We start from the raw sequence: 65,817 nt of genomic DNA on the forward strand, positions 1-65,817 counted from the left end.
TGAAGTCAGTACAGACAAAGGGCGCATTTAGTTAAATGCAAACATGCGAGAGATTTCATTATTCTTGTTAGAAATCTTTAGATTGTAACTAATTAATTTGGATTGCTTTGAATGTTTTGTAGATTCAAAGATGGACTTTCAACACTGAATGTTCTACACGCGTTGGAGCAGCATGCAACTGTTTTTCAACATTTCCTACTTTATATAAATGTGTCATTGACTTAACTCAAATGTTTTTCTTGTGTGTGTTTTTTTTTCTTCCAGACAATCAAACAGGACTCTCACTCCAAGATATCCTGATGTTTGCCACAGGACTAAAGCTGCTGCCTCCCTCTGGTATTCAGCCAAAGCCCAAACTGATGTTTCAGTGGACGTCTCGTTCCCCAGTCAGTCGAACCTGTGCCAATACAATCGAAATACCAATGTCCAAAACATATGATCAGTTTCAAAAAGACATGTGTTTTGGAATACAAAATTCCCCTGGTTTTGGACTCTACTCATTTTTAATGTATGGGGTTTTCCATGCTAAGGTGTTAAATACGTTTAAGAAAGTTCTATAAAACTCACACTTCATGTAAAATCGGCCATATTCTTTAACACAATATAGTTGTTCACACAAGACTCCCATGTCAATGGCTGTGTCAGACCACTCTGTCTCTGAAGGTCCTCAAAGTGTGTCTGCAGATGGTCATCTCCACACAGACTGTGTGATGGTGAAGTCATGAACTGGCCCAGTTCCTCCTGTGTGACTGGGAACCCATAGTCGGTCCCACCAAACCTGGGAGTAAAAATAGGTTAATCAGTTCAAATGTAAATGGTCTCTCAGAGACTACTTCATTAGGTACTTATGTGCAATATTTATATCAATCTGTCACATATTTCCTTTAGATAAGACAGTGTTAAGTGTTTATTAATATCAGAGAGGCGTTCATTAAAGTTTCTATTTGATTACAATCGCACAAATATTGTTTTGTGTCTTATTCCAAAAAAGATGAATAGAGTAAATGCCAACATGACAATGACCTTTGCAGGATTTTTTTAAAACGTTGATTGAAAGCTACATAACAAACAATAATTTATTGCATTTCAAGATAATGATCATTAATTGTTAAATGTAAACATGTATTTTATTGTTTAAAAACAAACCTGTGAGGCAGGTTGTACATAACATCAGGTTTACCAGCTGGATAACCAGAGTGTTTAACAGGTCGGATGGTATATGGGTGTTCCATTTTTCGCGGTATTCATCAAGGTCCTTCTGAGATGTTTCTCCCTCAGGTCACTAATCAGGTCGATCCAGAATTGAGACCTGAAAAGAGACATATTAAGGTGGCTGTGATTATTTTGGTGTAATTGATTAAAACATTTTAAATCAAATGAATATCATTAAACAGTGAAGAGTAAATCACTTAGTAATACTTGAGCTGAATGTTAAGTTCTTTAATGTAACGTATGTTACCTATTCTAAGCATTGATGTGGCAGCATCAGGTCTAAAAGGAGGTCAAGTCCTAACTGTAGTTAGCCTTCTAATTATTATTATTGCTGCCATTAAGTGGATTTGGGCTTTGACATATACAGTGTTCACTAATAATAATGTAAAAATATAAGTATGAGTTAAAAGCCCACCTCTGTTTTCGGAAGTATGACCACCAGCTTTCAATGCGCTGGTTTGCCATAGAGGAGCCATACATGTGACTGGCAGCCCCAGAGAATCTGTCAGTGTGTGATGATCTTAAAGAACACTGAATTGCTGCCATTGTACCATTTTCAGTGCCACAGTCTGTGCGAAGGCACATTGGTATGACTCCATATTCGGACACACAGTGCAGAGAGTTTTGAGCAATGACTCCAGGATCATTGTTACTTGCTCCACACACTAACCACAGCACTTTGCGGGAGTAGCCATCTACACAGCCTCTAATGGTCAAGCCATATGGTTTTAACTTATCATATCCATCAACATGCCAGACATGATTTGGTCCACTGGAGTAAACCCTCCTTGAAAATTTTCGTTTTGCACGAAGTTGAACTCCTGAGGGATCAAGTTCTCTCATCAATGTCATTACATCATCCCTTCTAACTATTAGAGAGTACTTCTGGTATAAGGTTTGCCACATTAACCACAATGCTGGCCTGGTCCCTTCAGCTCTTCTTGTATGGTTGCTCGTACTGTTGCAAGAGGGGTGTAGTTTTTATTCCTGGACAAGGAAAGCTTTTTCAGTGTATTCTTCAAAGATCGAAGACTAATTTTAATATTATGGTTTGTTTCCAGGTAATCCAAAATCTCATAGCTGTAGCCATCAGAGAAGTATTCTGTAGATGATCCCTATTGATTTTGAGCTGTCTACCATTATTATTAATTAGTTAATTAATTAATTAATGATAAACCATATTTTCGCCTGTATCTTCCAAAGTATTGCAGGTAATGGCTTCAAATTTTGCATGGGCATCACATACCACCTGAGAATTATCCCTATCTTTGTAGCTTTATTATTAATTAGCAAATTAATTAATTTATTATGCTAAAACACATTTTGGGCTTTATCTTCCAGACTGATGGAGATATTGCCTTAAAATGTTGTACAATGATTCATGTAACAACTATCTACAAGTACAATCATTATTACTTTGGCTATGATTGGTAATAGTTACATAATAAGTTAACCGGTTAACTTATTAGTGAACACAGAAAAAATAGTTAAGGCATTTTTTCTTTATTATTGAGCTCATTTGGACACATTGAGGATATCATGGGTTTATTTAGCAATTATTCATAATATTTATTACATTATAATATAAATGTATTAATTATCATATAAAAAATAGTTAAGCCTCCATTTCTTTATTAAGGCATTGAATGGAAAGTTTGAACATATTGTAGCTTTTTCATGAAATTTAATAAACATAGTGTATGCTTTTTCATGACATTTGGACATTTTGAAGATATGGCAGCTGTGGTTATCATTTTAATAATCATAATATTTAACAAGGTATAATAGGTTAACTAGTTTTATTTAAAACTAGAGAGAAATGTATGAGTTCAGGTATTCTGTGTTCAATATGGAGTTTATATGGATACTTTGAACATGTATAAAGTGTAGTCAGCATTATATCATAATATTTAACAGTTATTTTGTTGAATTTATTAATAATTAATTAAAACAGTTAGTGGCAGGTGCGAGTGCGTATACTTTGGGTATATTGGAAAGTTGAGGATTGGACAAGTTGGCGGATATACCCCTTGCTGTCGGCCCCACGACAGCGTAGGCTAGTTACATTTCTTTTTTAGCAATAACAGGATGCATCACATTATTCAGTCAAAAGAGATTACCTACAGCAGCAATCTAATATTTCTTTATACAATATAATAACTGTATTGCTATTAGTATCCCAGTTATTTTGACATGTTTAACTCTCACACATACAACAGGGCTACTTACTGTTCCCTTCAGCTTCTGCTAAAAACTGTACATTGTTGCCGCATGAGCCACAGAAGACTTGAACAGTTACCAGGTGTTGACCACAGAAAGGACAGTACATAGTTGCCTGTAAACGATAAAAAAATGATGGAATAAGGTCAAATACATTGTTCTAACATTTGGTTTTAATTAAATCTTTGTAATGTTTTGTTTACTCCTACACAACAACTTTCACTTGAAGTTTAATAGTAGCCTACATAATATTATTGGACCAGAAGGATTTGCACTATACAAGTGCCATCACACGTTAAAAGAAAAACTACTTTAAAAAAGTGACGTGAGAAAGGGAAACATTAGACTGTGAAAAGTGTGAGTATCGTAATTAAACTGGTGCTTGTCTCATATGATTCAACAGTTTCTTTGTCAGGATGGGCAACTGAATCTAATGTAGTACACAGTGAGGCGCCTTCAGATCTACTGACATATGGCACGAGTTAAATAGAGGTTGCACTGTCTCTTTGAATATATCAATATTATTATCAGACAGGCACCGGCTGTAGTGGTATTTATTCTTTATGTTATTGTAATTCATTATTTCAATATCAATAACATGTTAAAACAAGATCGAGGCTGTGACTATGGCAATGAGTTGGTTGATTCACAAGTTGAATAAAACCAATTGATTCTAATAGTGAATAAATGCACAGCTGAGACTATCACAGTCAACATCTACATTTATGCTTTTATCTGTCTTTAGTACTAATTCAGAGAACTCTTGACAGGAACTCTGAATAAGGTGCAGGTGGACGGTAAACTGTGACTATTGTTTTTGTCTTTTCCAACTAGGATAACATAAACTAAGAATAAGGCTTTCAAAAGATAAATAACCTATCTTGGGCTTGGGGTTGATTAATAATCTAGTATTAAAAATGGCTGCTAATCCTCCCACCCTGCTAACCCTAACCCAGCCTGAGCTTCTAGGAATATGGGTGTTAGTATGAGTGGGTGGAGTACACAACATACCCTCTCTGGAAGTATGCGTTATCTCGCAAAGATTGCGTTATCTCGCAAAGTGTTGCAAGATCTGTGGAATCTCGCGGCGATATTTGACAAGATCTCGCGAGTTGGCGGTCTGATTTTAGCAACTATTAGGTTTAGCTGCTCAATGATCCCCGGACCGTCCGAAGTGAAATGCAAGAGCCATGGAGGAGGACTTGGAAAAGTTTCTTCAATCGAGAGAGGTCCCACAAGAGGACATCAGGAAAATTCAAAGAGATAAGGCGAGTTGAAAATTCAGTCAATATCGCCGTAAGTAAAGCCGGGGAAAGTGGCTTCATGGAGAATTGAGCTAGGGTATTACTCCATCTACTGGCAAAAGGGAGCAACAACTCTTGTTTTCATATTATGCCTGAGTGCTGGAAACAGGAACCCAATGACTATTTGTAAACATAAAACAGCACATATTTAATACACTGGACAGACACTGTGACGAAATGACGTAGGTGGCTTCTTTTATCGATCTTCTATTATCTTGTATAGAAAAATGAAAATAACATGATCATCAACTCAGCTCGTTTCCGTCTCCAGATTATTTTTACTGCAGGATAAATGTGCTGTCACTTGCAGAGCTAGTCATAGAAATGGATATAGTGGACTTTTGTGTTAAGCAAGCCAGACGTCTTTTACAGTCACGCCATTAGCTGAGTTATCAAGGCTTCCCCAGGGGATGGCTACCACTTAAACACAAGTTGGATTTGTGTACGTTTTATTCATGTTAAAAATAAGCAATGCAGCTTGAAGTAATTATTTTTGATATTTTATGTTTGCAGGTTGAAAAGGCAGTGCTATCCATCATGACTGATGAACAAATGGCAAAATACATCACTCCATACGGCGACCGAGTAGCTGTCCTCTCCTTTTGTCAAACCACAAAATGCAGCATGGATAAAGAGACTGGTATACAGAGATTAAGAAGAAAAAAAATAGGATCACAGAAAATGAAATCAAAGACAAAAGGACAGCTGTATGGTGCCTTAGGTGTGTTCCAAAGACATGGTGAAGGGATGGCCAGACATGGTAATAGTGGAGCCAAAAAGACTTCCCCGAAGATTGAAATTGGATGGCTCCATTTTGGAGCGGAGAAATACCAACAAGTAAGGACCGGAAATGGTGGAGGAACAAGACACTTGGCAGTGGACAAAACAACAACTGTTGCTCAGATTTTGGAAATGGGGAAGGGACTATTTTTCCCAGATGGACACTCAACAAAGGGGAGGGTTGAGGAATTTACCTTCAGTGTGTGTGATTTTCAAAGAAAGCAAATTCCACTAGATTACTCTGTAGGTGGCCTTTATGAGCAAACTAAACTGAAGATCCTACGATTTTACATTTGCACGGAAGAACAAGAACAGGTACCTTCAATAAATCAACCCTCACCTGTGGAAGAATGCACTGAAGACTCCTTCGTTTCATCTGACAGTGACATTAGTGAACAAGTTTGTGACATTAGCATATTTATTTGTTGTTGTTATTCAGCTTCCTCAGCTATTAAATGTGGAACATGTATTTATCCCTGCCTTTAATTTGTATTAACTGCTGACAATGTTTAAAATATGTATTTTATTTGTTGCAGAATCTGCAGATGTCAACAACATTTAAAAAACAAAGAGTAACATCTGAGATCATGACTGCAGAAGGACCAGGACAATCACGTCATTTGCATTCAACCCCAACAGTAGTATCGACTCATACTAAATACTTTTTTCATCTTTCAGAATATCGAGCTGCATGAAGCACCTGTGCAGGATTTACACCTCCCATCGTCTTCACCTGATGACCTGCCTTCAATTCATGTACCGTCAATTGAAGCATGCGTGCAAACTGCAGTGGTAAGATGCGTCACTGCAAAAAATTTCAATTCAAATCTTTTAAAGCACTGTATAATTTTACATAACTGCGGCCTGTAAAAGGCATTTTTAAATTCATTGGTCAGCTCTTAAAAAATAGCTGCTGTCACACAGAAAAGAAATCCTGTTAGAAAGTAGAAGTATGGAGACATGATTTTTGAGTTGCATTATGTAAAACGTGGGATCCAATATTATTTGGACCTTGATTTATTCTAAACAACATCATAATAATAAGTGTCATTTGTCTTTTGTTCTTCTAGCAACCACAAGATTTGCCTTTAAACTCAACCAGCCAACTTTTCCTGTCAGCCTCGGCTGCCAGTTCTGCAAATCTAGAGAGCATACGACATGCATCAATTCACAGGATAAAGATTGTTAAAGATCTTTTGGCTGTATTTATGGACAGTAGCGTAGGTCATTCGACTCTTTAGATGGACTTTGTAAATGAAAAAGCTATAGATGATGCTGGAGTGTGTCAAGGGAGGTTTACACTGCATTCTGGGAGCAATTTCTTGAACATTGTGAAGGGGAAACCGAGTGAGTACCAAGACTGAGGCCAGATTTTGGCCAGGCTGAATGGCAAGCAGTTGGATGGATTTGGGTGAAGGCATTACTAGATCATGGTGTCATTCCAGTGAGGCTTTCAAAGGCATTCATTTTAGCTTGCATCTATGGGACTGACTCGGTTGAGGGAGACATCCTTTTGACGTCATTTCTCAACTTCCTTGCTCCTGTTGAGAGATCAGTTGTGGAGAGAGCTCTCCAGTGCACAATGGAGGAAGGTGATGAAGAGGAACTGCTTGACCTGTTTACAAGTATGGGTTCGCATTCCCTACCTACAAAGGAAAACATGGAGACTGCCGTAGAAACAATGGCTCATAAAGCCATTATCCAAGAGCCAAAGTACATAATCGATTGTTTCTCTACATCCATGGCCCTTGTACAACGAAATCTGCCAGACAGACAAAATGTGTTGTCTCTGTACGAGTCAAAGAGGGCCACTGGGAAAAGAGTGTCACAGCTGTTGGAAACAACAAAGTTGGTACCGTCTCAGAGAGAACAGACAACCTTTAAGCATCTCCAACGCTTTGTGGAAAATGCTGATCAAACTATAGCTGAAAAGATCCTGCGCTTCTGCACAGGTTCTTCTGTGATATGCGTTGAAAAAATATTGGTATCCTTTAATGCTGAAATTGGACTTTACAGAAGGCCTGTTGCTCATACTTGTGAGGCTACCCTTGAAGTGTCGTGTACTTACAGCTCTTATCCTGAATTCCGCCCTGAATTTGATAACATCTTATCCAGCAGCTACTTCGAAATGTACATCCTTTGAATCATGAACTTTGAGCAGTACTTGCCAGGCATGATTGTGACCAGTGTAAATTTAAAGGAATATTATATTTAATTTCATATTTTGATTTGGCTGTTTTTGTTAGTTTTATTTATTTCTTATGTTTATTTATTATGTTATGTCATGGCACAGAGCCATCTGCAAGACGTCTGCAATTCTAGTTTTGGTTAGTGCAATACTTTCACTATACAGTAGTTTTGCAAAGAAATGTTAGCTTTGAAATATCCTTGACTGCAGCTTTCACTTCTGTCAGTTTGACCCCAGACCAGTTTCGAGGCAAAAGTTAAAATTGTTGCAAACAGAGTTGTCCATCACTGGTAGAATTGTTGATGTTATGGTTTTAGGCATACCTTTATTCAGGAAAATACATTGTTTGAATGTTAATGTTGAAAACACCTATATGTAATGCTGTTAACAAAAAACAAATGCATGTTGTATGTTATATGTTATATGTTATATGTTATATGTTATATGCCCTGAAAAGACCTGCCTCCAACTATAGGCTATAATGTGCTCTATTGGCCTTGAGAATGTGTTAATAATATTTCCAATATTTCACATAGATTTTGTATTGACTTAACAATGCACCAAATTGACATTTCACATACATCCTTGCAAATTTCACTTTTTTATATGTCATGTAAGTTCATAACTTACATGACATATCTTAATGAGATTGGTTCCTACAGAAGGGAGTGGGAACTGCATTGCAGTATATTGTAGTATTGTTCTAAAGAAAACTTTCAAATGAGAAATGACAATGAAGGACAAATGAGGAAAATATTTGTGGAACCAGCTGCTGTCACTGAACACAACTAAACACAGTGCTTACTGGACACTGTACACCTAATTTACAGAGACACACTGATGGCCTCCCTTAGGTGGATGTACAAGTTCACAGCCTGATAAGGATCTGTTGGTGGAGTCAGATGGGACTCAGCCATAAAGATATTGCATACTTCATAAACATCTTTATCGCATGGTATAGTCAGCCGAAAGACACACTCATGTTTGCACAGTTGAACATGTTCATCTTCAACAGGTGAAAGGAAGTCTCTTGTCTGGTACAGTTCAGGCAATGCATACATCACATTGGGCCGACCACTGGGGACATTCACGTTTCTTGATGGCCTGATTGTGTGTGCATCCCAAACCTGTGCAGTGTCATCCAATTCATCCTGTGAAAAATATAAATATATACATTTAGGATGAAATACATATATACATATCAGGGCATGCCAAAATATAATTAATGAACTCACCTGGATGAGTCCCATGCAGCAAAACTGAAGGATGTTTTTGTCCAGAAATCCACAAAGAGTCTGTTGTCTCTGAGGTCTGCAAACAGGCATATCGTCGCAGAGTCGCAGAAGATCCTATCCCAGCTGCTGTCCGTCTCCATCTATTCTTGTCATTCTCACGTTAACACTTTTTGTTCTTTCTCACCCTAGTTTGTGTCTTTCCTTCCTTTCCCCTGTCTGTCCTCATCTTGCAGGTTGCAGGATCCAGATACAGTTTCGAGGCTATTATTATTATTATTATCATAAACATCATCACCATTATTATGCTAGAATTAAAACTCGACATCAGTATAATTTGTATCAACAATTTCTGCTGCTACTTAAAATATATAAATGACATTGTAGTTCTACAAACATGTCATCACTGACTCTAAGTGTACTGTATACATTTAGAACTTGATACAATTGTTTTATATACAGTTTTGCTCATAAGTTTACATACTCTGGCAGAATGTATGATTTCTTAACCATTTTTCAGAGAACATGAATGATAAACACTTTTCTTTCACTCTTGATAAGTAGTTGGCTGAAGCCATTTATTGTCAAACAATGGTGTTGGTCTCTTTTTTTTAAATTGTAATGACAACAGAATCTACCCAAATGACCCTGATCAAAAGTTTACACACCCCAGTTCTTAATACTGTGTATTGACTCGTTCCTGTAAATTCTTGGGCTGTCCTGCATGAAGTGCACTTGCCATCAGTTCTGACCAAAGTTCCTGTGCCTTTGTAGCTCACACATCCCCAAAAACATCAGTGATCCACCTCTGTGTTTCACAGTAGGAATGATGTACCTTTCAACATAGGCCTTGTTGACTCCTCTTCAGATGTAGTGTTTATGGTTGTGGTCATCACTCCAAATGACTTTGTGCCAGAAGGTTTGAGGCTTGTCTTTGTGCTGTTTGGCGTAATGTAAGCGGAATACTTCGTGGCATTTGCGTATTAATGGCTTTCTTCTGGCAACTCGACCATGCAGCCCTCTCTGTGCAAGTGCCTCCTTATTGTGCATCTTGAAACAGCCACACCACATTTTTTTCCAGAGTCCTTTTATTTCACCTCAAGTTATTTGTTGGTTTTTCTTTGCATCCCGAACAATTTTCCTGACAGTTGTGGCTGAAATGTTAGTTTTTTTTTCAACAGAACCCCTCATTTTCCACTTCTTAATTAGAGTTTGAACACTGATGATTGGCATACTCAATTCTTTTGATATTTTAGTATATCCCTTTCCTGAAGGTGTGGTTACCTTTAATAGCCATTCAATCCTGTTTGTGTCAAGTTGTGTGCATGTTATCAGGCCAAATCACCAGGGTATGTAATCTTTTGATCAGGGTCATTAGGGTAGTTTCTGTTATCATTGGGATTTAAAAAGAGTTTGTCAAACAGTTGTTTGACAATAAATGGCATTCAGCCAATCCCTAAGTGAAATAAAGGTTTTTCTGTTTTCATTCATATTTTCTGACAAATGGCCAAGAAATCATACATTTTGTCAGGGTATGTAAACTTATGAGCACAACTGTATGCTCCTGGTCTCTTTCTTCTGTCTCTACCTCATCTCTCTCCCCCCTATATGTCCCCCATTTTTCTTTTCACCCAGGTCAACAGGTCAAAGCAGATGTCTGCACATATTTGAGTCTGGTTCTGTCAGAGATTTCTTCCTGTTAAAAGGATGCCTAGTGCTTGCTCATTGTGTGAATTGTTGGGTTTCTCTGCTCTCCATGATGTTGTCTATGTATAGAGATAATGCATGTTATGATTTGGCGCTATACAAATAAAATGTAATTAAATTCAATAGTGGACACAAACAAACCGGGCTTAGGAGCAGCGGCCAGCATTAAAAAATTAATCAAACAAAAAAGTCATAATGTGATGCACAAGCCCATTTAAACAAACTCGAAAGATATTTATACATTTTTCAAAGTCATATTTATCGTTTACATGTAAAGCACTTATGAGTAGATATGAACATGAGACCAAACACTGTTAGGCCATTGTCATGGAATATCATGGATAATGGAATTACTGTTACTGTATATTTGCTAATGTTGAATACAAAAGGGAAAAAGGGGGAATCGTCCAAGCACCTGTACATGTCATCTTTAAGAAGAAAGCACAGCAGGGGTCAGGAGAGTCCAGTCAGCCCGATCCATATCCAAAGTAAAAGACGCAAAAAAATAAAGATAATAACAGACCACCAGATGCCCCAAAACCAGAATTTACCACTCAAATAATACCCAAGAAACAAAAAAAGAACAAGTATAAGCATCCAGAGGGTACAGAAGGGCTACATATTAGTCCATATGGACTTTTGTCTGCAGATATGTAGAAGTTTACAGTGCCACTTATTAAGACCCACCTGTACGTCATTAAGTGAGAGTGAACATTTGGGTGTTGTGTGATGTGTGCTGAACCCAAGTATTCAAACTCTTCAACTCTCTCTTTTTGTTTTGCCCAGTTTTGCCCAGTCATGGTATAATGTTCAGGAATGTGTCACTAGTCAATGACTAAACTTTTTTTTTTTTTTTTTTTTAAATCAGTCTGAGTAAAAATATGTAAACTTGCAGCTAGAAATATGCTGACAGAAAAAGAAACAACAGCATTCTTATACATTAATAAGTATTGCAGATTTGGAAAGTAACAAGTTGTCATCAGTAACACAAGATCCATCCGTCTTTAGAAAGATTTAGTAATTTGGACTCAAATTCTTCTGTAATAAAAGAGGCAGGGATAAATACAATTGTATGATTCCGACTGCTGGATTTGTTTGGAAAAAAAACCCCAAAAAACAAAGCACATCAAATTCATTCAACTTCATTCCTTCAGTAGGTGGAGTTCTTTTAAAACTCAAATGGCTTGTGGGTACAGGTTTAGAAAGTGTCACAATCCCAGTCAGTCTCTTAGACTCGATTCATCCCCCGACCCATCAAACAGGCAAACACCGTCATCACCATTTTCGGTTTGACCTCCACAAGGTCTTCTGGGAGAGCGTAAACGCGGGCGCCGATCTTCCTCGCCATAGAGATGGCATATCTAGGAGGGGGAGGGAGAGGTTGTCAGGTACAGCAAAATGGTTAAAATCAAAATAATGTCTGTTTTTAGCCACAGAGTATCATACTTGGCATTTTCCAGCTTGTCCTCTTCAGAGAGGCTGCCAGTTTTTATCAGGTCATAGTTGATACTTGAAGGCTGGATGGCATCTATCAGCTCCAATACTGCCAAGCTGCTGCTGATCGCCTTGTCCTGATGATGATGATGCAACACACACAAACAATTATTTTAAATATTTGTTGGCTCTAGGACACGACAAAAATCATGGACTATGCCTTTAATATCAGGTAGTGTGGCTGTGTGTGGTACTAACACGTAGTCAACATTGACTTAACTCCTGCAGCAGAAAAGGCTATCTTCATAAAATGTATACCTTCTTAAGTCGACAATGTATATTTTGATTACCTCTGTATGTATTGCCATAAGACAGCCTTCTCAAACTAGAAAGTAAAGATTATTAAACACTCACACTCCAACACCAAAGTCAAAAGAGAAAATCTGTATTTTTAGCTCACATCTCTCACACCCTCTAAGAGTGCTGTATCAGCAGTTTACACATGAATAACTGCACCTCCTTTTACACTACTGCCCTTGCTTTGCTAGCTCACTGAGATGGCTTTGTCTTGAAAATGTCTTTTCTCGATGCAAAAACTTTATTTCAAATGATGAAATTAAGTAGAGAAGAACAGAAAGAAGCACTTCATCAAACCCTCCTGCTGTGAGGGTTAGATGAACAGGAAGTTTGATACGGAGTGTTTGTGTTAATATTCTGTACGAACAACGACATTCGCAAACATTTGTCCTCATTTAAGCAAGTAGACCAGAATGTGTGTCCCAGTCAGAGGCGGACAGAGTACACAGCTTCATTACTTGAGTAAAAGTACAGATACCCCTTGCTAAATTTTACTCAAGTACAAGTAAAAGTACTACAGTCAGATGTACAGAGTACATTTTCTAAATATTGCATACATGTAAAAACATCCTATGAAAAATGTAAAAGGAGTTAAAAGTAAAATCAAGTCATTTTCCTCTTTTTACCATGTTGCTTTATTTAACATTTCTCACTTGCCCACAAGGCAACAGCACAATGGCAACGCTCTGAGAAACCTCTGCTAGAACTTTAATGGATTGTTTGCATCCACATTTGAATCCGACTGTGTTAAACACACAGCATACTCAATAACATAAAAACAAAGCTCAGCTTACATAAATGAGTAATGTCACTGGCAGTGATGAAGGTTTGTTTTGGTAAACACAGCAAACACTTGAAGCGAACACTATCATTAACTTGTTCAGAAAATTGAAATAGTCTGGCGAGGTGAGGCCACGTGTTGGCACATTCCCGGGATGGACCTGCTGCATCTTCATCCATTGTTCGTTCATAGTTTCGTTTCTCAACTAAATCTGACCATGGAGTTGAATTTTTTAGAAGAAGAAGAAGTAACGGGTATTCACAGTTAGGAATATAAATGTATTGGAGTAAAGAGTACAATATTTGCCTCTCAAATGTACTTGAGTAAAGTCATGAGTACTCCCCAAAAATGATACTTGAGTTAAGTACAGATCCCTCAAAATTGTACTCAAGTACTGTACTCAAGTAAATGTACTCCGTTACTGTGCGGCTCTGCTCTCAGTCAATTAGGAAGAACTACTCCGGCAGACCTAAGCTGTTTACATGTGGAAATTTTCTTCATTCCGATTGTAGTGTCAAAAATTACTATTTTGACATGCACAGTAGTCCAATTCTCTAGGAGCAAAAGCAGAAGATTCACTTCTGTTTCCATAAATGCTGCATGTCTGCTCACCCCCCAGCTCATTTTCCTCCTCTTCCGTGTCTGTGAATTTCGTGTCTTTTTATTATTCTTTTTTTCGATTTAATTTTTATCCTTTTTCAGCATTAACAAAACGGAAAGAATCAGACACATGATAGCATGAAACCAGTAAGTCATGATTGGACCGATTATTCAGATGAAGTATATTTGTTTCCGAATAGACTGCATCAGATCAGAGTTTTCAGAGTGCCACGTTTAAATGACATATCTTTATTCTGATTGGGCTTTTATTCAGCTTACCAGTGTCTATGTAAACTTAGCAAGTGATACACATACAGGATTTCGGTGTGACCAGACCAGGTGAATGGTGATTTTCTACATGTTAAACAGGAACTTTAATAAAAGATTAAAAAAACGTTTTTAATTCTGTACAAAAACTGATCATGTTTGACTTGACGCGAATAGACCAGAATATGTAACTGCGAGTTAGGCTCCTCCAGTGGACACACCCGACCGCCTCAGAGCAGACAAGTTGCTGATTTTACATGATTTTAAACCTAATTTTAAAACCCTTTAATACTACATTTAAATGTAGGTGGTTCAAGGTGGTTAGTGACACATTTTTTCTATAGGGGAGACAAAATCCAAGTTGGACTTCAACTTCAAAGGACTTATTTTGATATAACTCACACATAACAAAAAACAACAACTTTACCTTAAAGCTTGAAATCTTGGTTGATTTTCCAGCATTGGACAATTTTCCATTCACCCACTTTACAATGATGTCATCATTCACTTTCTGCCCATCTCCCAGATCCTCCAATACATTCAACGTATATCTGCAAGATCGTAGAGATTGTTTTTTTCAGCACATGATGGAAACACTCAATGTAACTTTTGTCTAAATAAATGATGTGGGAATATGAGGCAAAGACTAAACAACAAAACTCAAAACCACACTGTTGTCTTTCCTGAGCAGTCGTGTCACAGTCTGTTGTGATTTTGTTCATCTCTCAGTCAGAAAAGTTGACACAAAGAAAGCAACGAAACAGAGAAAAACGAAATATGGCAATATACGTCCTTCATGACATGAGTGAGTTCATGGAAATGTGGTCTCATCTGGAGGAACACACTCATGCTACAGTGGGGCAAATAAGTATTCGGTCAGCCACCAAATGTGCAAGTTCTCCCACTTAAAATGATGACAGAGGTCTGTAATTTTCATCATAGGTACACTTCAACTGTGAGAGACAGAATGTGGAAAAAAAATCCTGGATATCACATTGTAGGATTTTTTAAGAATTTATGTGTAAATTATGGTGGAAAATAAGTATTTGGTCAATAACAAAAGTTCAACTCAATGCTTTGTAATATAACCTTTGTTGGCAATGACAGAGGTCAAACGTTTGATGTAGGTCTTCACCAGGTTTGCACTCACTGTAACTGCTATTTTGGCCCATTCCTCCACGCAGATCTTCTCTAGAGCAGTGATGTTTTTGGGCTGTCGCCGGGCAACACAGACTTTAAACTCCCTCCACAGATTTTCTGTGGGGTTGAGGTCTGGAGACTTGGTAGGCCACTCCAGGACTTCAACATGCTTCTTACGGAGCCACTCCTTCATTGCCCGGGCGGTGTGTTTGGGATCATTGTCATGCTGGAAGACCCATCCATGTTTCATCTTCAATGCTCTCACTGATGGAAAGAGGTTTTGGCTCAAAATCTCACGATTCATGGCCCCATTCATTCTTTCCTTAACACGGATCAGTCGTCCTGTCCCCTTTGCAGAAAAACCGCCCCAAAGCATGATGTTTCCACCCCCATGCTTCACAGTAGGTATGGTGTTCTTGGGATGCAACTCCGCATTCGTCTTCCTCCAAACACAACGAGTTGAGTTTGTACCAAAAAGTTGTATTTTGGTTTCATCTGACCACATGACATTCTCCCAGTCCTCTTGTGGATCATCCATATGCTCTCTGGCAAACTTCAGACGGGCCTGGACATGTACTGGCTTAAGCAGGAGGACACGTCTGGCACTATAGGATTTGATTCCCTGTCGGCGTAGTGTGTTACTGATGGTAACCTTTGTTACTTTGGTCCCAGCTCTCTACAGGTCATTAAACAGGTCCCGTGTAGTTTCGGGATTTTTGCTCACCATTCTCATGATAATTTTGACCCCACAGGATGAGATCTTGCGTGATATTGAGTTGAACTTTTGTTATTGACCAAATACTTATTTTCCACCATAATTTACAAATAAATTATTTAAAAATCCTACAATGTGATTTCCAGGATTTTTTTTCCACATTCTGTCTCTCACAGTTGAAGTGTACCTATGATGAACATTTCAGACCTCTGTCATCATTTTTAGTGGGAGACCTTGCACAATCGGTGGCTGACCAAATACTTTTTTGCCCCACTGTATGCACCACTGGCATGAAAGAGAGGTTTATAACCACCAACCTCCTAGAATTCGTTTACAGTAAATAGACAATTGCAGTCACAATGAATCTGACGATGAAGATTGATTGTAATTGTAGTGTTTCAAAATACCACACAGACATAATGACTGAATAACATTTGGAAATAACCCTGTGCATCCGTATATATAAATATATGAGAGCAGTCATTTAAATCCTCAACATACTTTGGTATATAAAAATATTCTTCAGGTAGTTTGTTTTCAGAGGGCATTACCGATCATTAATCCTATTATCTTATAAATCAAATGATTTGATGAAGAACACACACAGACCAGGCCCAGGAACAGTGAGCAGCACTTATCTGCACCCAGGGAGCAATAGGGGCCTTGGTGCCTCCAACTGCATCAACATCATGGCTATGTGTGCTCATCTGATGAGAGGAGCTTAGAACAGAGAGCTGTGATCCCAGAAGACATTATTTCATAGCATCTGTATCACCTCCTAAGGTTGGGCAATATGGCTTATCAAAAATATCTCAATATTTGAGGCTTTTTCCCGATATACGAGATGTATGTGGATATAAATCTGCACACAGGTTGTTTCTCTGGACTCTGGATGTTTGTGCTTCTCCAAGAAGAGTGACAATACACTGTAAATAAATAATAAATAAATACACGCTAAAATAAAATCTGACGAAACACAGTTCTTGTGATGTTTCACCTTCTCATCAACTGCCACACCAGTGCCAGAGTTAGGGTGGGGTTGCCATCATTCAGGTCCTGCCCGCCGATGCCAACCAGAGAGAACTTGGCTGATTTGCCCAGGTCTACTGCATAGTTGCAATTTTCCAACTAGTTGGCACAAAATATAAGCGTTGTTAAAGGACAACCAAGAACGAAGGTTCTTGTCTTGGAATGATTGAGAGGAATGTCACTTACCTTTTTCATATTGGTTCCCAGTTTGGGGTAAGGCGGTTGGTTGACTCTACATTTCCAGTCAACAGGCACTTTAATCCTCTCATAGAGCTGAAAGATGACAATGGCATCCTGTAGGTCTCTATACAACAGAAATGTGTTAAGATATTAGTTACATCAGATATTTAGTGAATATATATTTATAAGTAAATTCAGAGATTTTGTTCTAAATACATTAGAATTTTTGATGAGAAAGTGTGTTTTGTAAAAAAGAAAATAAAAAAACTCTATCCACACAAGGTCCTTTTTAAAAATATATCCATCTGCCCAATCAGGTATGGAAACCCTGTCAAGTGAGCCAAACAGCAACAGAAGAGATGAAGGTGTTTTAGGTGGAACAATTGTATGCGTGTGTGGAGGAAGTTGAAGTTGGAGTTTGTTGGAGTGAATTTTTCACTTGTTCTCCTCCTGTAGGCAAATAGTGTGTGGATGAAAGTCTACAGAAAGGCTACTAACTTTGTGGCATTCATTCTACGTATAAACACAAGTCACACACAGTGTAAGACGGTGCCTTTGTGGTTGCACTGTCCACACATAAATGGTGAACTCTTGAGTTTTTAAAAATCTCCACTTCTGCCAGTTTTTAAAAGTCTTTTTTTTTTCAATAACAATAAAATCTGTTTACATGTGGATGGAAGAACAAAACAGATAAAAAAAATAAAAAAAAGTTCAGCAAGTAACACAATGTAGGACTTGCTCTTGTGTTCCCCTTACAGTTGGTTAACACTTTGGTTTGTTACTACTGTCGTGAAATATGTCACAATAATTAATTAATTAATTAATTAATTAATTAATTAATTAAAAAAAATAAAATAAATTAAACTAACCAATGAAAAAAAAGATCAATAGAACTTTGCGAAGCTTGTGTTTTCAACCGGGCTTATATAAACTATTGTTCATTGTAGACACACTGTTTGCACACACAATTCTATGATGTATACCATGGAGTAGAATATTGTAGTTCTTTTTGTGGCACAGACCCAAATCCAGAAGTTGTGCAAAGCTGATTGGTCAATGTATGTGGGATTTAAAGGGCACTTCCTGTTTCGGACAATCTACTTCCCGTGTGAAGGTCATAGCAGACGTGTTCAGGATGGGCCCTTGGTCTCACATTTTTTTTCACAACATTTCTGATGGCTGTCGCCACGCCCTTTTGAATATGCGAAAGTTTAGAATAACGTTTTATCTTGGATGGGTCTAGTACAATTTGACACATCTTTCGCATTGCTATGATAAACGCCCTCAGGCAAGTACGTTCAGTTATGAAACTTGCAAAACGCCAAGATGGGCATCAAATCCAAGATGGCCGACCTCCTGTTGCGTCGAGGTCATGGTCCCAAGAGGATTTTTTTGATCGACATGGGCCGACCAATGTTCCCTCCAAATTTTGTGAAATTTGGCGCAATTTAATTTCGGCCTCTGCACAGGCTTTGAACTGAGGGGGCGCTAGAGCCATTTTGCATTGGTTTTTAGCAATTCCATTATTTTATAACATTTTTCGCCAGTTCTAAATTGCGTGCCAATTTTTGTCCGTTTTCTGTACCTAATAAAAAATGGCAAGTAAAAAATAGTCAGTATGCTAATTTGCTCTTCACTTCAATTTAGATTTGTGAAATGGGTTGTCATCTTTACAAAGTGAGTCCTGATACAAATACTTTGGGAAACACCGCTATATGCACTTGTACTGTTAACATGAAGCTAAAGTGATCTTTGTTTCTTGTACAATTTGCAGGTGTTTTTACAATCTTCTGATGAAGTTCCTTGGTGTTGGAGCTGTGTTGTTGAAGAGGCTTTCTGGGTGTTAGGTGGAGCTTCTCCACTTGCTATTTAAGTATAGCTTCTCTGTTGTGATAAAACTGGATGTGCTGGACATGTGGTTCTGATCTGTCAAAAGAGTCACAACCTGTGACCTGTCAACTCCCAGCATTTCAATTTTTCATCTTTTACACTTGACATTTTTTTGTAATCACTGAAATGTGGCTGAATGAATAACATAGTTTAAGATCGTTTTCACAGTTTTAAAGGGACTTTAAAAATCCATCAGGTGTGGAAATTATCCAGTTAAGTGACAGTTGTGTAAGTGGTACATACCCATACAGATGATTGACATTTGGGTTCACTCCCAGAGAGTTCATCCAGTTCCGGAATGTTCTCTCCTCTCTCGTTTCACCTAGTTAACACAGGATCATGTATTTAGGGGACTTCCATGTGATACAGCCGCAGCTCAGTTGGTGTGGTTTTGAATATGGTTTTACATTCATTATCATTTCTGGTGCTACTCTATCACAGGTACCTATCACTAACCTATTAATATATAATGTTCAGCAGGGCTGGGCAATATATGGACATTATATGATCTATATAGTGATATGAGACAAGATATGGTCTTAGATTTTGGACATCGTCTGACCTGTGATGACTTCTCTGGGGTTTTTAAAAGGCTGTTGCATTGATAATCATCATATTTATAGTAAATAATTGAAATACACAAAAAGATCTATATTAATTATATTCATTTAAAATACATGGAGTCCACAAAATAATATATCAAAGGTCACTTAATAACACTTCTGTAATTTTTTGTTACAGCAAATAATATAGTATATGTAGTCAATGTCATTGTTTCTAAGACTCATAAATATACTTCATTTAACAATTAAAACAACAATTGATTAAGCCCAAGCCATAGAGCCTTGCTGAAGAGGATTATCCATCTATGACTTTGTGACAATTAAACACCTAACAAATAATACCTACAGTAAGCATGTTAAATATTTATTACCCAACCTCAAATCAGGGTTTAAAAATAACAGTTCAGACTTGGTTGGAAGTGTGGTTGTATGAAGTAAAGAGTCAATAATATATAAAAGGGCACTTTTGGATAACAATTTTAAGCCCAATTATTTTTTTTATAGCAAAACAATATAGTATATTTAGTCACTTTCATTCACACATAAATATATATCATTTAACAATTAAAACCCAAAGTAATAGATAAGAATAATAAACAGTATATACTTTACAGTGTATTGTCAAGAAGCATTAACACAAAACCAGAGAAAAAAACCTGTGAGCAGCTTTATATCCCCCTACATTTAAATAATATCGAAATATAGTCTAAAATCCAGATTTTATTATTATTATTTATAATCTATATCTTCCAGCCTTTCAGAAATATTGATGTGACGCTATATATCAATATCATAATAATAATCTCATGATGCATTTGTCTACTTCAAGCTCATGGTAGTCATATAATATATTAAATATGGATCTTACAGCACCACTATTTAATTTACTGATGTTATGCAACATATTTTTGTATTTGAAGTAAATTATTTGTTTAATTTTGACATTACTCTCTGTAGGAGACAAAACTTTTGTCTTGCCAAAATCGGACCTTTCTGTGTTTTTTGAAAAATCTTGCACTGCAAAAAAAATAACAGTGCTTCAAAATAAATGTTTCTGCTAATCATTGACCCATCTCAAGGCCCAATAGTAAGGCCCCGTCCCAATACTCCCCCAACCCAAAATGTTTGCTCTAACCCTGAATTTTGCGCGTGTAGGGGGGAGCAAGGGGGGAGTGCAATTTTGCCCTTATAATCAACCCTAAAAATGTAGTGAGCTCTGATGCGGGCTTAAAACAAAGTTTTACCCAGTGGTGTCTCAAATCCATAGGGAAGCCACTTCCCTCAACGAGGGGAATTTGTGGTTGAGGGCACTCCAAACCAAGTGGAAATTTTAAGGGGGAGAAATGGGACAGGGCCTTAGTATAATCAAATTCCCCTTGAAATGTATTTTATGGAAGTCATTGTCCATCCATCCATCCATCCATCTTCTTCCGCTTATCTGGGGCCAGGTCGCGGGGGCAGCAGTCTGAGAAGGGATGCCCAGACCTCCCTCTCACAGGACACTTCCTCCAGCTCTTCCGAGGGGACCCCAAGGCGTTCCCAGGCTAGCCGAGTGACGTAGTCACTCCAGCATGTCCTGGGTCTTCCTCTGGGTCTCCTCCCGGTGGGACATGCCCGGAACACCTCCCGAGGGAGGCGTCCAGGGGGCATCCGATACAGATGCCAGAGCCACCTCAGCTGGCTCCTTTCGATGTGGAGGAGCAGCGGCTCTACTCCGAGCTCCTCCCGGTGACAGAGCTCCTCACCCTATCTCTAAAGGAGCGCTCTGCCACCCTGCGGAGAAAACTCATTTCAGCCGCTTGTATCCGGGATCTTGTCCTTTCGGTCATAACCCAAAGTTCATGACCATAGGTGAGGGTAGGAAGTTAGGAACGTAGATTGACCGGTAAATCGAGAGCTTTGCCTTTCGGCTCGGCTCAGCTCCTTCTTCACCACAACAGAACGATACAACGACCGCATTACTGCGACCGCTGCCCCGATCTGCCCGTCAATCTCACGCTCCATCCTTCCCTCACTCGTGAACAAGACTCCAAGATACTTAAACTCTTCCACCTGAGGCAGGATCTCTCCACTGACCCGGAGGGAGCAAGCAACCTTTTTCCGGTTGAGAACCATGGCCTCGGACTTCATTCGGAAGTCATTGTACTTTTTTTTATTTTTTCAATAAAAAAACAGTGGAGTTGTGAAAACAAACTGGCCTCTAAAGGGTTAAAATTTAAACAATGTTATTAATATTTGATATGTTTAGTTCAGGCTGAAGTAGCTTTAAAAGATTGACTCATTTAAAGTGGAAAAAAATATTAACATATATTATTTTAGCAGCTTTCTGCCACGAGGAACACAGAGTTTTTTAAAGGAACTCCTGAGGGTTAAACTCTTAAATAACAGTAAGGAGGTTTTAAATACTTATTACTTGACCTCAAGTTTGGACATGAACAATGGGAGAATTGTGTAAAACACTGCAAAAATCTTATATCCCAGTATTCCTACCTTCCAACAGTCCCCAGTCAATGTCCTCATTTTCAGGTTTGGTCAGTGCTGGATATTTGTTGAACAGATTGGCCACAAAAGCAAGGTTGAGTTTGGGGTTCCCACTGACGACATCAGCTGGAGTGACAAACTGTCGACAGCCGAGCGCATCAGCCTGCTGCAGCATGGCCTCTGCCCTCTTCATGTCATCTTTCTCCTGAGCAACACACAGAACACATGCTCCCATCAGACACTATACAGCTGTAACCATGTGGTGAAGATAGTCAACTGTGAACACCAACAGTCAAAAGCTCTTACACTGAAGCCTCCCATGTTGATGTCTATGCGAGGTTGGTCTTCTTCTGTTCCTTTTGGAGAGATTTGATTCAGGAGGTGAAAATAGGCCCTTGAGTCCTAGAATTATGGAAACAAACACAAACAGATTTCAGCAAATGTGTCTCATGAGGACAGCCTTTTTAAGTGCCATACATGCCATACATTCTTCTTTAAATGTATGCTGTGTTTACTCCCTAGATTTTAATTGATTTATTGTCTACTGCTTTATCATCACAACTTTTGGATTAAAGGAATGCATGTACAACATGTGCTGGCTTCATCCTTAAAGGTCCCCTATTGTGCAAAATCAACTTTTTAATCTTTTAGTACTTATATTTGGGACTCAGTGGGCCATACCAGTCCCCAAAATGTGAAAAAACAAGACTCAGTCATGTTTTAGTGGTTCCACTTTGTGTAAGTATAGGCGATAAAACATGCGATGTTTACACCTCCCGACCAAGTGACGACAGTGCAGACATTTCACCTTGAATGTTGGCACCCCGCCAGGCAGAGTACTTCACAGCTCCACCGTAGCTCCTTTGTTGTTGATGTAAAATTCCTATGCTGGAGGGACACCTTGAACGCACCAGTTACGTGCCTGCGGTTAGCGAGTGACGTGTGGATCGGGGATATGAGGAGCACGCGTTTGAAAGCACTGCAGAAAGATGTAGATGTTGTCCTACATTTCTTCTCAACCAAAGGCTGCCTTTCTGTCGTGTTTCCGCGTTCTCTCCTCGTGTTGTTGATCCACACACGTCAGTCAAAGCCGTAGTAACACTGGTGCGTTCAGGGTCTTTTTCTAGCATTGGAATTTACATACAAGCCGCGCCGCATTAATCGTTTTTATGATCGCGAGAAGCCAAAATCGTGGTCACTCTATGCATTACGGTGAAACGCAGTAACAACGGGTAAAGGGACATTACTATGGGGTATACAGAGCGGGGGTTGTGACGACGTTGCATGACAATAGGTGATAAGTGGCGACAGTATGGCTGTGGATAGTAAGTTAGATCAACACTCCCCTGGAAGCAGTGGATGTGTGTTTACCTGGGTCTCATTCACATGTAAATGACCAGGCACAAAACCGAGCATTCTGAAAAAGGCTGTTTTGGCAGAGTTATTGAACTGCTATTGTGCTTCATCCTTATGATATTTTGACTAAAGGCCACATTATACTTCTCTGACTGCGTATGCGTTATCCGTCTGCGTCACCACGGAGACGCCTCGAGCATTTATACTTCTGCGTCGTGGTGACGGACACTCGCTGCAATTTCCCGCCCGATCAGTAGGGGTCGCTGCGCAAGGTTGTTGTGCTTCTGGCTACAGTGAGCAATGGCGTCCGAGAAAGAAAGACTGTTGTTGTTGAAAAAGTGGCCGTTTCTCACTTTTCTGTGTCACGGAACGCAGTTTTAAGATAATTTGAGGCGAGAAATTGGCCATTTAGAGTCTAAACATGTGCTGTGTGTGTATAGATATGACGTATTTATAGTTCGGCAGCGGCGTTATCGGCGGGGATCAGCTCCGCCTCTGTCAGGACGCCCGGAGCGCACTGAGAGCCGGCACAGAGCAGCTTAGCTCAGCCTGTCCTGAGGACCAATCGCAGCTCTTGCCGTCTCCGTAGTCCCTTGACGGAGTGACGGACACTTAAAAAATATTCCGTGCACCCGGAGACGACGCAGAGGCTCTTCGACAGGTTCTGCGTCGACGCAGAGGACTCTGCGTAGCTACGCAGAGCACTTTACGCAGGAGTATAAATTGGGCTTAAAGCATGACACAGACATGTTCTTTAGGGCACCAGGACCTAGTTTCACTTGGGTTAATAGGGTATAATATGGGACCTATAAATAAGGGCCATCTGATTGACATTTGTTTTTTCATAGAATTCATTTCCTCACTAATTGAACTCCACACTGCTATTATTTTGAACATGGCCCTTTCAATTAATTATTCAAATACACAGACTAAGGAGCATGCATACCTTGAATGTTGGGTCTATTGGTTTTCTATGATTCTACTCCACCTACTGGTAAATTATTTGCCATGTTGTGATATAATTTCGACCAAAACAGTGATTGATCTGGTTAGACATTTTGGACTGCTATTATTTTGAATACAACTGTAGACACATACACATGTGTCCAGCCATGGCAAAACCGGTCACAAGTCTACTTAGGGACATTTGGAGTTATTTATGAAATGAAATGAAATACAGTGGTATGCAAAAGTTTGGGCACCCCTGTAAATCTTCATGATTTTCCTTTATAAATCATTGGTTGTTTGAAAAAGTAAAATTTCAGTTAAATATATCATATAAGAGACAAACACAGTGATAATTGAGACATGATATACAGTTTATATGATTTACAGAAAGTGTACAAGAATTATTTAAACAAAATTAGGCCTGTGCATAAGTTTAGGCACCACAAAAGAAAACATTTGTGCATCCTCCTTTTGCAGAAATAACAGCATCTTATATAAACTCGTATAAACTTTATTTCACTTCTCAAATATCACTGTTTGTCTCCTATATGATATATTTAACTGAAATATCTTCCAAACAACCAATGATTTATAAAGGAAAATCATGAACATTTACGTTCATTTGCATACCACTGTATTTCCATCATCTGTTTTTGTTGTTTCATAAAACAAAATATACTATGTATACTTAAGAGAGAAGGATCAAAGATAGACACATATTTCTAATATCAAACCAAACACTATTGAAATACATTAAAGTGGCTCTGTGGTGTAGTGTGGATGGATCAGTCTGTTACTGAATGAGCTGATAATGTATTAACTCACAACTCGTTGCTAAATCATTAGCATCACAGTCAATACTTGATGACACACATGATTCAAGCACATCAGCACATGTCTGTGCTGGAGCTAGTGGCACACACTACGTAGATGAAAACTCACCATAAGAATATAGAGCGGTGCTGGTGTCATGCCATCATCTCAGACAACTACTGTGTCTGTCCTGTTCTCTTTCAGCTGCTGAATAATCCATCTGTTTGTTTTTGTGACGATGAAGTCTGCTAACACGTTAGCATAAAGATCGCTAGCTTAAAATGCTAACAGTCCACTCACCAGCAGTCTCTGTGCTGTCTCTTGTTAAGAAGTTCAGCCACAGTTGACTTATTCTCCGGTTTTCTTTGCCTTCCTTTGTTCAACAAAGCTTTGATGACGGACTGCTTTGATAACAATCATGCTTTAATTTCGCACTGCAAGCACGCACGCACTGCACGCACGCACGCAAGCCCCGAAGGAAAAACAAATGAACTGTCTGTGGTGGTATTGGCACATGAAAATAAGCATCTTTCAGATCGATGCTTGTGAAACAGACTCTCTCCGAGACAGTCTGAAGAACATCTGTTGTGCAACGCATGTGAAAATGAAGAACTTTTATGAAAACTGTTTCTTGACCTTAGTCCCCTGCACACTTCGCCCCAAAGCCTGCTGGGCTGCAGGTCCAAACATCTGACCTGGAATGACCGGTAGCGTGCAGAGTGTTCTTCTACATGGCTCTGATAAGGGGAATTGGGCGAGCCACACTTGGCCCCAAGCCCAGGTCAGGGTGGACATCAGTCTCAAAAGCTCCCTGCTCATGAAGGCAAATCTCTGGAGTGAAGCATCACTTAGACTCATGTGTGGGCATCGGCTCCAGTTGTCTGAAGGGTCTAAGATAAAGCCAGGACCAGATGGGGAAAAGGAGTTCCCGATGAGTCCCATCCGAGCTGCTATATCATAGCTCTTAGTGAGGAGGTCATCAGGGATTCTACACTGTGGACATGGACAACGGCCATCAGGTCTAAGGGCTTCATCTGCAGACATTATCAAAGAAGTGATAGAAGCATCAACAGCAGGCATCTGCTCTAGTTCATACTGGGCTGCATCCTTCATGGCAGCCAAAGCCCTACAGTCACTTGGAAGGAAAGCTTTGGGGTCCGGCCAGCATCATTAATGTATGACTCAGAGGGTGGAACCTTAAATGCAGATGGTTGTGGGGTATGTTTGAAAAAGGCTTTGGAGGGAGCAGCCTCTACAAGGGCAGCATCCAACCCAAGCCGTTAGATGGCTAATTGAATAGCCTGCTAAACTGTGGCAGAACCAGCCCTCAGTACGGAATGGGGGATCCCTCCTCCATTTCCTCTGTCCCCTGCTTCATCCCCAGTAAAAAAGATTTCCTGAGGCAGCAATTGACAGCATGTCTTCCTTATCCTTGCTAGTGTCATCGTGTAGGGGGGCCAGGCTATCGCTCTCACCCTGGCTCCTGAGTGGCAGCAGAGCCAACAATGGGACAACCGCCAGGCTGCAAGTTAGGGAGGAGGGCCTTAATCTGGGCAAACTCCAGAGGCCAAATTATCCACTTTAAGAACTAAGGGTTCAACACCCTCTTGTCTCTTCTCTCCCGAAGGCGGTAACCAAGCCACAGGAAAGTTACGGTCAAGTTTAATCAACCTTGCAGTCCTCTCTGCCAATGGCATGCAGGAGCAATTGCAAAATTCTCTTAAGTTAGAACTTACAGTTATAACTAACTAACAAAACTAATGCCGTAGCGGGAACACTTGGTTACGGACAAGCACCGCCACAAGACCGGGTAGTAGCAGCTGGGAGGACCCTTCAGCAATGTACCGTAGTCAACCTGTGCTTTGTCAAGCACGCCCGCTGGAGATGGAAACCAATACTTACCTGGTGATCTGCACAGCGGGGATAAGAGCCAGCTACGCAGCCTCTGCAGGGGGAATGCGCAGCTCCAAACAGTCAATGAGGTTACGAGGCTACTGTTGTAAGCGACAAAAAATAGCAACGATCCGTGCGCTAAAGCTGTGAAGATGAAAAGGAGACGATCTTGGTCGTTTCCATCACCCAGGTCAGGTGACTTCGTTGGCATTACGTCTCGATCGGCGCATGTGCATGATGGACATCCAGGTGAATGAAATAGAAACGCCATTTTAGGGGACTGTATTTTTGAAATATTATTGGGAAAATTTCTAAAACGGCCTTGCGTTTCCATGTAGACAGCAGTTGTGCTATTTTAGGAAAACAATGTCATAGTCCCACCTCACTTTTGTGCTGTCATTCATTGTCATGTGTTTCAAGATTGTTTGACAGAGTTCCAAACTACTGTCAATGAAAAGTAACTAAAGTCAGTCTGACAAGACACTAGATATCAGTATAATAATGTCCTGTCTTTAGCAATTTCACACATGGGGTGAAAAAAGTGTAGACCTACCTTGATGTCAGAGCTGAAGTTGTTGATCTTCTGCCAGCCGGCATTTTCTAGGTGAAAGTTAGCCCAGCGTAAAAGCAGTTCCTCTGGAGACAGCTTCATTAGGTCCTCCAGTGTTTCCCCATCTCTCAGTAATGCTGCCAGCGCTGCCAAGGGAGATGTTAAAGATCAGTTAAGCAACTTGAGCAGAGACGAGGAAATGTGAGTAACAGGAGCACAGACTCGAATCCGAATCCACGCTGTGTAACGAGTGCCTGCAACAGTTGCCTCTACCTTCATTTCTGCTGAGCTCAATGTCAGCAAACAGTCCAATCTTGATGATCTGCCACAACAGGCCCAGCACCAGATGCGGCTTTCCCTCCATTAAATCAAAAGCATCAATGTTCACCACATGGCAGCCAATGGCAGACGCAGAGTTCAAGGCCAGGTTAAGATTCTCCTGTAAGGTACAGAGCATTTACCGTGAGAACATTTGTATTAAAAATGGAAAAGTGAACTGCATCAAATGTGTTTGGCTGACCTGTTTTGTAAACCTCGACAGCTTCTTCTTGTTTATGGTTCTCTCATCAATAGTGTCTGGCACTGACAGGTTGACCATTTTGCTATTCAAACACACAAAACTAAACATGAGCTTTTCAGACATTCAACATTTAATCAACAGCACTTCCCCTACCATTATATTAGATTCTAATTAATTCCAATCTGCTCTTTAATGTGCACGTGTGCGCCCAGATGCGCGCACAAGCACACAAACACACAATACACACACATTCAACTGCACCTCTCTCTCACTGGACTCATCCAGGCTCATGCATAAAACATACCATTGTATACAATATGCACATAAGAAAATGGCAAATATATGTGTGTCTCCTTTGCTCTGTGTGAGGCCACAGTTTCAAAATGATTAAAATTAAATGATTTTTAACTAGGTTTAATTATTATTTTATTATGCTCTCAAGTCATGACTATTGGTTTAGGTCTTTAAATGTATATTTATTCATTTATTTATAATGGACATGAGAAGCAATTGAACTTGAACTTTGATGGAGGTACTTGATATTTACTAGTCTTATATATATATACTAGTCTTCAGTGGTAGAGTTGACAGATGTGCAGTAAAAACTGAGTCTCTCACCAGAGTACTATACCATCTCCAACAGACGAGAACAGGGAGCTTGTGTTGGGATCCATGGGCAAGACATGTTTGCAGTCAGGATCTTTCTCCAGAGCTGAGTTGATCCAGTTCACAAATGCAAAGCGCTCTTCCTCTGTAAATTTGTACATGTATACAAGCCTCAGCTAAAAGCAAAGCACCAATAATGATGCGACAGCATTGCCTGTAATGAATACTTAGTGTAGATAATGAGTCATTCGCTGATAGATGATGAATCTGTACCTTACCTGCAAGTCAGCACCTTAAAACAAACACTACCAGTAATAATTGGAGAAAACAAGGAAGGCAAGGAAGGAGACAGTGTCCATGAGGTGAGGACTCTTTGTGACTCACCAGAGAATGAGTGTTGTGTGCCTTCGCTCGACAACTCAGACATCCCTCCTATAGCCAGGATTCCTTCTTTTCTATTGATGACCTTGCGGAATGTTTTTGCTATTTCACTGCCCCTCAGATCATGGACAATCTGAAACAAGACCAACAAAAATGTATACAACAATTAAATGTCGGGTGATATGGGGAAAACATCTAAGTATTGATATACTTAAAATCACTCAATATTGATATATATCACAATATAAATCAAATTAATATTTCTATAAAGCTGGGCAATATGGCTTATAAATAATTATATCTGCATGGGGATACACACAAGGTTTTTTTCTCAAAGGAGAGTGAAAATACACAGTTTATGATTAGGGATGGGGCCGATCCGATCCAGTATAGGTATCGGGTTCTGATACAGACGTAATTGAAATCTCGGAAATCTCTGTAGTCTGTGTGTGTGTGTCTGCTGAAATGTCTCCACAAGCGATTCCCTGACTGCTCTGCTAGCTGGCTGCAAAAAGTGGAATGGGTTTCTGAGCCGTGTCTCGATGAGACGCGGATTAATGATGCACGACTCCGTTCAGGAAATCCATTCCACAGTTTACAGCCAGCTAGCAGGCGAGCATGATTGACCAGGAGTTAACCAGGAAGTTCAGCTCGGCAATCTGCAGCCGAGCCGACGTAATCCCAGCCGTCACCGTTTTAAACACCTGCTCGCTGAGGAGAACAGTACTGACAGCGGCATAAAAACAATGAAAATCACACTCCTCCAAGCCAGGGTTCACGTTAGCCGGTATATATGCCGGTTTTTGGCTGTTGTCACGTGAATTTGGCCGGCGGAAAAAAAACATCACCAGCCAAAATGTCCGGTGAAATCAATGATTAACACGGAGAAGGTATTTATGTATTTATTTATTTAAAATGCCGGCATCGCGTTGTGTTTGGAGATTGTACATTCCGTTTATGTGTGTGTGTCTGTGACTCCGTGTGTGTGTGCGCTGCTCTGCGCTCACTGTGTGTGTGTGTGTGTGTGTCTCGCCAGGGGTCTGTAAAGTCGCTGTAAACGTGGTAAAAGTCATACATATCATACTTGCCTGTATAAAGGAGTTTATTAAAGCCCAATAATCAAAATGATGATAAAAACAATGATGATATTAATATTAAAGCAAACAGAGCATCCATATCGGAATAGTAGCGGAGTATCGGCAGCTATCTAAAATCAGGTATCAGGATCGGATCTGAAGTGAAAAAAGGTGGATCGGAACATCGCTATTTATGATCTGTATTACATACTTAAAAATACAGTAACCTGGAGGAGACTTCCGGTGGCAAGACGACAAGATGGCTGCATGAGCTTGAGCTCCCGATAGCAAGTCAGAATTAGCCCCCTAAATTCAATAATACTGAGCAATTCATAGAAAATTTTTACTTTGGAATGAATAGGGAAATAACTACTAGGAGTCAAACGAAACGTGGCATTCAAGAAGGGAAGAATAAACCGGAGATGGACGACGCGCAGTGTGCTAGCGATAACCCTGTGGAAAACATGTGCTCGGTGCTTCAAAGTATCGGTAAGGAATTACGCAATTCAGGTCTGAGCATAAAGTAGATCTACACACTCTCAGGGAAGAACTCAAAGAAGACATGAAAAATTAACTCAAAGATCTAAAACAGGAAATTTATCAAAAACTTTCTGCTAACTCGGCTCGGATCCAGGCCAATGAAACCAGGCTGAATGAAGCAGAAGCACGAATTAATGAGACGGAGTCGGCAAACGTGGCCATGAAGGGGGCGCTCGTTAAGTCCATGGAAAGACAGAAAACAATTCAGGAAAAGTTGACAGATATGGAGGGACGGCCTAGGCAGAATAACATTCGCATTTACGGTGTACTCGAAGGAAAAGAAGGCAACTCCGTGTCTGACTTTGTGGAGCAACTTTTGAAAAGTGAACTTGCACTGACAGCGGACACTAGCCTGCGGATTCAGCGCGCACACAGAGCTGTAGTTCGTAAACCAGAGCGGAACCAGGCACCCAGGGGTCTATAGTGGTAAATTTCCTGGAGTTTAATACCAAAGAAGCAATATTGAAAAAAGCCTGGGAAAAGAAAATAATGATTGAAGGGTGACGCCTGTCATTTGATCATGATTACGCCACAGAAGTTATTCAAAAGCGCAAGGCATACACGGGAATAAAGAGGCTCCTGAAAGAGAAAGGAATTTGTTTCCAGACTCCACTGGACAAGATGCGCATTCACTGGGACTCAGGAACACGTACTTACGGGAGCGCACAAGACGCAGCGCAGGAGCTGAGGAAGAGAGGTTTCTCAGTGGAAACACCAGGCACCAGCGCCGCGGATCCGAGCCGGGAGATGAAGCGGCTTCTTCGGGCCCCGACATGGCAGCAAGCCGGGGAGAGGAGCACAGACACTGCGAGCCACGCGAGGGAAAGATTACAGGAGTTTGAGCGAATGCCCTCCGACTAATCTTTATTCTCTACTTTGTCACGGTATGTGGAACTTGGTTGTCCCCTTAAAGAAACCAGTGGTGAGAAGTTAAAGTTTTGACTGATATATCACTTCTACCCGTGATGTGAGCCTTAAGCTGTTATATATGGGGAAACATGTATGTGTCCACACGATAACCTTTATTATTTGATTATATTATGAGTGGTAATAGACAACCAATGTCAGCAAACAGTCCAATCTTGGTTTGGCTGGGCAGCTCCTTTCTTATTATTATATATATTTATAAAAAAAATTATTCTATGCTGGTATGTGGGGCCAAAATAATTCAGACCAATGCTAAGAACTTCATTTGGAATACAAAATACATGCTATCGGATGACGTTGGACTGCTGGGATGTGTGAAATTGCGTGTTTCACCTCTAGTGAGGGGCCCTCCTGGAAGAGGATCTCCCCTCAGCCTATCAACGGGGACTCAGGGTGGCGAAGAATAACCCCAACTTGGAAGTTAAAATTTAACGTCGTGCCAGCGTGAGCAGCTCAGAAAACACTTTTGCGTTTCCAACCCTTTAGACGGGAACGCGACAGCGGAGCGTTTTTAAGATTTCCACTCTGGAGGGTGGGTTCATTTTTATGCGTTTTTAAGCCCCAAAAACGCCGTCGCCGTCTAAACGAAAGGCACATCTGATAAAATATTTTGTCGGTTTCACCCTGGAGCGTTGCCGTGTAAAGCCAGAGTAACGATGAGTGAACCCTCATGTCAGTCACTTGTCAGTCACATGGTGTGTGGGGAGGCGGGACTCCTGGTGTAGCCTACCACAGCAGAGTGCAGCTAACCCATTTTATTTATTGCTTTTGCTTGTTTGTTAATTTATTGTGTTCTAGTGTTAAATATTCTTTAAAATAAAAGTTTATTTCTCTTTGAAAAGGTGTACCTGCATTATTATACCATTATCATTGTATTAGATGAAAATGATCTCAGAACAACAATATTATCGATTATCGCAATCATTTCTGAGACAATTTATCGTCCAGTAAAATTTGTTATCGGCCTAGACAGCACTTGCACTAGCGGGAACGCGCATTTTTGAGATTGAGGGTTAAGATTGAGGGTTAAGCAAGGAATTGAAGTCACCCTTACTCTGTTTTGTCACATAACAAATTTTTCTTTAAGCGTTATATATATATATTATTTTTTTTTTGAGTCTATATCTCCTGAAAAGTGTATGTACTGCAAGTAGGACATTTAAGTAGAAACGTGCAATGGTGGTTTCCTCATCTCAAACAATTTATTGAAACAAAAAGCCAAAAACAGTGGTGGGTATACAACAACAAAAAGTGCCAACGTCTCAATAACTTGTCATGTGCCCTTGAGCATCAATGACAGCTTGACAACGACGTCATTAAGGTTCTGGGGTACAGTTACGAGCCTCTTTGCGGTGACTCAGCTGATCCCATAGGTTTTCTATGGGTTCATCCCAAAATTTCGCCCAAAAGCCAAATATCCCTAACTTTTTGTGAGTAGTGTATATGTAGCACTGAAAAAAAGCTAAACTTGGCTAAACAAGGCTCATTTAATAAAGCTGATGCCGGCTTGGGTCTACGATATCTTAATGTTCACCTCTTTATTTCACCGTTTCAGACTTTCTGACTGAAAGATCAGTTTTTTGACTTTGCAGGGAAATGCGTATGACACGTGAATGTAGATTTAAACTTGCTAATGCAGGCAGCAGTGGATCAACTGTGTGCCCTGATTTAAAAAATGCTGCAATCCTCATGTGGAGGACAAAACTTACTACAATTATTACTAAGGATGCTATTGGGATCAATGCTTTCCTTGAGTACTTATTGACCTCCGCCAAGGAGGTATTGTCAACTCAGGGAAACGATAGGCATTGTCGTGCTTATTTTTATTTGCTGACAGACGCTTGAGTCGTCCAACAATTCGGCTGCGACTATAAATTTGGTGGAAACTCTCTCTGCAAGCCTGGATATGTGTGGAGTAGTCTCTGGAGTCTTTAAATGTAAATGGCCAATTTCTTGCCTCAAATTATCTTAAAACTGTGTTCCGTGACACAGAAAAGTGAGAAACGGCCACTGTTTCAACAACAACAATCTTTCTCTCTTGGACGCCATTGCTCACTGTAGCGAAAAGCACAACAACCTTGCGAGGCGACCCCTACTTAACATGTAAATAACTAGAAATAAAAGCTGAAATACTGATTGGTTGTCTTATATCCATCTGTTTATGTCAAACCCAAATGTTTTAAGTGAACAGCAAACATCAAGTACAAATCTAAGTAATAGTGGCATCAGTGCATCCCTAATTATTAATAAGTCCAGGAAAACATCAGGTCATTAAAGGCAATTCAGGGTGTTGTGTGCATAGAAGTGTGATGTAGAGATCTGATGTGCAACTGTGCCTTCATTACACATCAAAACCAGTGTGTTTGGGTGGCAGCATGTATTTATCAACACTTACAGTAAACTAATAGAGCAACTGCTGCTGGCACCCTCAGGCTCATCTCTGTGTCCCAAAATTCAATAATTACATGGAAACAAATGTGCTCTCAGTGTGCTCACTAGCCACACCAGAGAGCACAGGGAGCTCTGTGGTGTGAGTGTGTAGTTTATCAGAAACGCAAAATATTCTCTGAAAAAAAAGGTATTCAATCATCATATGTGCAATATTTCCTGAAGCTGAAGTTATTACTGCTTCATCAGTGGCCACAGCCCCATAGACTTTGGTGCAACAACAATTAGCTATTCAGCTTTATAGGATATGTATTTTAAAAACTTGCTTTACCAAAAACATACAAAGAGTCTCACAGTGCCAGATTGCATTAGAGCTGGGACTAACAACAATTATTTTCATAATTAATTAATCTGTCAATTATGTTTTAGATGAATCCTTTAGCCCAAAAAATTATGAAAAAATGTTGATCAGTGTTTCCAAAAACTCCAAATGATGATGTTCTCAAATGTCTTGGTTTGTACCACAAATATATTTCTTTGTCATATGAAGCAAATAAACCAGAAAGTATTCACATTTAAGAAGCTAACAAATCAGAGAACTTGTTTTAAAGACAAAAATCAAACCAAATCAATTTATCAAAATAGTTGATGATTCATTTAATCATTGCAGCCCTGGTTTGCATTGTTAGTGCACTTACTGTTTAAAACAGAACAAAAAAAGCTTATGGTGAATGATTACAATTTCCCCTCACATCTACAAAGTCATTTTTTAGCCCAAAATGTCCAAATATACTGGACATTGAAGAGGATAATCACATTACGCATTTAAATCTGGGGTCTCATCATCATGCAAACAGAACATATGTGGTCAAATGGTGCTTCATTTAACCCTGCTTTTGAATGTTTCCAATACAATGGTACAATGCCATATTTCAGGCAAAGGGGAAATCCAGGAAACGGAGTCTTCCTGTGAGCACAAGGAGAGAATGTGACGTAACACTGTAAATTCTAGTTTGATAACCAGTTTTTTTTTTATTGTTTTACTTTGGTCCACTCCATTTCATAATGAAACATTAAAGCTGCATTATGTAACAATGTGGCCAAAAACGGTTACTACACTCAAAATCAGTTGACATGTAACTCCGTCAGCAACGAGCGAGGAACGAGCGTTTTATCATAAATGAGTGGCTCTAAGACACACAACACCGCCGTACCGAAGCGGGTATGGCAGCCGCTCCCGGCGGGTGGCTGCCATACCTTTCGGTGCGTCAGTACGGCAGCCCCAAAACCGAGCAAACAGTTCAAAACACAGAACTCGACAGTCGAGCTATGATGCTAACTTAGTTAGCCAAGCTGAACTTACCTGTCTATGAGAAGAGCCCATTCTGCATCCGTTTTGAAATTCCTCTCAGCTTTAAACTCTCTCCACCGTTCAAAAGCATGTCCTATATAGATCCTCGCTTTGCCGCAAACTTTATCTTGGCGTTTTTAACATTCATACCAAGGTCTTTTAGGTCCCGTTTTGTTTCAATTGTAGCTACGTAACTGGCAACCCATGGCTGCTCAACCACTGAGACTCTACTGACTGCAATGATTGGTAGACGGCGATAGGTGGCGCCACATGCCAAAACATGATTTCAAAACATAAACATGATTTGCAGTCTGCAAAATATTTTTTTTAATGCAAATATTTTGTCTGTACTGTTGTTGTTGGTGAGTTCAGTTTGTTATATGAACATTATTCCTGAGTCTCTGTGACATATTAGGAGGATTTTATGGCCAGTTGCTTTAGATTTATTACATAATGCACCTTTAATTTACAATTATTATTGTGTTGGTGCAATATATTTGTTAACCTTTTAATCATATTTTTTCCCACAAAAAGGAAATAATAATAATAATAATTATTATAATATTTTTGCATAATATGTGGAACTCTGGCTACACATACAAACAAAACAGATGTACTATGGGTAGTAAATTCTTTAGGTTTAAAAACAAACACCTCTACCCTCCACATGTTGAGATGCTGAATCTCATTGTAGTCCCTGAATGGCTGCTCCATCATCACTGCTGAAACAAAACACTAGAACTCAAAGATCCACTACATCGGCTTCACCCTGGCTGCATTGCATGACTGCCATTAGGGGTGTAACGTTCTGAACCGAAACCGAAAACCTCCCCTCACCACCAGTATGTTTATGGCATAATTTTTTCGGTTAATAAGCCAAGTAGAGAGAAAGAGCGAGAGCGACCGCCGTTCACCTGTTCAATATAGTTTTTCTGTAGTTGTCGCCTTCATTTCCTCCACATACAGCTAATAAAAATAGATGTAACAAAAAACAAAGATCATTCTCTTATCCACTTTACATACCGTCAAAAACTCTTCAAAGCTGATCTTATTGTCCTCGTTTCTGCGAAGTTTCTGGATGATCTCGCGAACCATGAACCCTGGCAGGTCATGGCCAGCCTCTTTGAGGAGCTCATTGAGTTCATAATCACAGATATAGCCATTACTGTCCAGATCTACAGAGATAAAGAAAAGTATAAAGCAAAATTATTCATCAGAGTTTATGAAATATTTTATTTGTCTCCAAACTAGTTACAATAAATGTCATTCAAGTTAGACTGAGCTTGGTTTACCAAATACTTCTGGCACGTTTCCACTAGCTCGACTCGCCGTGTTATTTTGAATTACCACAAGCAGTAGTACCTGTAACCTGGTACTTTTTTTAGTACCTGCTCTGGCAAGGTTCCAAACGAGCTGAGTATCGTGTTAAATTTGTGCCACATTTGTGAAGGAACAAGGAAAGATTTTGATAGGGATGCAACGATATTCAGAATTTTACCAAACCGCGCTGTACGCTCTGTTCGGTTCAATACACAACGGCAAACAACTGTATTTCGGTATGTGTCAGCCCGTCACAAAACTTTATGCAGCCGCGCATGCTGTGCGATTATATCCACTCAGGAGCAGAGACATGAGTGCAGCACTGCACTCAGTACCATGGTCTGCTCGTGCCGCTTTCAGAGCCAAACAGAACGTCCCTGAGTTTCCCAGGAGCCAATCAGCGCTCCACGTGCAAATGATGAGCGCAGTGCAGAAACAATGAGTGAACGAGAAAAAGAAAGTTTGAAGAGGTACCGTCTTCGTTTAAGTCTGTGTAAGTGTGGGATTATTTTGGATTCAGCGCAAACTACAAAAAGGAAAAGGACTGTAAACAGACAAACCACGGTGCAAAAACATTACGTTGCAAGCATCGGTTATGCACCACAGTGAAGTTAGCTTTAAGTTGGATATTCGACAGACATTCTCTCCGGATAAACGTCTTCCTCGCATCACGACGCTGAAGTTGGCTCCACATTCACCTACAGTGTGACTCCGAGCAAGCCTCTCATTTACGTTGCTATCACCCGTCTCTTTCAGTTGGAGCAGCACCATGTCATGTTTACATTTGATTATATTTGTAGTGTTAAGTAGTTTCTGTGAGTGGGTTAAAATGTTGTTTATTTTTATTGGATATCACTAAACTTTATATATATTTTCAATTTGTGTGGTTTTATGTTTGCTGTTTAATTTGATCTGATAATGCACTATTGTTTAAATAAGGTTTGTGGTTTGATTATATCTGTGCTTTTAATTATTTTTACAATGCAATATTGCCTTTGCTAGTCTGAGTAGTTTTATATCAAGATATTGAAACTGTACCGTTACCATGGCCCCAGAACCTTAATGCATACCGAACCGTGGGAAAACTGTACCGTTGCGTCCCTAGATTTTGAGCAAAAATTTATAAAATAAATTAAATAATATAAATTATATTTTGAAGAGAAATTATATGCGAGCAAAACATACAGTAAATTCATTTGAGCAAACAAATATATTATGTGCTCAATACATTTATTATTTGCAATTTAACGTGCAATAATAACTCCTCTCAATTAGTTTTACTCACATGCCCTCTCACAAACTCACTCATATGCCCGCTCACTGCGCTGCAGACCGCTGCTCACTCTCAATCTCTCCCTTCTGTGCGCGTTCAACTTTACCTGAGCACTCGCTCAACTTGGCACAGCATTACAAATGTGCCACAAAATCAACCAATCGGTGACTTGGAGAAGCTAAATTTAGATTGACTGTTTTGTCTCCAATCATATCGTCGTAGAAGTATTTACAGAGAACATCACGGAAGGGGGGCCCACGGTTGGTGCAAGAAGACCCGGGTTGCTGGGTTCAAGACCCGTTTGGTACAACTTCGAAACAAGGGCCTTTCTGCAAGGAGTTTGCATGTTCTCCCCGTGTGTGCGAGGATTAGGTGAATTGGTCACTCTAAATTGACCGTAGGTGTGAGAGTGGGAGTGAATGGTTGTTTGTCTCTATATGTGGCCCTGCGATGGACTGGCGAACTGTCCAGGGTGTACCCCCGCCTTTTGTTTGCTCAAATGAAATAATTTTTTGCTTGCATAAAATTCATCTTCAAGATATAATTTCTGTGCTTGCAAAATATATTTTTCTCTGCTCAAAATCTCAAATTGTTCCTTCACAAATGTGGCACAAATAACGCAATAGCTGAGACGATACTATGCGTGACGTCGCCAGACTGCCGGCCACTGATTGGTCAGAGTGCCATTATGATTGACATACTATCAGGGTAAAATGACTTGTACTCACCAATTTTGTCAAAGATTTCCCTCATCTCCACCAACTCATCTTTTGTTATCTTTCCAGTCATCTTTCTGTGATTGACCTGAGGTGGTCAGTCAGGAAAAGGAGGTGGAACTGCAGAGAGAAAGAAAGAATCATGAGCTATGTCTTGAAATGAAAAAAATGATTCACACTCTTCTGAACACGTCTTTAAAAGGTGAACTTAACACAACTTGACAAACAAGCTTGACAAATAATGTCACTTCTCATGCACCAGTCTTCCCCTCACTGATCTCAGCTGATCTTCACAACTGCTGCTCATATCTGCTGTTCCCTTTAGCTCTATTCCCTTTTTTAAGCACATCTCTAGTCTCCTATGATCAAATTAATCTCCTGTTAGTTCCATTGTACAGTGAACAAGCCCGTTATAAACAACTAATTCACCGTTTTTGTTCACTGCTGTGTTGAGCCTTAAAGATCAATTAAAATCTTTAAATAATTGTTTTTCTCTTTATCCATCTGTTCTACAAGTCAACTGAAATTATTTTATTTTCATAATCAATTAATATTTTCTCGATTAATTGAGTACTTTTTTTGGTCCATAAAATGTCAAAAAAAATCTGAAAACTGTAGAATGTTCTTCAATTTCTTATTTTGTCCACAGTTTTAATCTTTGTTATATGGCTCAAGGAAACCAGAAAAAATATAACTTTTAAGAAGCTCAAACCGATCAAAACACTCAAACCGATCAAATTGTTTATAAAAAAAAGTTGATGAATGAATTAACCATCGATTAATTGTTGCAGCTAGGGATGGGACTTTTTTGTACTCGAGGAACATGATGGCAAACGTGTGAGATCTGGTTGTACGCTGAATAAACGTTTCTGAATAATAAACGTCGTGTTTATTACGAATAACAGGGAACACAGTCAAAGAGGAAAGTAGGCCGTCACAACATCTATCCACCATCTTCACTTTTATGATGAAAACAGCTGGCAAAGAGACGAGTTGTCCACCATATTTCCTAATTTACATGTCTTGTACTGTACCGTCTATGGAGTTCAACAGCATTGTTCACTGCCAGAGGTCATTACCTTGGTTGTGTGACGTCACTTAGGAGTTGGCTTCACTCAAACACTAGGTACAGTCTGAAGTAACAAAATGATCTGTGTGACTCTTTTCTTTGAGCTTTACTCAATAATTGTTTTTGCTCGAACCAAAACACTGTGTTCCCGAACACCCAAAAGCAACATCTGAAAAATCACTAAAAATAAGAATGACTCAGAGAACCTCCGTCCAAGTCTGCAGTGGCAGAGGAATGCATGGGTCTGGGTAAACCAAGCGTCTACACAGACATGAGCAGGGGGTGCTGCCTCACTCAACAGGGCCAAACTGGTATGATGACATTCCTCTCTCTAACACAAATGTTCAGAAAACAAAGATGAGGTCTGTATGGTAGCAAGAGAGGGAGCTCAGTTTTTCTTCGTGCAGAAAAGTGCTCCCATTTCCTGAGTTAAAATACAGTTCAGCAGAATGCCCAGGAGGTTTGATTACCAGTCTAGTCAAGTTCTTATTGAAAACTTTTTGGGGGGTGAATCCAAATGGCTTTTTTATTGCTCTATTGAAAATATGGTTTAAACATTTAATAAATGTATAATGAGTAAAAAGTTGATAATAACTGGTCCAATATATCTGTTTACAGCACACTGAACACAACACACAGGCTACTGAAGCCACAAGAGTTATGGAAAAGAACTGTTGATGGTGACTTACTCCAACTGTGTTGGGTATTTGTCGGACTCGGACAAAAATTAAGTCCAGTACGCCCATCAGGTTTGTGTTGGATTTGGTCAATATTCTTTCTGACTTGTTAGGGTTCAGACAGAAAAATGACACCCAAGCCAAGCCCAGCATTTTCTCTATGAACTTAAGTGCAGAGGAGGGTGAGCAGTTTACAAACTACAGTTTCTAAAGAGAGTCCAGCGACTGTGTCAGACAGAGTCTAACATCCATCCATTATCGACCGCTTTATCCTCAACCGGAGGGTTTGCCGGGGTTGATGTGCCTATCTCAGCTGACATAGGGGGATAGGCGGGGTACACCCTGGACAGTTCGCCAGTCCATCGCAGAGCCACATATAGAGACAAACAACCATTCACTCTCACATTCACACCTAAGGTCAATTTAGAGTAACCAATTTATCTAATCGGAGTCCAACAAATATTTTTAATTAACTGATTCTAGTGATTCAGTTACACTGAAAACAACTGCTTTACAAGTCACTAGTCACTCGTGTGTGTGTCATTAATTGAGCCTTTTTATTAAGTGAATAAAAAGCATCTTTCCTTGTGTTCCTGCTGATTTCTGTGAGAGTTAGTGTCTGTGTCTCAAGCTAAGCTGATCATGTCAGAACCTTATGCAACCACACATCAGAAAACAAGAATTATCCCTTTAAAGTTACCAACATTCAAAGCTGAGTAATTTCGAGCATCGAGTGTCTTCTGTGGCCACAGCTGCATCACAGACACACTCAGAAACTGAACAATGGACTTCAGTGACCATGCATGCTTTTTTATGAAAGAAAGATGACAATTCAGTAGCAAAGTGGTCTTAAAGATGTGACATTTCCCTTTGCGCAACAAAATAAATATTTGTCCTATAAAACTAAGACTGACTCTTGACACCAAAGTCATACAGATATGGAATCAACAAAAGTCATAGCCATATTGAAAGGCAATTACATTGTTTCTAACACATAAATTAAGTAAATATGCTTCATTTAAAATTTTAAAAAAGACGAAGAAATAAACCAGGTACAATCTGAAATGAAAGGTAATAACTGTACTTTAAGATCATGCAGATATGCATACAGATCACAAACAGTAGATATTTTATTTTAGAGTGTATTTTCAGTCTCCTCTGAGAAGCACAACATCTCCAAAGAAAAGTTTTTATGAGCCCAGAGAAACAACCCTTCATTTGCTTAACAATATCAAGATATAATTCACAACCATATCACCCCATCAAAAGATGTTAAAAAAAAGTATTGTGATAGATCCCCCCCCCCCCATCATGCCAGCCACAGTGCAAACTTTATATATTTTAAGTAGGGCTGTCAAAATTAACGCGTTAACGCAGGATGATTAATTTGTGTAATTAACGCATACATTTTTTTTAACGCACTTTCTCACTTTCATCGCGCTACAGGTAGATGTGCAGTTTATGAACAAGCAAGGCAGGTAACTGCTTGGGGCCCCGAGCCGATAGGGGGGCTCCCGACACTCGGAGCCTTAATGCATCAGTGAGCAGCCGAATCCCCGCCCCCCTTAAACAACAATGGTTCATTTGCAATGACATCTCAGTCGGGAACCTCCCTAAAGGGGCCCAACGTCAATGAAGCTGAAGGAAAATTAAGGGGAAGAAAAAAAAGAGGATGAAGAAAAAAGAAAAAAAGACACAGTTGTAAGTGGCGCTGCTGGCGCAGATAATGATATAATTAGGCCTGTCACGATAACAAATATTGCTGGACGATAAATTGTCTCAGAAATTATTGCGATAATCGATAATATTGTTGTTCTGAGATAATTTTCATCTAATACAATGATAATTGTATTGTCTAATTAACGGGGACACAGACAGCAGCTAACATTAGCGTCAGAATGCTAGCTGATGCTAACGCTAACTAGTTGAAGCAGTGCTTCTCCTGCTGTGGGTTTAGTTCCCCCAAGAAAACTATTTGACTTTATATTTTGTTTATAATGTGAGTTATTAACAGTGCAATGTGTATTTTTTTTAAAGTTATTTACAGCATTTTATTTTTTTTCTATTTATTTATATTGTCTTATAATGTGGGTTCTTTACAATGTAATGTTTATTTTTACTAAGCTTGTATAGGTTTTTACAAGTTATTTACAGTATTTTATTGTTCTTTACATTTATATTTTCACATACTTTATTTATCTCTCCATTCCTACAACAATATAAAGAGAAAATTAGAAATTTTTTGGGCATATTTACAAATGGTAATTAATCGTGATTAATCGTGATTAATCCACAGCTACCCTGTGATTAATCTGATTAAAATTTTTAATATTTTGACAGCCCTAATTTTAAGCCAAATACAGTGGAAAATGGTTTTAGGTAATGACAACAAAACAGAGTCACTGGTTCAAATCACCATAAGCAGTAATAGAGTTTTAAATTCCAGCAGTGAACAGAGTGTTCTTCTTCAGCACAAAATGCTGACTAAATTATTAGGAAAACGACAATGCCAGTACTGCTATATTTAACTTCCCCACAAGGATTTGAAATCTGGCTGCTGAAGTAAGCCTGTCTACAATAAGGGCCAACAAACATTACCTCATTTGCCAACCTCTGTCACACCCTTGACATGGGCAGAGTGGAAACAGAAGCGGGGTTAAGTACACAGAGAAAGGGCACAGATGGTTGGGTACAAATGCGAATCATATCGCTGGTGGGGCAGAAGAATAGAGGGCTTGTATTCACTGTCACAAACGCCAACTATAAATCTTGTGTGCACTGGAAAATGAGTGCCAATTGTCAGGCTCCAAAAACAGTTGCCTTCTTTGACAGCTGGACTGTGTTTTCGGAGAGACGAGAACATTCCTGCACTCTCCTAGATGCAAAAACCAACCTTAATTGAGTGGCTTGAGTTGCAAAAGATGAAAATGGGCCTCATTCACAAGCCATTGAAAATGTTTTCTTTAAACCTACATAACTGTTTTAACAAAGATTGTGAAATTATCCAATATTTGTTTTATCTAGTGTTTAATGTTAGATAAGAAAACATAACACGATGCGACTGACATTGCTTGTGGAATAAATTAATAATTGAGTTGTTTTGCTTTATTTTACTTTTAAATGTAACCATTGCATGGCTTGTTTTAAGATTCACTGGCCAATTTCTTAATTAATATTTAATTTAAGTGAAAAAAATGTATATTATTTATAGGGCTGTCAAAATTAACGCGTTAACGCAGGATGATTAATTTGTGGAATTAACGCGTTAATTTTTTTTAACGCACTTTCTCACTTTCATCACGCTACGGGTAGACGTGCAGTTTATGAACAGGCAAGGCAGGCAACTGCTTGGGGCCCCGAGCCGATAGGGGGGCACCCGACACTCGGAGCCTGAATGCATCAGTGAGCAGCTGCATCCCCGTCCCCCTTAAACAACAACGGTTGATTTGCATTGACATCTCAGTAGGAAACCTCCCTAACGGGGCCCCACATCTCCTCACGTTAACCTGTGTGAAGTTATCGTTCTGCAAGTTGTAAATGAAGCTGAAGGAAAATGAAGAGGATTTATCCATCAGGTAGTTAGAAAAGGAAGAAAAAAAGAGGATGAAGAAGAGAGAAAGAAAGACACACAGTTGTAAGTGGCGCTGCTGGCGCAGATAATGATATAATCATAACATTAACAGTCATTGTCTAACTAACGGGGACACAGACAGCAGCTAACGTTAGCGTCAGAATGCAAGCTAACACTAATGTTAACCCTAACTAGTAGAAGTAGTGCTTCTCCTGCTGTGGGTTTAGTTCCCCCAAGAAAACTATTTAACTTCTATACTTTATATTTTGTTTATAATGTGAGTTATTTACAGTGCAATGTGTAGTTTTTTTTAAAAGTTATTTTTTTAAGTTATTTACAGCATTTTATTTTTGCTATTTATTTATATGTTCTTATAATGTGGGTTCTTTACAATGTAATGATTATTTTTTACTAAGTTTGTATAGGTTTTTACAAGTTATTTACAGTATTTTATTGTTCTTTACATTTATATTGATATATATATTATCATGATTAATCCACAGCTACCCTGTGATTAATCTGATTAAAAATTTTAATCTTTTGACAGCCCTAATTATTTATTTAATTTCAAGAGTGTCTTTTTGTAAGACTCTATAGTTGGTAGTATTGTTAATAAATGTCTTACAATAACACATCATAAAAATATTTTTTTTACAAAAACGCCGTGGGAAAACCTGCTAAGCCCGATGGTACCTCTCGGGCCCACCGGGCTTAGCAGGTTTTCTGGGGGAAACCCTGAATTGTATTGTTGATGGTGATAAAACCCCCTCTGGTCGCGGATGACAACGTTGGTCGGGAGGGACCTAAAACATTGCTCCTGTGGCAATAAGACGTGGGTGTGGTATTGTCACTAACTACAAGGCAGTGGCACAATCTGTGACAGCATTCGATGCCTCTTCCATAATGGATGGGTTATCTAGCTGAATTAAAAGAGGACATAAACACCCTGAAGGTGTGAAACCTGTATTGTTATGTACCATGTCCTCCACAAAGTGGTGATTAAGGCTTCAGGGAAAGCCATGGAGCTGAGCAAAACTAGAATGACTGTATTTAATCTGTCGGACATTTCCCTACTCATTCAAGCTCTTTCAACACCTTTCAACACTCTACTTTTATAAATTGATACCACCCATACCCTTATTTACCCTCTTTCAGTCAATTTAAAGTGGAGGGGTGGGGCTGCTACCAGATAGCCCTGTTAAATGGTTGGAGCTGACCCTCCCTGTTCCAATGCCCGAGTTTCATCCATGCAGTTACATTGGAAATGTGAGGCACAGAAATAGACTGGGCACCCTTCCCAAATGTGGTCAAGTTCATATGTGCACACACCCAATGTAGTCTGCAAGAACATAGGCACGGTCGCACACAGAACTGCCTGCAGATGTGAGGCAGACTCATAAACACCAAAACAGGCTACTTCCTTTTCAGACTATGTCAATAAGACACTCAGTTATATTGACAGGTAAGGAGGCGGTGACGACAATTATTTTATGTGTAGTTGAAACATCTCTCACATCATGTACAGCTGAAAGCATAGTAAAATAGTTTGGGTATTAAAGTGTTATAAAGGCATACAATGTTTGGCTTTATAGTGACTCACAATATTAAAATGAAATAATCAGCCAACTGTGGACATCTTCACAACCTGCTCTTTAATAGTGTAATTTTCAACAAATGAAAGGATGAATCTGAAGTAAACAAACCATGTCTTAAGAATGTCATAAGACAGGTTATTGTGTGCTGTTGCTGAAAACAGTTGCTACAAATAAGCAGCCACACCTATGAGGGTTTGGTGTGATTCCTCCACAAAAGCAAGCACAATTTGGCAGTACACACTCAACACTTAACTGTGAAGCCATTTTGAACATTATTGACTTTGACTGAAAGCAAACCCTTCAACCCTGAAGATTTTATACTCGCCACTACAAGGCTGTGCGCAACAGAAATGACATCATCTTTGCCAGCACGCTGGGAGGAAGGTCTCGAAATGTCGCACACCTCAGGATTTTTACAACATGCAAACTGCATGAGCACTGAATGTAAAAAACAAGCCAAGCACTTGTGATCATAGGCAGCTCTGTAAGGCAGCTCCCCTCTGTCTTAGGGGAGTTTTTGTGAAAGGATCTGCAGGAAAAGGTAGCTGAACTATAAAACAGGAAAAGGATATAATAAAATATCAACAGAATTGAGAATGCCAATCAGCAGTGTTCAAACTCTAATTAAGAATTGGAAAATGGTCAGATAGACCAACTAAAATAACTCCCAGGAAAATTGTACGGGATGCAAAGAAAAACCCACAAATAACTTTCTCTGAAAAAATGTGGTGTGGCTGTATCAAGATGCACAATAAGGAGGCACTTGCACAAAGATGGGCTGCATGGTCGAGTTGCCAGAAGAAAACAATTACTACACAAATGCCACAAAGTATCCCACTTACAATACACCAAACAGCAGAAAAGACAAGCCTCAAACCTTCTGGCACAAAGTCATTTGGAGTGATGACCACAACCATAAACACTACATTTGGAGAGGAGTCAACAAGACCTATGATGAAAGGTGCACCATTCCTACTGTGAAACACGGTGGTGGATCACTGATGTTTTGGGGATGTGTGACCAAATGATTTGAATCAGAATTGTAGGCAAAATGAATGCAGTAAATTTTCAAAAAATACTGGAGGAACATTTGCATTGCTGCGCATGGGACGTACTTGGACATTCCAACATGACAATGATCCAAAACACAAGGACAAGTCAACCTGTCATTGGCTACAACAAAATAAAATGAAGGTTCTGGAGTGGCCATTTCAGTCTCCTGACCTCAATATCATTGAGCCACTCTGGAGAGACCTCAAACATGCAGTTTATGCAAGACAGTAAGACAATTTACAGCAACTGGAGGCTTTTTGCCAGGAAGAATGGGCAGCTTTACCATCTGAGAAGATAAAGAGCCTCATCCACAACTACCACAAACGACTCCATGCTGTCATTGATGTTAAAGGGGGCATTACACTGTATTAACAACTGGGGTATGTAAACTTATGATCACGATTATTTGGATAGTTTGTCTTGCAATTATGATTTAAAAAGAGTAAACACAGTTTACACTCGACAATAAATGGCTTAGCCAACCACTAACCATGAGTGAAAGACACGTTGTTGTGTTATCATTCATATTCTTTGAAAAATGGCCAAGAAATCATAAATTCTCCCAGGGTATGTAAACTTATGAGCACAACCGCATGTGCTGTGTACAAACATTTCATTTACATAAGTATATGTTACAATATGTACAATCACAGAAACAGACACAGAATGAAGAAAGCCAGGACGACAGGACAAGGACAGAAGATAAAAGTTATCATTAAGCAAAATAGACCAAATTAGGGCTGCAATATGGAAGCAAATTTGTGCCATTATCCAAATTAAAATGCATTAACAGAAATGCTTTTTCATTTTCATGTTTGCCTGCAAATAGTGTTTCATAATTCAAATGAGTTTGTAAAACAGAGCGGCGCAGGATGGTGACGTCACTGACCACTCCCCTTGTTCTTACGATCGTGCTGAGCATAGATATGTAAAGTATAAATGTCTTACGGCGGAGTGTCAAACGACAGTATTGTCCAGCAGCGCGGACGACACATCTACCCTTTACATATCTATGGTGCTGAGTGGGTGTTATGCGTGACATCGCCAGACTGCCGACGACTGATTGACCAGAGTGCTGTCACAGGAAAAACAAGTCTTACACAACAGTTAAACTAACGTAACAATCCCAAAACGTGGGTTGATCTCCATCAATTACCGGGGGAAACGTCTAAAATCTCAATAAGGAGTCTGGTGTGTTTAAGGACAGCACCGCTGATTGTGACCGGCTGCATAGACGCTGCAGCTGTGTGTGTTTGTGTCACACGGAGTCTGCGCTCCAGAGAACTCCGACACAAGGATCGAGCCAAACAATAATGCTGAACTGTAGATCAGTTAAAAGTACTCTAACAATCCTAAAAACCTGGGTTAATCTCCGATAATTACCAGGGAAATGTCTGACATCTCAATATTTAACAGAGAAGTCTGGTTCGCGATGGTCCTCCACTCGTTTGTGTGAGTGTGTAGCAGAGCCAGAAGAAGGGCCGTGGCCAGTGACGTCACTATCCTGCGCCGCTCTGTATTGCGAACTCATTTTTGAATTATGAGACACTTTTTGCTGCGAACATGAAAATGAAAAAGCATTTCTCTGTTTGCTTTGTCTTTTAATTAAGGCACAGAATGAGCAGTCTAGAAGTTGAAAATTAAAATGCAGTTTGGAATATTGATTATTAATTTTATTTATGAGTCAAAAAATGCAGCTGCATTTTGAAAATGAAAAAGCATTTCTGTTAATGCATTTTAATTTTCAAATTTGACATTTCAAATTGGATTTTGTTACCTTTTTGCTGGAGGATGTTTTGAAAATGAAATCTTAAATGTCATTTTCTTTATCATTTTAATTAAGTCACAGAATGAGCAGTCTTGAATTTGAAAATGCATTTTGAAATATTGATTATTAATTTTATTTATGAGTCACAAAATGCAGCTCCATTTTGAAAATAAAAAAGCATTTCTGTTAATGCATTTTAATTTGGATAATGGCACTAATTTGCTTCCATACTGCAATGATTAACTGATGAATCATTAATCAATTACTAAATCAATCGTCAACTATTTTGATAATCAGTCAATCACTTCGACTTTTTCTGGTGTTATTGGTGTTCCTTTTCAATAAGCAGTGGGTGCTGCCATGGATCCCTCCCAACTGCAAAGCACTCGCAAGCAGTCCAGTCCTCTCCTCAGAGGAAATGTAAAAGTTAAATATTTTCGTGTGTATTTGCCCCATATAACAAAGAAGTCATCAAAATGTAATAATTTTGGTTTGGGTACAAGACATTTGAGAACATCATCATCTATAAACACTATAAACATCTATAAACACTATAAACATATATCATTTTTTGGGGGGAATGTTATGGACCAAACAATTAATAGATTAATTGAGAAAATAATTGACAAATTAACCACTATAAGATCTGAACAGTTAGTTGAATGATTAGTTGGACAATAAGTGTACTTGATCCAAATTTACAGGATTTCAGTAATAAATTGTCAAGGGCTGACAACCAGTTTGAAGGTATACCACGGTATTAAAAAGTCAAGTTCTCAAAAAAATACTACAGCTTTCTGCATATAAGCAGCTGTCCCTCTTACTATGTTTTCAACAGGTGAAAGACAACCTGTTACAAATCCTGACAGCACACGAAGCGGGAAAACCTGTTCATTTGCATGTGCAAGGGCGGAAACAAAGACAGAGTTATTCCTTCCTGTCTGTCTGGTTTGTCTTTGCAGAGATAATATCAGTCATATCATGCCTGCATTTAAAATAACTTTTCTTTGGTTCAAGCACATGTTGGGGAAAACTCACTTCAGTTGTTGTAAGGTGCCGTACGCAGACCTAACATGCACTTCACTATAGTGTGAAATCTGACCTTACACATGACATCAATGACAGGCAGATGTCAAATGAATTATTCTTCTTTTTTTTAGTTCCCATCAAGGAAGTGTAGACACTTTTTTAAAGCCGATACAAAACTTGGACACAGATTCATTACTTCTGTCTTGAAGAAATAACCCGAGACTCAAGGATGCAAGGGAATTGGACTTTGTCTGATTTCTCTCTTACCAAAATGCCAATTTAGCGTTGGATGCTTCAATTGGACATTCAATCTTAATCTCAATCTTAAAATGATTGTTTTGCCTAAAAACCATCAATAATCTTATTGACTAGAAAATTTAATCATAAACGAGTAATCTGTCCATAATGTTCTCGACTAATCAGGTAGTTGATTGGTCCATTAAATGACAGAAAATGTTGAAAGAAAAGTTGACCAACATTTCCCAAACCTCTAAATTATGATATCCTCAAATGTCACGTGTTTTGTTCACAAACCAAAATGATTCAGTTTTAAGGATTTCTTTATTATATGAAGCAAAGAAACAATAATTGATTAATCAAGTAATTGTTTCTGCCCCAAGTGAAATTTACTTTTTTTTTCATACGCTGCAGCATAGGTATGAAAGCATATGTATGAAAATGTCTGCAGCAGACATAAATTATCTTCATTGTGCGAAATAAATAAAGATAAAAAAATAACAGGCATCAGCACAGAAGTCAAGGAGTTAGCAGCCTATTCAACCTACTGTTTTAGTCATTTGTCATATCGGTGGGGCTTAGTGTGTTTGCTGGCATGCAATAATATATTTTAAATCTGCCACAACCAATATGGTGCAGATAATATTGTGCATCCCTACCAAGGACACAAAAGACATGTTCCCGCAAACCATACTGGAGCAAGCCAAACCATAGCATGAAGGAAAAACAGCAAAAATGAGAGATGCTGAGGGAAATTCAGGCTACATACAAGTCACAATAGGAGCTCTGGTCTTTAGTGTGATTGGGTGAGAAAAAATATATATTTTAGCCACTTAAAGCACACATATAGTGGTCCTGTTGCACATATATGTTAGTTATGGAGGTCTACTTACATACATTAACTTGTTTTTATGGTCAAAAACCTCCTAGTTGCTGTAAACGAGCCGATAGAAATCTGTTATATCCACGATATTTCAGACTGAACTCTCACCCCAGTGTGTTGTGATTGGCCAGCCAGCTTAGAGCCTTCCCAACTGTCTTGTGATTGGCCAGTACCCGGAAGTGACATATAATATATAAGTGACATACAGCACACCCAGTCTCAGAAGCGCAGCTCTCCCCTCTGGAACGGTGGATGCACTGCTACTCATTATTAAAACATTGTTTTAACAATGTCTAAAAATAGCTTCTTCACGACTCCCCGCCTCAGTCCCTTTTATGACTTTGACCCGGAGTCAGACCCAGAGTCAGAAGACACTGTCGCTCGTGAAACACCACCACAACGGACGTTATTCTTCTTCTGCGGTTCAATGTACGCAACCGGATGTGCCCGGACTAGTGCCTGGAGCAGGACGATCTTCTGTTCCGGAGAACCGCTGTTTACGTAACCGGACCGGGTTTTTTCAGAGATCTCGCTGAGCCCGAGATTACAATAAAACACAGCGTTCTCAGCAGTGGCTGAACTGTTTGTTTTGAACCTTCAGGGCTTCGTAAACAAGGTAATGATGCAGATACAGACTTAAAAACAGGGTTAATTGGAACTTCCGGTCTCGGTCCGCTTTAACAAAAGGCTCAACTAGTAAAATCTACCTCTGCTTAAGTCTACAATATATTTTAAAAAATGTTGCTTTGTAAACATCCCATTCAAGCAACAAAGGGAAAAGAAAAAAAAACAATTTAATATCACAGGGTCATTTATTCACTAGTAGTGCTACATACAAGTTTCAATGTGACATTTTGTGATGTTGGTGTTTGAAATTCTGAAGAGCATTCTTTGAAAGTGTAACATGTTCCAAAGAGCTAAAACTGCCTTTTAACCAAAGGACACACAGTCAAGTAAGAAGTGCCGAATAAGAAATTCTGACCTTGGATGAGCAAATGTATTCACAACAAACCTTCCTTTATCACATCAAAACATTTCGTTTTTTTTCCCTATGATATCAGATATGTCAACCTGGTTGCTTAATGCTCAAACTGATCATTTAATGGAAGCAAATATTTACAGGAAGAATCAGATGAATCATTCAGACCAGTAAAAAAAACAAGACACAAGATGTTTTCTCCACTTTTCTCAAGTGGAGAAAAAATAAAGAATAAGTAGATGGGCTGCTTGACCTCTACCTTTAAAACAACCACCAACAGTCAACAACACCAGGAAAACACTTCAAAATGAATGCTCCATGAAGACTAATGGTTTTATGAAGAACTGTACAAACTGTATGTACAGGGAGTGAAATTCCACTTCGCAATTGTAAAAGTAATGTGACACAAAAGAGAGGGAGTGGCAGATCTTTTTAACTGGGGTAAAACATTTACTTGACTCATTGCAGCATTTAAATGTATCAACAAGAAAAAAACCTGAACCGTCATCACATGAGCAAACAGTGATGTTACACACACAAACACACACAGGGTTGCACAGTTATCTGTCTCAGGGCACTGTATCGACTATCAACATTCATTTGGACAACAACTGAAACCATAACCAGTCAATGACTAAGCCTAACCTCACCATAAATCACATCTTGGCACAAAACATTCCTCAGAAATGAGGTTCTGCCTCATAGAGGGTTTTCACAGCTCTTCATCTAACCGGAAGTCGCCATTTTGGAGGTACTCTGCAGGTAAACAAAGCGCACTCAAGCAGGGGGTCCGTTTCACAAAGCAGGTTCAACAAACTTTGAGTCTAACCCTGAACTCTGAGTTGATCTACTCTGTGATAGGAAACTGAGTTTTACGGTTCCACAGCTGATTTGAGTAAGTTAACTCCGGGTTAGTTTCACCTCTAGTTAAGTGCGTGCACCACAAGTATAAAAAGACAGCGTCAATGGAGCCACGATTTGAAGAGTCACCATAGCAATGGGGAAGCGGAGGGCGACGTTCTTCACCCTTGTCCCTGTGAAATACAAGAGTGCAGGCGAGGGAGGAAGAGTGGCTGCAGAGCGGAGCACAGTGTTTTACACAAACTTCTAGCCTCAGAGGACTTGTGTGTCCAGTGGATATATTTTATTTATGAAAAGAATGTTCACAAGCCCTTTGTTGTTGATCGTGTATGTAAATTCCTATGCTAGAAAAACACCTTGAACACACCAGTTACGTGCCTGCAGTTAGCGAGTGACGTGTGGATTAATAATATGAGGAGCACGCGTTTGAAAGCACTGCAGAAAGATGTAGATGTTGTCCTACATTTCTTCTCAACCAAAGGCTGCCTTTCTGTCGTGTTTCCACGTTCTCTCCTCATTATTGATCCACACACGTCACTTGCAGCTGGTGCATTCAAGGTGTTTTTCTAGCATAGGAATTGACATACACGCCGCGCGGCTGTTTTGGCAGGGTTATTGAACTGCTATCGTGCTTCATCCTTATGATATTTTGACTAAAGCATGACACAGACATGTTCATTAGGGCACCAGGACCTAGTTTAACTTGGGTTAATAGGGTATAATATGGGACCTTTAACCACTTCTTCCCTGACCCTCTTTTTGGAGTCCCTGCTCGAAAATGAGTAAAGTAAATCTCTGCAGTTACAAGCTCTATGTGGATTAGCTTGGTATCAAGATAACACTTGTGAGATTCCACCAGAGGTGTACATTTCACTGTAAATTCCACACACATACAGCATAACTGAAGGATTTATTTCTCTCGCCTAAAAAAATATTGCATTTTAAAGCAAATATCACCTTTAAAACATGCGGTAGGAGATTAAAAACACATGGAGGTCATGTAACAACATGTGATCATGAGCTGTGCAAAGTCTGATGCTAATGAAATGAAGCAGAGTGAAATTACAGAGGTTTTAGTAAAGAGATGTCTAGGCGTTCTCTCTGTTGGCACAGTTTGGCACCATCTGTGCCATTTGAGATTTCTTAGTTACCAAATTATTAAAAACCCATTTAATTTTATTTATATGTCACTACAGATCTAAAAAGAACTTGTTTTGAAAAGAAAAAGTATGATAACTCGCCATAAATGGATGCTCCCTGTGCGGTGCGTAATAACTCTGTGACTCTGCAGCGTCTTCAGTTACGCAGCGCCATAGCTCTGGCTTATCTTGGTCAATTAGGGTGATTGACAGCTCCCTTTAAACCTCTAAACCAGTAGAATCGGACCCCGGTCCAAATGCTAGGGAATCACTTCATTAGCAAGTCAAAAGGACATAAATGCATTAGGGATGCACCGATTGCCATTTTTGGGGCTGATTCCGATTTTTCAAGAAGTTTGACCTGGCAATAACTTTTTTAGCTGATTCCGATTTCAATTTTTTAAACCACTTTACAGCATACAGAAAGATATATATTTTTGCATATTTTCTTTAATAGAACATTTTAACATAGAAATACAATCAGTTCACATCCAATATCCAACTAAAAATACAAAAACGAATCACTACCTGCATATGTAGTTTATTTAAGTTTAAACATATTTCACAACATAGTACCTACACACAAATAAGTAAATTAACTAATGACTAAGAGCACAGACCTTACTCTCTCTCTCTCCCGCCCCGTGCCAACAATGCCTCGCGCTCTCCGGGCGCACAGGTTTAAATAACAAACAAACAAATGCTGAGTGCTGATCAAAGGTTTTGTGCAAGTGATTTAAAGGTCCCATATTATACCCTATTAAACCAAGTTAAACTAGGTCCTGGTGCCCTAATGAACATGTATGTGTCATGAATTAGCCAAAATATCATAAGGATGATATTTTGTGCCTGGTCATTTACATGTGAATGAGACCCAGGTAAACACACACCCACTGCTTCCAGGGGAGTGTCGATCTAATTTACTATCCACAGCCATACTGTCACCACTTATCACCTATTGTCATGCACCGTCGTCACAACCCCCGCTCTGTATACCTCATAGTAATGTCTGTTTACCCGTTGTTACTGCGTTTCACCGTAATGCATAGAGTGACCACGATTTTGGCTTCTCGCGATCATAAAAACATTAAAATCGAAGAAAAAGCAGAACGATCTAATGTCGCTCTGTAATGATCAATCAGACCGGGATTTGTTCTCAAAGCATACTGGAAAGTGGTTTTGTTCCGGTGGAAATAACTTGTTTTGATAAACAGCAACGGTAAGACATTTATGCTTGTATTTCTTTAAAGTCAGTTGTTGTTTTGCTCATATTTTGGGGCTGGATCCATGAATCTTGGTTGTAGAGTGATAAAAATGATACCGCTGGAATCTGTAGATTCTTCGCTGTCCAGCCGACACGTGTTTTTTTTGTTTACATAATCACGCTGACGCTCCGGTGCCGCTTTTCAATGTGTGCGCTGTAACAGGTTTTTTTGCTCCTGCTGGTTTGATCCGTCTGTGTTTTAACTGTGTTTTGTGAACATAAGAATGGTTTTTGCTGAGTTTCTGACCTTTCTGTGGGTTTTTTAAAGTTAGATATGGTTTTATGACGCTTTTGTCTTTGCGTTCGATGCTGCCCCCGGTATCGGGGGCAACCGTGAAGAAGAGGTTAAGATGAAACATAAAAACATTGTTCAAACAGGTAAGACCTCGGCATAATCTCATGGAGGTACCTCATTTTGATCATGTTTCACATTGTAAAGTAAATATGAAGTGGTTGTTTGACTGTACCGTTGTTTTATCCCCAACGTATAATGCTAATCCCCATAACTTCTCAGTTACATCATGTTCAAGTGCTCTGCATCTCCTATAAAAAACTCCCATTTGCAAAAAAAAACGCAGCGCAACACAAAATTTCTGCTGGGATGTGAGAGCATGACTTCGGTTGGTAATGTTGAAAAAGTAAGGACGGATTAGGTGGTGTATGTAAATGACGGACTGTGACCAGGTTAGCTTCATAGCGTACGTTACCATGGTAACTGACAGAGAGCTTAAGTTACCTCACTCTGTGAAACAGGCTAGAGTTACTCCTCTTTCTCTGGTTTGACTTACCTCCCTTTATGAAATGGAAAACTCAAGATTTTCCATCATTTCAGGGTTAACAGACTCAGAGTTTTCACTAAACCTGCTTTTAGCACCATAATAATAGATATATTTATATAGTTTCAGGGGCAGTTTGAATGATTAAAATTGCACGAAGTAGCAAGGTGTTATAAAGGTAATTTGAAATACACATGTGCCATGATGTCACCAGTGATCCCCGTTGTTGTAAAAGGGTTTAACGAATTTTCTAATGTGATGATAATATAATTCATATACTGTAGTGTACAGCAGCGGTCTCCAACCTTTTTAGCTCCACTGACCGGTTTAATGTAATAAACAATATTTTCACAGACCGGCCCCCATAACGCTCTCTGGCTGCTATGGTAACGCTTAAACGTGCCTTCAAAATAAGATACACAAAACAGCTGTAAACGTTTCATTAATGTTTGTTTCAATCGCTGAATGAAGCCAGTCATATTTGGACCAAGAGTCGGCACCTTAGATTGCTTGCACAAAACTATTGATCAGCACTCAGCATTTGTTTGTTGTTCATCAAAATCAGTATGTGCCGAGAGCTCGGGCGGGGGCGAGAGATAGAGAGTAACGAGTGCGATTGAGTGAGGTCTGCGGTCTTGGCCATTCTTTCATTTACTTATCTTTGTGTAGGTGTGTAGGCTGAATACGTCGCACAAGTAAGTGAGTTTTGCGACCGACTCCTTGTCACTGAAATGTGCTGCCAGCGGTGACTTATTTTAACACTCTGGCCAGCGATCTCCCTCGGGATGCGTCAAGTCAAGAGCGAGTCATAGACAGATGTAACGGAGGGAATCGGGTAATTTTTCAAAATAAAACATTGTTCAGACCCCGATAATAAATAAAACGGAAATAATGTAAGTTATTTATTCTTTCTGTGCGGCCCACAGACCCAGTGTTGGGAAAATTACTTTGGAAATGTAGTTGGTTACAAGTTACCCTGTTGAAAATGTAATAGTAGTGTAACTATTTCAATTACTTTCTCAAAGTAATGTAACTATATATATATATTATTTTGAATGAAATCTCTCAACTGTTAACCATTTTCACATTTTAAGACTTATAGTGTGATAGACCTTTCAGCAGTACTTAAGACTATATAAAAACAACATAATAAAAGACTCTTTTTTTTAACCATTTCTTATGAGTCTGACCTTAGACCTGTACTGTGAAGGAGGCTCACTTCCTCACTAAATGGAGCGACAATGGGCTGATTTCAGCCAAGAGGAGCAGGTTGTTTTAATGGAGAGAGTATGAGCGATACAAAAAAGCCTGATCACAGCCTGAAGCAACAGTGTTGCTGCAAATATGACAAGAGGCTTATTTTAATTTCTGACAGCTCTGCATTGAGCTGCTTTTAAATATGAACCTTTAGAGCAACAACAACTGTTGTTTTAAACTGTGTTTTATATTGTTTTCATATGAAAATAGGTTACGCTGGGGTTTTTAGGTGCTGTAGCTACAAGCAAATCTCATGTCTCTGTACTTGGACCTTTTTAAATGTGAGAAAACAGAGTAGACCTACTCAAGATTTGTGTTTGGGCAACACATAACAGGCGAAACAATTAATTTATTCATGGCCACATTAAGTTAAATTATCTGTCCTGCGGCGAGCGCACAACTTCTTTCAGTGGTGACTGTGTATAAAGGTAAACAGGCTACAGCCTAATAAATGACCTCCTGACGCTGAGCAGCTGAACATCTGTAGGCGGACACGCTCACAGAGAAAGTAAACAGCAGCGGATCACCGCGATCTCTCCCTCCGTACAAATGCTCCGTTCTGATCCAGCTCCACTGGACTTTCAAAGTAAAGGTGTCGCCAGCTGTAAATGAGTTAAATAGTGAAACAGCGGCGCTTTTATAGCCGATTTTATGATTAAACTGGTCGGGACCAGGTTCTGCTCTGTCTGTATGAAGTGTTTTTTGTATTTCCAGCCCAGGAACATCTTGTGCGCTGCCGACATTATCGCTGCTGAGTCTGACTGCCGCCGTACGGTTTGTCGGTTGAGTCGAATGGCACATGACCAGAGAGAGCCAATCACAAGCGTCAGTTTTGGAAGGAGGATGTTGATTTGAAAAAAAATAAAAACAAACATGAATCGATGGGGAGGAAAAAACTATTTGATGAATCCGAGCTTTTGTGGCAATTTTTCAAATATAACTTAAGTTGTAATCATTGAAATTTCCAAAAGCAACTGTAAGTTAATTACATATGTTCTCCCAGTAATGTAACGGATTACAATTACGTAAATTTTGTAATTAAATAACGTAACTTCGTTACATGTAATTCGTTACTCCCCAACACTGCCGGTACCAAATGACCCGCGGACCGGTGGTTGGGGACCGCTGGTGTACAGTGTATAGCAATATAGACTGTGGTCTGCACATCAAAACTGTGTCCTTGAAATGAATAACTCTTGGCTAACGGCACACCTTGGGTATTCATGTTATCATACAGTTAAGGTTAGGTTGAATAAAGACTTTATTGACAATATCAGGATACGCAATAGACCCTCTATTGGACCGGGTTTTGGTTTCCATGAGCACTACTGGTCCTGTCAAGGTCAGTATTAATGCCAAAATAGAGGTCTCAAACTTGTGGACCACAATCGATTTCATGGATTAATTATACATCATAAATACATTTTTATTGTGAACTATAGATTGTTCCATATCTTTACAGACACTTATTTCGGAAATTCTGTGAAACATTGTCATAAATATTGTTACTGTGATATCATGAATATTGAAATATCATTTTCAGCTCATGTTGCCCTCCCTTCCTGAACAGCAGACTTTTTATACTTCTGATCAGACTAGATGCTCAGTGGCCCCCAGGTCATTTGAGTTTGAGACTCCTGTCATAAAAGGTTCTACAGAGGTGCAAAACACAAGAGAACACACACACACGAACGACGGGCCTGGTGGCTCAGGCTTCAGCTGCTTATGTATGGCTCATTCATCCGTCAGCTTCCATGTGTATCGGGAATGTTATAAAAAGCCAGGGCAGGATCCACCCATGTATGAGGCTTCCTCCGGTGTGTGGAGATGAACAAAATGAACGGACTCTGTGTCGCGCCAGCTCCGTGCTGTGGTATGTGTCACTTTCACAAATAGTAAATTAGTGATGTTAGCAAAAATAATAATAAGATAAACACAACTTACTTTTATCTGTGTATTTTGTGTATTTTAACTGCACTTATGACTTTCATAACTACTGAAAGTTATCTAGTCACCAAGTGACTGACTTGGATAAGTATGTATCGGTGTTTTACGAGATAAGCAACGTCGTGAGGATGAGAAATAATAAAGCTGCAGCTAAAGCTAGCCGGGGAGCGAAGGAGTCGGAGAGACCATGCAAGTTTTATAAACAGGAAACTCCCAGTGTTTACTGAGCTAACGCAGCCTTCTGGACTGAGGAGCGCGGCTATCACAGAGGAAAGCTGAAGATGAGCCTGCTAATTTAAGGCTAACTGTGACTCTGTGGTTGTTGCTTTGAAAGTTGCCAGGAAATGTGGTACTCACCGTCAGTGCGACAAAAAATATCAGACAGCGTCCAGTCTGCAGTCCTGTCTCTTCCACGTAGAGACAAAAGTAGACGGGAGTTGGAATGTTTCCCCGCCCCACCCGGTGACGTCACCGCTGGGCGTTGATGTTCCGAGTATGGCGTATTATCTGTGCCAGACCTTACGTTCAGACGACATACAAATGATATATTTTGTAAATAAAATTAACTTCGCTTAAAAGTATATGTCAAATATTAAATTGTATTATTATATGTGTGGTACAATTACAGTGTTATAAAAAATACTGACGCAAGTAAAGTGAAAGTTCAGTTTTTCTTTTCCTTTTTTTTCTGTGATTACATGATGTGTCAGTGTTGCTTGAGCTGTGCGCGCCCCCTGGTGGCCTCTTCTGCTAAGTAGCAGCATCGACATGACTGACAGGCAGACTGTCACTGTCTACTTTCATTGAGCATGGCTGTCAGCAGGAACAATAGAACTGATTTTAGTATCTATTACAATTGGCTGTCTAACAAACCTACAACTGTTAAACATAACTTATAATTTGAGTTTGCAAACCACTCACTTTCCTGCACTGATGTAAAAAAAAACAAAGAAACAGTTATGTACTTGTGCATTGGGGAAGCTGGAGCTAATCCCAGCTGACAAGGGGTGAAAGGAGGGGTCACACTTTGTGGACATGTCACCAGTCCATTGCAGGGCCAACACACAGAGATGAACAACCATTCAATTTAGAGTGTCCTATTAGCCTAATCTGAATGTTGTTGGACTGTGTTTGAGAAAACAGTCCAACCTGGAGAAAACCAACATGCTCACACAAGGAAAGAAAATGCAAACTCCTGGTTCTATCTGGTTCCCAGCACAGGGGTGAGCAGCATTCAGCGCAGACTATATGTCAGTACACCATACAGCCACACTTCAAAAAAGCTGTACTATCCCTTTAAGGGGCCCCCGTTAAGTAAAACGTATATGCCCCTACCTTGAACGTACGTCTGTCTATCTGTCTGTCTATTGAGATTAATCACGTAATAGTCTTTATTCTTGGTTTCTGCACACTGTCTGCAGTTAAGTTCTTCAACACAGTTCAAAGGCAAGTCTATCAAAGGCAAGATGCATTTTATGGCTTTAAAAATGTATGTGAACTACCATCATTTATTTTGGATGTGGAGCCTCCACTGATAAAGTGATCGAGGACGAATGAATGAAAAAATGTAATTGACAAAAGAGGGGGCGTGTCACTTTGGCAGCTGGTAACAGCGTGGGACACAGGAAGTAACAAACAAAGCCAAAAGGTAAACAAGAAGGAGGGGTCTCTGACGTGACGGTTGTCACGGCGACGCTCCTCCCACTTCCGGTTTACAAAAGGTGGCCGCTACATCACGTCAAAATGGTGTCACTATTTTACCCAGACACAATCTCCGCTTACTGTGAGTCGTCTTCTGAAAGTAAGGAGGGCTGGTGTCGCTTCACGCGATTCAAATCCGTCCTTCGGTCGGTACCGGTATCGGAGAAGAGAGAGCGGGCGTCTCGTTGCCCTGTTACCATGTGGTCTCTGAGGTCTTTATGACCACCATCTTGAGTTCAGGCTTTTTTGAGTTCAGGCCTACTTCCCAGTAGGCCGCAACAGACTACAATGGCCAGGCCCAACAGTGGTCACTGGTTATTTTTACATCGAAGTCTAGTTTCTAAATTCCTGTCTATCTGTCTGTTTGTCTATAAATCACATAACTATTCAACAGTTCACATGACCGGCATCAAACTTGGCAGTCTCAGGCCACATCTACACGCCCAGGCGGAAAAAAAACCTTTTGTATTTCAAGTATATTTATATTTCTGATAGTATGTTGAAAATGTACATACACAAATTTAATTTTTTTATATATAAAAAGTATACTAGTGTCACGCTTTCATGCTAACACTTTTAACATACCTTGAAATAATTATACTGTATTAAACTTCATAGAAATGTACTAAAATATACTTGAAAGTTATGTGTACTTTCTAAAGTGTACTTATTTGAAATTTGCTTTTACACATATTTTTTGATATATTTTAAATTGTATGCTCAAAATTGCCATTGTAACATACACTGAAAGCAGTGTACTGAAGATGTTCCCCGGGTCCTATGTTCAGAGGCAATTCTAGAGTCTGTAGGGGCCCTAGGCAAAAATTCCCAGGGGGCCCTTCCTTCCAACCACTATAATCTGACACCAACGAAAAATGTATGACTTCAAAATATTTTTTTTTTCAAAATGAATGAAAAAAACATGGAAAAACCTTGTAATTAAAAAGTATGTGAAAATATAAATGTAAAGAACAATAAAATATTGTAAATAGCTTTTTAAAAACTATATAAACTTAGTAAAAAAATTACATTACATTTACACTGTAAATGTAAGAACCCACATTATAAAACAGTTTAAATATATAGAACAATAAAATACAGTAAATAACTGAAAAAAACATATATAAACTGAGTAAAAAAGATATGGATTTTTTAAGGGGGACGGGGAAGCGGCTGGTCACTGCACATTTCAGTAAATACAGCCCTGAGGCTCCGAGTGTCGGGGGCCCCCTATCGGCTCGGGACCCCAAGCAGTTGCCTGCCTTGCCTGTAAACAAGCCTCTGCGGACGTCTGCCTGACAGGATTCACAAGGGCCGGTCTGTGAGGGGCCACTGGAATGTGGACCTCCAGCGGTCTCACATACATTTCCTGGAACATTCAGCTGTGTTTCTATCCCTGAAACATTTCCTTCCGTCTCTCATGGGTCATTGTGTCCTGGTGTGGACGGACAATACCACAACACTGGCGTATACCAACCGTCAAGGGGTGTTACGCTCACTGGGTGGCCGAAATGTATCGGTTGCTGTGTGCAACCGACTGTAGTGGAGAGTGTTTGAGAGTTGGTGCCACAGGAACAGCCACGTTCCTTTTCTGTGTCCAGTGGGAGTGATTTTGTCATTTCTGCAGGACCTGATTGACAAACAAAAAGCCTTCTCCACAATCAAAGTGTACTTGTTTTGGGGGGCAAACTGCGAGCCAGCACCCGCTAGTTTGCCGTTTTATGAAGGGGGCGCGCAGGCTCCTTACCGTGTCCAGACCACTGGTACCGCCATGGGATCTGGCTGTGGTTTTGTAGGGGCTTAAAGGGCCCCCTGTCGAAACACTGGAGGAGGCAGACTTAAAGCACGTGTCTCTTAAGACTGTGTTACTGCTGGCTCTGGCTTCCTCTAAACGACATTCATGCAATTTCAGTGCATCCGTCATGTGCTCAACTTTTCCCGGGCGATGTGAGGATGATTTTGAAGCCCAACCCGGCTTTTGTGCCTAAGGTGGTTGGTTCATGTTCTCCTATTGACCTTGTGGCCTTTCCTGCCTCACATGTGTTGTGTCCAGTTCGTGCTGTGCGCACTTACATGGATGGGACAAAGGCTTTCAGGAGGAGCGATCAGCTGTTTGTCTCCTGGACTACTCCTCATAAGGGAAAACCTGTCACAAAGCAGCGCCTGTCCCACTGGGTGGTGGAGGCGATAGCTTTAGCCTATACTAGTCAGGGTTTGCAGCCGCCTGTGGGCCTGCGAGCGCATTAGACTTTGGGCTTGGCCGCATCCTGGGCCTTGTTCAGGGGGGTGTAGTTCATGTCAATGTAGTGTTATTTGCCTTAAGTACTTCAGTGGACTGATAAGAATCATAATTTACTTTATTGATCCCCAGAGGGAAATTCTTCTGTTACAAAAAGCACTTGAATAAAAATGAGAAACAAGAAAGGTGAAAGATAGATACATACTTCAAATATCAAATAAAATAAAATGTGTGTTTTTTTTCAATATTTTCCAGACCATGGACTATATTATCATCTTCAATACCAGTTCCTCCCCCACAATGTGGCTGTACCCACTCTGTCCATCACAGTTGATATGCGGCTAAATGATGACATCACAAGCGCACCCTCTTCTGCTTCCTCTTCTGTGCTGTAACCTTTGGTGCTGGGCATGTGAAGTCTTTTGCCTCATCAGAACAGAAAGGCCTGTTTTTTTCAAAAAGATACGTCTGCCTGTCCATGGTCAGTCCAGGTGGGGCCAGGACGGGAAGACTGTCAACTGGGGGCAGAACTCCTGGGTTTGCGCAGTAGCTGAAACTCGATAGGCTCTGCATCACTGTGAGTTTGAGCAAGCACCACACCTGGTCTGTTGGCATCAAAGCTGTGACAGAATAGAAGCACACAACAGGATATTTAAAACATGGCTCACTGTTTGAATATTGAGTTGACTTTCAGGAGAGCTGTGTTCCACTACCTGTTGACAGCAAGAACCACAATGAAAATATTTATATTACTTCTCCAACAAATTACATTTTACACATTACATATTGCAGTCTAATAAAATGAACTAACCTGAGCGATGTCTGCCAAAGTGTTGACTCTGGTCCTCATGAATGCTTGCTTGATTAGTCCAAAGCCACAGTCAGGGGCAAATTTGGTGTGGCCAACAATCAGGAAGTGTATGCTGACCGTGGAGTGAAGCTTGTGTCCAACCTGCCAGGCACCGTACCAGAGCAGGAAGTTGTTTTTGTTTTGTCCACTGCAGTTGTCACAATGAAGATCCACATCTGTTTCTCCAACTCCAAAGTTGCTGAAGAAATGATGCATGTAGCTGATGACTTCATTGCTCCCTTTACTTGACGACAGTGCTTTGAAGCTTGATTTACAAACTGCATGTTCACCTGAAAAGACAAATATTATGTTTATGTTCATTCTAATGGCTCATAGTGTTACTGGTCAATATAAGCATTTGGCTATTGTATAGAAATCAATTTATACACATACCAAGAGCCTTAGCCGACCTCATGTATAGACGCCACACTGAGGCCTTGGATACATGGGTTGGCAGCAACTTCACATGCCAATCCTTATGCCCAGGATTCTGAAAAAAAAATACTTGTTTCAGATCATGGTTCATGTTAACAGGCACTTTATCACTGAATCAGTATAGATTGATCAGTAGTATTGCTTGAATTATGTGTGAATGCCACACCTTTATGTGCATGAATCGCACGTGTAATTAACACGTTCATCACACATTGTGTTAATCACATGTGTGATTCATGCATGCAAAGGTGTGGCATTCACACATCATTCAATGCAATGTTAGGTTTCGAACACGGGAGTTTCGTCTCAAAGCATATGAATTATCAAACTGAACCTGCGGGTGTACAAAATCTCAAAGAGGGCCGTGACATGCTCCTCTTACGACTTATAATACGCTCATCTGACCGAACACAGGTTTCGAAGTGCGTATTATTTTTAACACGCCAATAGTGAGCTAGTCAATCTCTAGTATAGCTAATAACCGTTATGGCAACATAACGTTCTGAAACGCACCAGAAGTGTGTTATCCACACATTATTCTTGCACAGCAGAGGTCATATGCTCCCGTACATATCGATCAGATGATCGTAGCTTATAATACGAGTGCCGAGCTAGCGAGCTAGGGAGCTAAGCAGGCACAGCTAATAACAATGTAGCCAAACGGCGTTATGAAACGCACAGTGGATTATTAAAAGACAGCGTCCCTATGTGCGTCTGTATGTGACTTTGAATGAACACTAACATAACATAGATTAACAACGTTAATGAAAACTCACCCCATAAGAAACTGAAAGGTATTCCGGCTAGGGTTGCCACCTTTCAGAAATGAAAATAAGGGACGCCCCACCGCGGCTCCTCTGGGCCATGACCACCACGGAGCCGACTAATCTAGGACATCTAGACACGTGTGTTGTAAGTGTGTCGGGGGTTTTTCTAGTAAAATTTCACTATGGTGAGTACATGGCGATTTTCAAATGCTCCACACCAACCCGCCTCCGCCCGGTCGCTCCGCAGCATTTGAAAATTTGAGGTAAAAATGGGGCATTCTGAGGCTTTTTGAAGGACCATTATGATGACTCATGAAGTGAGGCCAAGTAACTCAAAACATTACAGAACTCTGTATTACAGAAAACATCTACTTTGGGAAGCAGCTGGGGGACCATATGAACATGAAATGTCTTTATTGGCAAGAGCAATATAACTAGGGATGCACCGAAAATCAGGAAACAGTTGGCCGAAACCGGAAAACCGAAATAAGTTATTGTGCTAATTCTGTACCATTGTTTTTTTTTTCTAATTTTCTTATGGCAGGGATTGTGTGTGCTTACCTCACTAAAGTCAAGGCATTGCAATTATAGTATATTATATTATAGAGTGCGCCCCCTCATCTGGTGCAGACGGGCCTTTTTTTCTGCGCACCGCACCTGCACTGTGGCTTCTCTCTCTCTGCTGTGTTGTGCGTCGCTGCTGCGATCTGCACTTTTCCTCCAAGCGATCTTTCCGTATCAGCACAGACTGGATTATTTCTCTACACGCAGTTTTATCTTTACATATAATAATATGCCATAAAATAATAATCTTTATGACAAGGATCGAGTACAGTCGCGATGACGTGCAGGGGATCCGAGTAGCTCTTAGTGTTAACAACTCTTAACAGCGCACTTTTCATTGTTTTCACTCCGTGGTCTCAATCTTTTTGTAGAAGAGCTTTAGTTTAGTTGTAATTAAGGGAATAGCCGATTAATCTGT

The 65,817-nt window shown here is 39.8% G+C and overlaps 1 protein-coding gene across 1 annotated transcript; it reads right to left on the bottom strand.

Moving 5' to 3' along the window:
- Positions 1–11,033: 11,033 nt before the first annotated feature.
- On the bottom strand, positions 11,034–59,247 carry pls3 (plastin 3 (T isoform)). Its single transcript, XM_083901719.1, has 16 exons — positions 59,201–59,247; positions 38,751–38,858; positions 36,453–36,604; positions 29,151–29,280; positions 28,779–28,911; positions 28,161–28,242; positions 27,914–28,079; positions 27,644–27,786; positions 22,387–22,482; positions 22,090–22,285; positions 19,280–19,358; positions 17,153–17,270; positions 16,935–17,065; positions 14,510–14,633; positions 12,090–12,214; positions 11,034–12,004 (listed from the first exon to the last, which is right to left on the bottom strand). The coding sequence occupies exons 2-16, from the start codon at positions 38,809–38,811 to the stop codon at positions 11,872–11,874; spliced, it is 1,869 nt and encodes a 622-aa protein (XP_083757845.1). The 5' UTR covers positions 38,812–38,858; positions 59,201–59,247; the 3' UTR covers positions 11,034–11,871.
- Positions 59,248–65,817: the final 6,570 nt, after the last annotated feature.

Source organism: Microchirus variegatus, assembly GCF_963457635.1.
Source record: "Microchirus variegatus genome assembly, chromosome: 15".
Classification (NCBI taxonomy): Eukaryota; Metazoa; Chordata; class Actinopteri; order Pleuronectiformes; family Soleidae; genus Microchirus; species Microchirus variegatus.

Bases quoted from the DNA above. Each gene is read 5' to 3' on its own strand.
- pls3 (XM_083901719.1), bottom strand. From the start codon at position 38,811: ATGACTGGAAAGATAACAAAAGATGAGTTGGTGGAGATGAGGGAAATC. The intron at 12,215-14,509 runs GTAAAGTTGTTG...CATCATCATCAG, and splicing joins CCAAGATTTCAAGCTTTAAG to GACAAGGCGATCAGCAGCAG. The intron at 12,005-12,089 runs GTATGATACTCT...TCCCCCTCCTAG, and splicing joins GACAAGCTGGAAAATGCCAA to ATATGCCATCTCTATGGCGA.